Here is a 53324-nt window from a genome sequence, read left to right as displayed (position 1 = left end):
GCCTTTGATCCCTGATCCCATATACCGCATTACGACCCTAAGGACAGTTCTCGAGGTTCAAAGTCCAGTGAAATAAAACTGAGTCAAATATGTAAATACATGAGTGTGTGCAGTGCTACTGAGCTAACCAAAGATAAAGTAAAGTTCAAGCGAGCAAGTGTGAATTCACTGCGGCCGACTAAAGCAGCGCGTCGATTTCAATCCTTTAACCTCAGGTGGTTGTTCCACTCATTGATGGTCTTTGGCCAAAAATTATACTTTTGCTCATCGCGTGATGTCAGTTTTAGACGGTAAGGTGGGATCGCAGTGGCAGTTTCGACGAAAACCTTTGTGCTGATCGGCATTAACACAAGTTGCATTGGCAGCTGACTGTAAAGGTTTCCTGGTCATAATTTCCAAAGATTTGCTCTGAAGATGGGCCAACGCTCGATCGAAACGTCAGCACTTGAATCTCTTTCCGGTGACCAATTTACCTATAGTTATCAACTCTGTTGATAAATCAAACATTCTTTTCCTGATCATAGTTATGATAATTTTTTTTTGTTGGTTTGCACGCTGGTCAAAGTCAGTTGTCATGGAACAAAATAGGAGACTATTGTCATTCATGCCGTATATATGAAGTCCCTTCACGGTAAGCCTTGGAGCAATGATCATGAAATTGTTATTTTTCTCATGTTGTCTTATAACCTCTTCTTCGGTGCCTGCTTTTTCCAATCTTTTCTCCTCCACTTTCGACTGATTTGACGGACTTTTTCTGGGCACCCACCACCTGTTGTTTAAATATCCGTTCGGAAGGCCTTAATCAGGGTCCAAAAAGGGGGGGGGGGGGGTCCCTGGAGCCCTGGGGCCCTGAAATTTCTGCTGTGGAGCCCGGAGCCCTATCATTTTACTGACTGGAGCCCTGATCCTTTTTAGGCTGTGGAGCCCGGAGCCCAAAGACATTTTGCGCGGAGCCCGGAGCCCAGCATTTTCAAGTTTGATCATTCGAGTTCCCAGATTGCATTGGTTCTTGATTACTGCCTTTTTGTGTTTGTTTGTGCGTGTTAACAAATACAGGACTCGTATCTTAAAGATACGACACATTTCGTAAGGTTTATTGAAAGCACTAGGGTGCCTAGAAACGCTTTTGTAGTCTCAAAGGATGTCACTAGCCTCTACACGAATATCCCATAGGAGGAAGGAATCACTATAGTATACAACGCATACGAGAACTTTCATGCCAATAACCCTCCTATAGCTACAAATTTCCTCAGAGAAATGCTCAGCCTTACACTGAAGGAGAACTCCTTCCAATTTAACGGGAAAGACTAGCTTCAAACACACGGAACTGCCATGGGCACTAAAATGGCAGTAGCTTTTGCCAACATCTTTATGGCATCTATAGAAAAGGAGATCTTAAGGCAGAGCGTTAACAAACCACTAACGTGGAAAAGGTTCATTGACGATGTATTTTGCTTGTGGGATACAAACAAAGAAGAAATAGAAAATTTCATTGAGCAAGCAAATTTTTACCACCCTACCATAAAGTTTAACGCTGAAGTCTCACAATTAAAAACAACATTCTTGGATACAAGTCTATAAGGGAGAGAGATTCGAGAAAGAATCGATTCTCGACGTGCGCACACATTACAAACCTACACAAACTACACAAACTATAACAGTTGCCACCCAGCAGGCGTCAAAAAGCCCTTAGGCTTCTGAGGACAAACTCTTCTAAAGTAGTGTTTGAGGAAAAAATTAAAAACTTTAAAACACGCCTGGCATCGAGAGGTTTTCCTAATAACCTGGTGGACAAAATCCTCTCCAAAGTTAACTTCGCATAAAGAAAGAACGCTCTTACACAAAAACAGAAAGCGCACAAGGAAATCATTTACCCTTCGTGACACAATTTCAACCATCACTGCCATGTGTGAAAAATATTGTAATGGATAAATGGCATTTAATACAAAACCAGCTGCTACTAAGAGAGGTATACAAGGAACCTCCCTTGATCTCTTAGAGAAAAGGGAAGTCGCTTTAAGACATGCTTGTTAAAGCAAAACTATAAAGGCTTTTATCAACACAATGTGCACACAGCTGGAGTCGTGCAGGTCTGTCAACCCCATTTAAACAAGTTTAATATTTAATCCACTTTTAAATAATAGGAGATAATATAACTGGCTGCTTGGGCTTAAAAAATTGATCGAAATTGCTGACTTTTTTATCTGCGTATTTGATTTAGCGTTAAAAATAGAATGTTTACCTATCAAGATTGTAGACCAGAGTGGAGCCTGGAGCCCTAAAGCAGACGATGTGGAGCCCTAGAGCCCTGAAATTTTCGCCTTGGAGCCCTGGAGCCCTGCATTTTTAAGGCCGGAGCCCTGGAGCCCTAAACCCCTTTGGGACCCTGCTTAATCGCCTATGAAATTCAGATTAACTTGTAAAGAATCTTTGGCAAACTGATCTGTAATTTAGAACATTGGAATTTTTATTTTATTTTCGGAAGGCCAGCTAAGCATTTTTACAAAGCCAACAACGTCTCCTAAAATCGGGGAATAAGATTCCATCACTTAAAACTTTCTGCGAGTTAAATTTTAGCCTTAAGAACACATGTGAGATCAAACTGTGTTGTGTTGGCGGCTCAGATAAATATGCCCGTTACATATAAAATGTAGGTATTTTTCTCTCTGAATGTTCTACTGCTGAATTTATGCTAACTGGATAGAAAAGATTCACTAAATTTGCCCTTTTGAACATTTAAACTTGTATTTAAGTTTCGGTCCTGCACACTTCCGCAGAAAGATGTCGTCATCAACGATTTTTGTTATGTAATTTTTTTTTCTAACTATATAGGCCTTTATTCTCAATAGAATTAGAATATATGAGCCCTAATTATTGCCTTGACTATACATGCCCACTGACATCATCCTAAAATTAATCACTTTGCTGAGTCAGACTCGAATACGAAGGCAGAGTGAATTCACCGGCTCTTCTATAGTAAATCATTGGCTAGAAAACATTTCCTCTTCCCCCAAATCCAGTTTTAACAGTTAGCGGAAAAGAACGTGTAAGAATGTGACAAATCATCAGTCAAAGGCAATATTTGGTGCTATTTATAACATATACTTACATATGTAATAACTGAATTCAAAACGATATCTAGAAACGTCTGTAACTAATGATATTAAAGTACAGTTCGACAAATTGACGACAGCAATAATGCTTTTCGTTCTTTTTCAATAAAGAGCGCAACAAAGCCTTTATTTCAGTTTTCGGAAATTATTTCGTTACATCTTTTCTGAAATGAATATCCCGAAATGAAAGAAGTCAAAGAAATCGTACACGGAATTCTCTGGTGCTTCCGATATTATAACGTTTGTGTGTGAACTGCACTGAATAAGAGTTCAAAACCCTTGACACTTAAAGTCCAACCTGATTTGCATTTGAAATAATCGATTCTTATATACATTACTTGTGCCACGCGTCCCAAAAAAGGAAAAACTAAGACTAGTACACAGCAAGGGGCGGGAAAGCGCGTATGGCCGTGACTACGCATGTTCAGTTATCACTGTACTAATTCTCTCTGTAGGGCAGAAAGATTTAGTCGAAGAAATTTCTTCCCATCTATGATAACTTCTCTTAACGAGCCATTCTTAGTGTTTCATATATTGATCTTTTCCATTAATGACTCTTTTTTGGCTTTTCTTATTGAATACAAATTTTAATAACATTTCCTTTTTTGATTAGTTCCGGCTTTTTCTTTGATATTGATTGTTAACTATGTCAAGAATTTGGCAGTAGAATTTGTAATGGACCAGAAAATTGTAATTTGACCTATAGAGGGGATATCGAGTACCACCAGTAATTTAGCTCTCCTAAGTAACTGAGGCCGAAATAATTATAAATTTGAGGGTTGAAATTCTTTTCCATCCTACAACCAGAAAGAGCCGACAGTATCGACCTTGCAAAGTGGCGCTAACCTCCAAAAGTAAATCAAGGCTGATCAGAGCACTATAATCACGATATAACGTTGCTAACGATAACGATATAACAATAGTTATAACGATATAACAAGCTGGATGATGTCAGTCAAATCGCAGTGCTTGTTAACCGTCTTCAAAAAGGCACCCTTAAGAAATTATAACAAAAACACATCGAAATACAGTAAACCATTTATACTGCAAGGGTCACATTCTACAGCTCCACGGTATGGCGTGTACATCACGCATGCGCACATTCTGGGCCCGGTTGTTCGATTGTGAAGTTGTTCGAGAGCCGATTAGCGCTAATCCACGATTAAACGTCGACCGTGGTTGATGGTAATGCTAAAGACAACTCTTCGTCAAAACTGAGGGACAAAAGTTGTTTTAGAAAAATCTTAACTGATTAGTAATTAAACTTGAATCAAAGTTCCCGCTAACCCAGGATTAGATAAATAATCGGGGGCCAGTTGTTCAAAGACCGATTAAGCAAATCCTGGGTTAACGTGAAGTTTGATTCGAGCTTAAATACTAATCAATAAGCAATTTTCCAAAGTATTTTCCCCTTCAGTTTTGCTTTAGACTTTTCTTTACCTTTAGCTTAAGGGGGAACTTAACGTAAACGCCATTTTACCGCACTTTACATGGCTTTAATGGAAATATCTCGTTCACGTTTCAAGCGATCCAAAATCTCTATGTTCATCCCGTAAATCTATGTTGTGGGGTGTTTTGTGAATTTTGGGGTGATTTTTGGGTATATTTGGGAGGAGATAGTTTTTCTAGAAGGATTGGTTAAATTAAGGGAAATAAGAAATATTGAAGAATTAGTGAAGTTTTAAAATAAGAATTTGTAGTTAATAATTAATAGACGGATACCAAGTTAGCCTGGGGTGCTCTTGCGTGGGTATCAACTGTCTGTTAGTGTTCCAAAAATCATTTTCTTTCTTCTATCCCTTCTTAAAACCAGTTCAAATTTCATTCAAATTTAGGTTAAGTCCCCCCTTAAAGCAACTCTTAAAAACATTTTTTGACAAGCGAGACAAAAATTACTGTTAACTTTTAATAGGGGATTAGCGTTAATCGGCTTTCGAACAACTGGGCACTGGCCTTTAACAACTGGTTCCAGGTGGATCTTTTAAAGCACATCGAATTTAACAAACTGGCCACATTTTCCTTAATTGTACTTTCCTTAGATTTGAGCTATCCCAGTCAATTATTGTACGAAAATCAGAAAAAAAGAAAAACATAGGGTATAGGGCGTTTTGAAGGGATGGGAGGTTGCATGTTAGTAAGTGTAGCTGCAGATGTAAGTTGAGATAAAACGAAACAACGAATAGGCTGATATAGAATTATTCTCTCATCAGTGAAAAAATTATATTGATTCTTGTATTCTTGCTATGAATTTCCATTGTCTACATCCTGCGCCGTTGATTGGTCGACCAACAGACCCCCAGTGAAAAAAATTATACCGCGCCACTCACGCCGGACAGCTCAAGCTCTGTCGCACGTTTCCAATATGGCGAACTCAAGGAAATTTGCCGACAAAATAGCGTGGCATAAACAGAATCAAGAAGACGGGACTCGAGCTTTTGAACAAGTAATGAATAAGCCGGTCACCATCCTAGAGGTAACTGAATTCTTTCTAATCGGGGAGTTTATTTTTTTGGTCTTATATGTTCTTCGATGTTGGTATGCGCCAGTGGCATAGAGTTAATAGGTTACATAATTTCAGGCGCAAACATAAACAAGTCGTTTAGTGTAGTTTTAATTTATAACTGAAACGTGAAGAAATTAGAGCAAGCTGATCATGAACATGAATAGCGCAGTGGGCCCTCCTTGATTGGATAGGTTTGTTTGGAACTTTCATTAGCGGTAGAATTTGTTAAATTTTATTTCGAGTTTTATATTTGCGGAAGTACGCGGTGCCAATATCGCGGTTATTTTATGACTACAGATATCACGGAACTTTTGAATGCAGACGATCATACGACGCACAAATAAATTGTTCTGAACACTTTTCGTCGTCGGATCTCTTGTGGTAGAAAAGCACGTGCCAGACGTCACCTTCACGTGTAAATAAACCAAACTGATATAAGCATTTTGTTCATTCCTTCAGTACAAAACGACTAATTTACGCTAACGTGGAATTATGACGTCATGTCTAAAGTCCGGTGAAATGTCATATGCAGATTAACTTCCAAAAGTGACGTCATGCAAAACAAATTGCAAGATACGCGAGAAAATTGAACCTAAAAAACGGTGTAAAGTTTGGCTGATTAGATCTCCTGTGAGATCCAACGTACAAGCAAGCAGGATCTTCGTTCACGGCTTTTGCAGTTTTTAAAGTAAATTTTTGCCCGAAACAATGAATTTGCGTTTAAAATGGGTTTTACCATTACGTCAAGAATTATCAGGGCCTCGGCTTATGTGTTTTCTCCTTTTGGCATCCAATAATTGCTCATGCTTGCCCCGGAAGTTTCTCTTGTGATCGACCGGAATGAATAGGAGTGGGGCGAGCTCTGCCGCAAGGCAATATGGGATTCATTTCCGATAACTAGCCGAACGGGTTACGAAGTGTATAGGCCAACTGAGCAAACACATGAACTACGGTTTTGAAAATCCCTCGAGTGACAGCTGAGGGAAAACCAACTGTCATGGAACGAAAGTCGACAATCGCGATCATGCATCAGTACCGGGTGTTTTATATAAACATGGACATAGTCATACAATTGTTATCTTGGTTTGAAAAATTGGCAGATTCTTGCGAGCACAAACAACCTTCAGCAATATTTTCGTGCCATTAATTTGCATCTTCCGCAACAAGGAACGTCGCGGACTTGAATTTTCGCGTGCGTTGATTGGTCGCCAGACAGACCCCCTGTGACCAAATGGAACGCCGCTAGACTGACAACACGCTCTGTCGTACATTTCCAATATGGCGAACCCGAGAAAATTTGCCGAGAAAATCGCGCTACATAAACAAAAACAGGAGGAAGAAAGGCGTGCTTTCGAGCAAGTTATGAAAGAGGTGTCCATGTTAGAGGTATTTCTAATTTTGTTCAGTGGGAAATAATTTCTTTGGTCGCGTTTTGTTGTTCGGAGTTGACATGACACAGCTAAACGTTGGTTTTCTTCTCTGTTTGTTAGACGACAAGAAGGCCACAACATCATCAGCAAATTCAGGCACATTATCGAGGAGGGTCTCTGCCGAATGTCAACTTCAGCTTAGCAAACGCTCAAAAACACCTAGATTTGCAGGTCATTCATTGTTTTCCACTTTCTGATTGTATTTTCGTATGTGAGCTTAGCTTGTATTTAATTTCTGTGGATTTGTTTTGGAGGGTCGACTCTAATAAAGTGATCCTGTTTTTCACTTCTCAGCACGCCTTACACAATCTAGACGATCTCACAAGGCATAGTGGAGATCGTATGCCTGTGAGAGACAGACGATTTGCAGGGAGCAGACCCGTACCATTTAACGCGAACAACCGCTTTGGTCGAGGAATATCCTTCTTACTGACATCACTCAAAGTAAAAGGGCTTTTAGCAGCAGATGTCACGATACAATTTTTGACTACCGCATTATGAATTATAGCTTTTGTAGTGCCAATTTAACTGTTAGTTGTTTGGTTTACAACTCTAAATTTTTTGAAACTAAAAGAATAAAAGTTTCGTGGAACGTAGCTCAGATGATTAGGTTTTTGACGATCCGAATGAAAGAGAAACACATCCATGTATATTAAGACCGTTTGCATGTGCCCCCCTGTGGAAACTAGTGATCAGAAATCGCTCGGTTTTTAATTTGATCTTTTTGTTTGAAGTTTTATCCAGCCTTAACTTTAATCACATAGATACATCACCCTATGGTTGTCACCTCTCACCTCCTCAACATATGGATCAGTGGAGAGAACGAAGGTATTTTTGTATTCGTAAACAGGAATTGCACTACCATATCTAAGCTTATATTCTAATTTGATTATTTACTACGTTGGTTTCTGATCTTTCCTTTTCAAAACATCGGTGTTCTATTTGCTGTCTTGGTTTCAATTAGCTTAGATAAACTGTATTTTACGCCAATCAAGCAATAAAATACAGAATGATCCGAGGTTCTTTAATGAGTACCGCGAAAGGTTCACTAAAGCAAAAAACATCGGTTTCCCGCGCAAATTCTTCGCGGAGTGAACTACCGGTCGCTAAAATTTCTTGGCAACTTGCAGGCGAATCGATCACACGTTTTTACTAGCGTGATGTTGTTTCCTTAATACAGTCTCGTCATTTTGGGATTTCTTTCTCCTTTTTCACCTGTTCAGCTGCAAGTTTGTTTGCTTATATACTGAAAGTGGATTACCCTTTATCAAGGACATTGCTCATGAAGACAAGTGGATTTGAGATTTGTCCGCAAGTTCCATGAAATTTTGCAATCAGTCTCAAGGCAACAATTAGTTTATTCGATCAAAGTAGCTCTTGTATTTTCTCTTGGATCGTGCTGATTAAGTGATTGTTAGGAAAGTGAGAACTGTATGTTGAAAGTAATTTAATTAATATTAATAAGCTTATTGATTGTACTGTTGGACTTCGATCATTGACTGCCAAAATAACTGAAAAATTACTGTGTATCTCAATCCTCTTGCACTGACTCAAACAGAACTTTCAGGTTCACAATACAGTTTATTTTCTCTTCCTAAGTGTTACATTGTAACAATTGTAAGTTAACTTCATAACAAATTTCCAAATTTTGCATGTTCCAGAAGGTAGTCTCCTATGCATCTGTTGTTAAACATTAGACAATGGCTGCCATCAATAACTGTAAGCTGTAAGCTGAACCAAATTCCTTTCCAGACTTTAACCAATCCTTGCACAAAAACCCCCGCTGGGGGTCTTGTCCAGTCGCAACTTGTTTTAACAGTCACCATACATGTGGCATCCGTGTGATACTAACGCGTATCAGAAAAACCTCTTACAGTTTGCCACTTTTTATCGCGGTGTTTTTACTAATTTGCTTCTCATGTGTTTGTAGCGGAATAAGTTTAGTTTGAATGGACTGATGTTGGATAGAGCCTTTTATTTAAGCGTCATATGTTTCATACTGTGATGAGTTCCAGGGCTTCTGTATGTTTAATCTTTTTATTTGAACTTGACTTCCCTGTTTGTGTTCAATATGCAACTTTATGCTGTTTCTGGCAATTGTTAGCTTTCTTTTGTTCAGTTCAATTTTAGTACATGATACGTTTACAGGTCTTTCTAGTTGTACTTATAAAGTGATAAGATCTGAATTGTCGCATTGACCCTGCAAGAATCTGGCATTTGGATTATGCAATATTATTTTAGAAGACTGTCCGGTCTATACCTGTAACTTATCATTCGCAAAATGGTATTTATTTGTTTTCTTGGTATTGTAATCCTTTGATCCCTGCAGCTTCTATAAAGCTATGCAATGTCTGATGGAATACTGAAATGTACTTCTCAACCTCATTAATAATTAAAAAGCCAAAGACAAAGGAAATCATGCACTCCTTGTTTTTACATCCTTAATTTTCCCTTGAAAATCAGTTTGTTTGAGAAGTTATATCAAACACTCGTCACAGTGTTTCATCACAATAAAAAACCTCGAAGTTCATCAAAAATACTCTACTACGCATCATATTTTTAACTCTCTTCTCGGTGTTTGGTATGTGATGAAACACCGTGTCTCGTGTTTGGTATATTACTTCAGTCATGTCTGTATCAATGACTTCACTTTGTAGGTGTTACTCACTTTTGACCTTTGGAGCTCAACATTTTAGCTCTACATTTGTTCAACAAGTCCAGTGAATGCATTAAAATGTAGAAATAATTTTGCGATTCATCCAGGCAAGACCATGGTTTACATCGTCAAATGAAGGCCTTTTGATTTCACTTTTTAGCTTGTAATTCATGTTTCATTTAAGAAGCCGGCTGATTTTAAAGAACTGCTTGTCTCTTAAGAAACCACAAGTCTTCAAATAAACAAGTTACTGTTGTTTGCCTTAATTTAGTTAACATCACACTGAACCATAATCATTAAATATTAAGAGCAGAGAGTGACGAGTACACAAAAAAACTTTGAACAACAGTTGGCAAATTTCCTTGTTTTCCTTTCCTTTCATTTTATTTATTTATTTATTTATTTATATACATTATTTATAATGGTAATTGAACTGAGTGGAGTGCAATTTGGTCTGAAATCATACGCGTGATTTCAAAATCGCGCGAGTTTGATTTGAAATCACAAGTATGATTTCAGACCAAAATTGCACGACACAAAGTTCAATTACCACTTTATTACACCTATTTTTAAATCACAGAGTATCATCGTCAATATTAATATTCTATTTTTGTTACTTGGTTTCCATTTTGATGAACTAAAGAAAGGATGCGATTTAGAGCAAAAAAATGGTGCAATTTGGGAATAAATCGCACTGATGAGAAACAATCAGATTGCAAGGATCACCAGTGATTTCAAAATGGGTGTAATAAATACAGAAATTCCAGTTCAGCATAGCTGGTTTAAACGGAGATCTGTATAAAATAATAAGAATAAATAATAAAATACAGAAATGAAAGCAAAAAATCATTCAAAGAGTTCATGAAGGTCAGAAATTAACTAAGGTGATTTAGATGTTTCTTGACTCTCAGTTTAAAACTAGTGAGAGACTGATCATGACGTAAGTTGTGAGGAAGAGTGCTCCAGGATTTGGGGGCATTGTACTTAAAAGATGTTTGAAATTTAGTAGTCTTGGCAAGAGGCAGGCGAATAAGGTCTTTTTTCCTAGTGTTGTAGTAATGGGTCTGCTCCGAGGAGTGGAAGTCATCTAGCCGATAAGCTGGGGCCAAGCCATTGATACACTTATAGACCTGTATGCACAAACAGAAACAAACAGAAACCATTAACTAATATGTCTGGCCTGTTACCAGAAACCACCTGCCATTTGGGGGTACAAAATGCATTTATGTCATTGTAAATTAACTGAAATGTCAGTGGTGTCTTCCAATCACTGCAAACACAGTTAGAATGCCTTTAATGGCTCAGGTCTGAGCCGAAGAAATGTCACATGCCAAAGTTAAACATTTTGTCGGTATGTGTAATGACCCAAATGAGCCTCAGAGAATGAATTCCCAGATGAAATTCAGTATTGCAGTAAGGGACAAGTATCGTAGCAATAAACAAGATCATGATCAAATCAAATAGTCATTCACAGACATCCCTCTAATTTTTATTTTTGGAGAGCAAGCGTCTATGTACAGGCTACAATCACACAATGAAATAAGTGACTGCATTGCTTCTATTCAATTTTACAAAGTTGACATAACCGTAAAAGTGTGTTTGATTTCAAATTTAGAGGATGGCAACTTTATGGAATTGCAAACTCAAAACAAAGTGTTATATTCTATGATGTGTTGTTTGTTAGTTCATTCCAGCATTATAAATATATAAAGTAGCTTTCACATTGCTGCTTTTCTGTTGCAACAGTACAGTGGTTTACCATGAAAAACATCTGATTTGTTTGTTTATTTTCATGTAGGATTGCTTCAGATTCTGCTCTTCATGAGAGTGTTATGCGTGCAGAAGTGAAACCAAAAGGTAAGGAATGTCGGTTATATTAGGGGTGTCTGAGCCTCAACTGGTTATATTGCTGTCTGGGTTTGAGCCAAGATTCCATTAGTGCCCGTCCAGTAACTAACATGGGGTCCCATCCCACTAGGGGGGTCTGGGGGCATGCTCCCCAGCAAATTTTGAAAATTTGAAGTGTCTTAGGTGCATTTTCCACTATTTTCAGTTGACAAACTCATTGATCAGATTTGAATGTCAAATGCATCGTTTTCTTTGCCAAAAACCTAAAATGGATTGAAACTGTACTTGCTTCTGCCCACAAAATGCATCACTTTCCTTTCAGTGAAATCAGTTCGATAACACATGTTATGCTCTACGCAGACAAAAACGGAAAATTATTGCCCAATATTCACCTATGAAGCAATAAGTAACAAAAGGAAGCTAAATTAGAAATAAGGTGATGGTGAGATGGTGTGTAAAGCGTATCCAGAATCACTATAATCAAGTAATTTTGTTCAAACTATTATGAAATCACTGACTGCAAATCAACAAGATCTACGTTTATTCATTTCTCCTGAAAAGTGGCCGTCCTCAGGACAGCCGGACGCCCAACTTGCTAAAACCCTGGTTGCTGTTTAGGATAGTTGCTACAACTAGCAGGTTGGGAGTTACAAGGTGACAGTATATTGAAGGAAATTAACATTAACATGCTATTTCTCTTTGTTTTTCAGAGAAAACTTTGCCCTCATATGAAGTGTCAAGAAAGGTAAGCTAAACTGGGCTGGTGAAAGATGGTGCTTCCTTTTGTAACTGTGCATATGTTGTGTACAGTACAGAATAGTCCCAGAAATGTGCGTTTTGCAGAGGTATTTCTGCATGGTGTAAGACTATATATGTGGAAAAAGCAGATCTCAGTACAGGTTATTGGAATCCAAAAGAAAGTTAAGGGTACACATTCAGAGAAAATGGAGTTTCAATTTGGAAAAAATACCACACATTGTTTTGCATTTTAACACTTTGTGTAATTCTTCTTGCTTGTTATCCCTGAAAAATATGTGGTTACCCCAAATTTCCTTTTTGGATTCCCATAGTCCTTGCTAATATCTGCTTTTCCTGCAGTTCATAAACTGCCAAAAATATTGAAAGTACACTCATTACTCGCTACTCAATTCCACGTTTTATTCTCTATTGCATTTACTCCGCCGATCTCCTCAAAAAGGTCTTGCATAATCACCGTGTCATTTTCGTTATCCGATTTCAACATGTCAATAAAAAAAGATCACTACTAATGTATGCATAATATAATACGGCACTCTACAGTAGGCACTGTCGTTAATACATCTAGGAAGGAAATACAGTTGGGCAGTTGATTTCTTAAAATCAAGTACAAAGTACTCTGAAGGTGGGCTCAAAATCTTGTATTGAAAACCCTCCTTCTACCATCTTTTAATGAAACCACTGTCTTATTTTTGTGCATGTATAGGTCCGTAGTCCTTCAAGACCAAAGTCATGTGAAGTTCCTGGAATGTAAGATAGATTTGTTGTTTGTCTAGCTACTTAACTAAGATACTGTAGAATTACAGTGATGTGTACTAATTTAGTTGAATTGTTGTTGTTTTTTATGCGGGATGCCCTGAGGGGCATACCGTGTCTAAAAACGGGTTGATTTTTTTTTTCTTCGTAGTAGCTACAAATCTGCACATTAATTTATTCATTAAACTCACCCCTCCCCTAGTCAGGATGTATTGTTCTGATTGTCTTCAACAAAAGCAGGCCAATCAAAATCCATTCTTGTCGCTTATATCGCAAGGGAGGGGACCCAGTCACCCCTACTAGTGTGACGTCAAAGCATCATTTGATTTACTCATTATTTTCGGATAAAATTTGTGGCGCCATATTGTTAACATGTTGTGGACTCAAGTGTGCTGTTTTCAAATAGAAATTTCACCATTTTGAAATGGTAAATCAAAAGAATAACTTCTAAGAAGCACTCGACATCTAAAACGGTGGAAATTGGAGAGTTCCTGGCGAAGGAATCGTGCTTTGTTTGACAGTTCTAAAACCACGACAGGACTGAAAAGACGTCATTGATACGCTTTCAGAAGTTATTGTAATGGAATTTCCGAAATTTCCGGTACAATATAACGTAAGCGTAGCACAAGGGAAACAACATAACGTGATCATCATGACTCAAACTATTCCATTAGCAATGATAGTTTTATCAATCTGCGAAGCATACAATTGGAATAAATGCAGTAAATAGAAAGAATAACTTCTAAGAAGCACTCGACATTTTAAACAGTGGAAATTGGTGAGTTCCTGGCCAAGGAATCGTGCTTTGTTTGACAGCTTTATACCAAGATGGGAGACTGAGAAAAGTCATTGATAAGCTTACGTTTTCGTAATGGAATTTCCAAAATTTTCTGGAATTTCCAGTAAAACCATAGGTAGCGTAACACGAGGGAAACAACATAACACGATCTTCATGACTCGAACTATTCCATTAGCAAGGATGGTTTTATTAATCTGCGAAGCGTACAACTGGAATAAATGAATCAGCCACAGCATCTCGCGTAAATGCCAGTATAGGCATCGTGATTTTTTTACAGTTGATTTCATTGCTGTGTGCATTCCCTGGTTTTTGGGATTTGCAATAATAGTGGCAGACCTGCCCCCCTCCCCCAACCCCCACTGCGTTTTCAAAGAAAGCAGAGTCCAGAGGCCAAATTTTTTACAATAACAATTCTTAGAGCCATTTTCTCCCCCCACCCCCACCCCTGTTAAGAAAACTTATTGGGTTCACCATTGGTAACTAATTCATCTGCGATGATTATTTCCCTTGTCTCTCTCTTTGTCTTTTAACATGACACAGGGCAGTGTGCCTCATGGACTCATCTATTTAACACTTGACCAAGAAATATGTCAATTTACACAGCTTTATGACCCAAACACTGTCAGAGCTTCATCTTTGAAAGCTATGTAAAGTGTGGTGCTTACCTATGTCAAGTCATGACTGAGATTCAGATCATGACAGAAATCAAATAAGAGTATAGTGGGAGAAATTTGGATTCTACATGTAATTTCAAATCATCATTTTCACCCATTTTGGAGCCCTTCAAATCAGAAATGTGTTTTCTCTTCTGATTCACAGGATGTACCCTTCACCTGAACATATGTCACCTTCAGGCCCAAGTTTGCCGATAGCTGCCGCCAACACCGGTGGCTCCCTTCCAGATCTGACTAACCTGCACATCCCATCTCCACTACCAACGCCGATCGACCCTGATGAGCAAGTCAATCAAGTATTGTCACCTACTCAACCCTTTCCATTGTCTCAAAGACAGAATCCTCCTCGGCGGCAACCTGGTAACCAACAGCCATTGAGAAAGCCTCCATACATGCCATTAATGGATGCAAACCTCTCTCCACTGGAGGATCGACTACAACAATTCCAGTTGTATCCACAAGGAAATATTGCAAATAATGATTTCAGCTCACATGGACCCATTACCACAAGCGCTTCACCGACACTATCGCCCACATCATCATCACCCATCACACCTCTTTTCGGCAACATGCCAAACAGTGGATTTAATCCGGAGCTGTTCTCTAAACAGCATCAGCCACAACAGCAACTACAGCAGCCCAACACCTTATCATTACAACAACAACTGGAACAATTTTCAATGCATCGCCCAATGTTGAATTCAACAATGCAACTTCCCTTCCAAAGTTTGCTGTCACAAACGCCGACAAGCATCCCACAGAGTATGCCCAGCATAGCACAATTTTATGGTGGCCACACACGGGTGCCTGATTTAATTGTGACTGGAATAGAGGATGAAGGCCAAAAATCAGACTTTGCTAAAGATCTTAGTTCGGCCATTGCTCATATTGGTGGAGATGATACTGGGGAAATCTATGCAACTGATGATCCATTTCAAAAGGTAGTGCTTGATCCATTAGATGTGGAAGGTTTTCAGATGCTGTCTGGTCAGGAGTCAGAACTCACTGATGCTGCTACAGAGGATCAATTCCGTTTGGACAGGCTTGGGTAAGACCAATTTCTACCGTGCTTTTTTTTTCTGATAATTTAACAGTTGAAGCCCTCCTTGCGACAGCTCTTGTAGGTGACCAGCTCTAGTTATGGCCAACACTATGAAACCCTGTTTTAACTTTCACCCAAACTCCTCTCCTCTTATTAAAAGTTCCCAGAAGTGACCATGGACACTTTTGGGAATTACCAAGAGGGTTTTTTGACCACTCAAAGAGTTTGATGTACTGTATTATTACTGCACACTTATGTAATATAAGCTATTTCATCAAGGCCTAGAGTGAAAATTTTGCCATGTGATACTTCAACGTTTAATTTGTACTTTACATACAGTGAACTGATATCCTGCAGTGAGACACATTGTTACTCTGGTAACGCAATAGAACATTCTTTGATAGCTGTTGTGCAGTACTAGACATTGCAATCATCTGAATAAATGTTTGGAAGGTTTTAATGTCAGTAGATGCACATGGCATTTACTTTTGCTAGCCGTGTCTGGAAAAAAAGGCTCCTGTAAGCAACCAACCTCATTGTGTCAATGATTGGTCGCTTTTGAGAGCTTATCTTCTTAAGTGACCAGTTCTAGTTATGATCACTTTTTCGAATTCCTGAGGTGGTCACTTATGAGAGCTTCAACTCTATTCATCACAATAATTTGGCTGCTATTTTGTGAGGTCCCCAGTGAAGTACTGACGGTGCTGTTGTTCTCACATGACTTTATCATTGTGGTATTATAAGGTTCAGTAGTATATTGGTTGCAACAATGAAGGTTATGAACAAGCCAATTACGTTGCAAATTGTAATTGTTACCCAACATTATTTGAAGTTTGCAAGTTAAGCATGAGTGAAGTTCAGAATTTTTAAGTTAAGGTTTGTTTAAAAATGTGGGCTATTTTCTTTCAAGTCAAAAGAAAAACATCTCAATTATTTATTCCAAGATTTGCCTTGAAAGTCTGATAACCCATCCACTGTTTTTGTACAGCAAATTTTTAAAACAGGTTTTGGAGGAAAACATGTACTCAGTTATGTTTGGTATACATTTGCAATGTGATTTTCGTAGATCAGAAACACATCCTTATAAGTTTTGTGGTAATCCTTTCACACATTCTGAAAGTGATGCTTCACCTGTGGGTAAATTTTGTTGCAACCAAGAGTTTTCAGATGTGAAACAACCCAAATCCACCCAAGTGAACCTGTTTTTGTGCAAACACACAAAGCAAAAAGCAAACAAGTTTTGAAGCAAGCTTTGGTTTTAAGACAGAGGGAGGTTTGAGATGCCATGCTTTCTCTGATTTGTATGGTTCTTTGTCAACATTATGTGCAGATGAGTGTTAGCCTAGGGTTTTGTTTCTGATGATGAGAATTGCAATTTGATCACTGTGGATAGATTGTTTATTTGGTCTTCTCAAAGAATGATTTTGATTATGTTACAATTCATGTTTTTTTTCAACTGGTGGCTACAGGGAAGGATGTTATATATTACACGAGCATTGTGCAGTAACATTAATTCTTTAGTGACTGCCTTGAGCGGGTTTCATTCCTTGTAAGCTTTGTAATGTACATGTCGGCAATTGATGTGAACTGGTGGATTATGACAGGCAAGCAAGAATACAAAATGACACCACGATGCAACATTATTAATAAGCCACAAACAAATCAACAACGAAATATGAACAGAAAACAATAATTATTAAAGGGGAAGTATCTTGGGGTTTTGATATCTTTTGTTAAAAATGATGAAATAAGACCTTCAGTCACCTGCCAAATAATTCTTGAATGACGAGAGGAAAGAAATCAATTCAATTCTTGAAAGGAAAAACTTGTCGTCTGTCCTAGTGCATTTTGGAAACAAAAATGCAAGAACTTGAAAAACATTAGCCTAATATTTTCAAAGTTTCAATCCATACCGGCCTACTCTGTGTCTGGCCAGAGGCACTAATCAACAGTTTCATTGTACTGGGGTGATAATTCATAACAAACTTGACAATTATTTCATTGTTTCTGCTAGCAGACAAACATTTTTGGGTTTTGAGATGACAGCAAATTTGCGTGATACTTCCCCTTTGATCTAGCTCATAAATACCGTACTAGTAAGTTGTGTGTGCTGACCAATGTGAGCTTAAAAATGTTTTGGGTCACTTTATGTATCTTCTCCATGTTTCCAACCTGAAACATTAACAGCTTTTTTTTCTTTTATCTCTTACAGAGCCACAAGATTACATTGAATAATTCATCAAATAATTACTCACTACTTCGTAAAGAAAGCTGCTATATATTCTTCACAAATTGTTAGAGAACATTCCAGAGAATGCATTCACCCTTCCATCAATTTGTGAAGTTGCTGTACGAATGCAATAATTGCCATGACCTGTTTTTATCCTGTGGGTAACTTATTTTTGAATGCGTATTAATTAATTGCTATGATAATGTAAATTAGGTTTAGTATTTTATTAAGGGTTGCAAGTTAAAAAATGATAAGATTGTTCCTTCAAAGCCAGGACCCTTTTGTATCCATAGTAATTATTATTATCCAGTGTACCATAAAGTCTGGCTTCCCATGTACATGTATATTATAAATAGTAGTAAAGTAGCTACATAGTTATACATTATGTTATCTAATAACGTTGAACGTGTTTCAGTATGTACATGTATTGGTGGTACAGTCGTTTACAAGGAACATTTTTTACTGTGTACATGTATAAGAATGTGTTAAAGTGACGATGGCAGGTTTGGTTCTGTATTTTTTAATATTTTAGTCTCATAACCCTTTGAGCCCCAGTATCAACAACCATATTCTCCTTACTTTTTCTATGTATTTTATGGTTTAAGTTGGGAGAATTTGTTTAGTAATCATAGTATTCATTTTTCCTCATACCCTGCATGTTTGATAGAATAGTAGTGATATTGTAAGGCGTCATAAGATGCTGGCAGTATTGATGCTTAAAGGGTCAAAATGTCTTATTGTTAGTGCCAAAACTAAGAGGATTCTACATAATGCAGATGTTATCTTTTGTCCTACTGTCAGATGGCAAGCAAACTATTGTGTCAATCACATTATTATAAATTTTTATCACATGTAACAGATGCATAACTGTAGTTCATACTAGACTTGACATTCAACAGTGAAAACCCACATGGCAAAGTTACAGACAGTCTGTGTGACCCTACTGAAATGTATGTGTTTGATTGCTTTGGAGTTGGACTGAATGTGCTCCTTGAAGTGGTTTACGGTCGGATTTAGAATCAAGTTTAGCAAAATGCTGTGCACAAGTTTGCATTGGAAAGAAAGAGCATCTGATCACCACTGTTTTGGCTTGGAATTTTTAAGCTCAAGGGTTTTGTTGAACCAACAACATCCCCTCCTGCTCTCACTACAATGCTTGAGACATCTTGTGACTTTTCCACAGAAGCCCTTATTAGCTCTTCTGGTCAACACCAAACATATTCATGTAATAGACATGCTTATTACATTTTATGCTAGGATAGAATTAACCTGCCAATTTTTCCTCAATTCCAAGAACTTCTAAAAATCTCCAAATATGATCAAGAAAGTCCTACAGAGTGCTGAGTTGATGATATTCCTGAATAGAATCTACAGGAAGTTCATTATTTACATTGATTATTGTGTCAGGAAATTCAAACGTGAAATACACATTTCAACTTCTGTCTCAACTTGAGACAACTTTTCAAAACTTTTTCCTGTCATTTAAGTAAAGGGTCTCTCTTGGCTGGTGTGCATTGCAAGGATTTGCCATTGTTTTTATCCAAAATCTTGACCTTATTACCAGGTGAAATAGTAATATAATACACTCTACACTTTACGCACAAGGCGTCCTGTGGTCAGCTTAACTTGTCTTAAATAGAACTCTCATAGATAAATCTTTGAAATACCTTTTTGTTGTATTGCAAAATTAATTTCTTTATTGAAAAATTCAGCTATTAAACCTAGAATTGATGGTTTAATGATAGCCTGAGTAGTCTGCTTGCTACAGTTTTCCTTTTCTTATGTTCGAATTCTACAGAGGTTGATTTGGTGAATGTAAACCACTTTTGAATTTGTTGTAGTTTGGGTGAGGTCGTGTCAGTACAATATTTACTTGGCATGGGATGCAGGCATGTTAGGTTGTGCTAACTTGTGCTGTGTATTGCAGGATCTCTTGTTTAGAGTTTTTTGTAGCTGACATTGCTTTGCTTTGTGAGGGTATATTAGTCAGCCATTTTCATAGCACCAAAAATGGCTGCTCACAGGAGCTTTCTGCATTCGGTATTGTGGTTAAGAGAGGCCCTTTGACATTATGACACCACTGAATTTTACATGTAGTAAGAATCTGACAATGCCAATTTTTAAACCATTTAGTTCAGTCCCCAATATTTTGTCGTCTTCTCTGAAACATCTTGAACCAGAGTGATCAGGTCAGTTATTTTACATTGAATTTCAAAGTCAATATGAAAAATTTTTCTAATCCCATTATGTTATTTTTTCCAGATCAAATCATCTAATTAGAAAATGAACAGTAAATGTATTTGATACAATGTAACATGGCTTAAACATGACTGTTTTTCTCAGTTAATGCACCTACAGGTAAAAATTGTTCATTATGTTCAAGGTGGCTTGTGTGTGGCCTAGCAGCCCACATTGTTTTGTACGAAGGACTTGCTAAATCTAATAACTTCTAATGTGTGAGACAGTCACTTGAGAAAGCAAAATCGAAGTTATTATTCTGTCCAATCACCACAGATGCAAACAATACTCTGAACCAATGAGAACACTAATAAGCCTTTGCACTCTCATGTGTGGTAAAGTGTAAGCTAGTCACATTTGGCTTCATTTTGTGATTGTTTGAGAGAGCAGCAGAAGCTGTTTAACCAATCACAAAAATGCAGTGGAGAAAACTAAAGCAGCTGTGAATAATTATTATTACTTTTGGTACTCATCTGAAATCTGTTCTAATTATGTGTAAACTTGAATCACAGACTGGTGTATGTCAGTAATTATAATACAATGTGTTTTAAGGACGGTGCCTACTTTTGTTACTGTGCATACGTTCTTCGCATCTCAAGATACTCGGGTTTCCTATGGGTGGTGCCTACTAATACAGGGATATTTTTGCATGGTTTAAAAATATGCAGAGAAAGCAGAACTTAACAAGTGCTTTTGGTATCCAAAAATAAAATTGGGGGTGGCCATACATTTTTCAGAGATAATAAAGTTTCAAATTGGAAAAAAAAATGCCATACATTGCTTTGTATTTTACTTCTTTTTGGAATAATAATTATTAATTATTTCTAAAAAATGCCCTGCTACCCACAATTTTCTTACTGGATTCAATTAGGCCATACTTAGATCTGCTTTTCCTGCATAGTCATAATCTGTTCAAAAATACTTCGGTTTTAGTAGGCACCGTCCTTAAGTTTAAGGTGTTGCTTTGCTGTGTGTTCAAGGTTATACTGCAGTGAAATGTACATTATCCTTTGCACCCAATGAGAGACCAAAGGGCTGATGCTAGTGTGAGAGGAAACTAAAGCAGGGAAAATAAATAAATGTTAAGTATCCATATTCCCATTACTGTCTTCTGTATATTTGTACAATGCAAGTTGAGAGAATTTAAAAGCCAAGACACTGGATGCTTGGTGCATTATAATATTGGATATACGCATTGTTCTCATGACCATTATTTTTTGATCAAGTAGAGCTTTTGTAAGAAGACGATAGATGCTGGTTCCTTTTGAGAGTTAAACGGGTAACTAATAGCTTGCGCTGGCTTTGGCCATTTTCCAATCTCCTGCTCTTATTATGACTCTCCAAGAAAGGTCTTGCATTCCACCCACTTGTCAGTTGCTTAACACTGCTTCTCGCATAGAAATTTGCCTAATTATTTTGTAGTCATTGTCTTCAGTCTTCCCCAAACAGCCTTGGAAAAATTCTTTGTAGCCTATGCCTTTGATGTACATAAAAAACCTAGGCAATTTTTTAGATTTTTTTTATTTATTTATTTTTTACTTTTTGTCGCAATAGTGCCAAAACCTTCAATACTGTCAAATTTGTGGTTTGCGATGTTAAAAAGGTTTAGTGGTAGGTTTCATTCCGTGCTTCACAAACACTATTTTAGTCTGGAAGATGTAGAGTTGTGAGTCAACAAGCTGTCTGCCACTTTGGATTGTTTACCATTTAATGAGAGAAAATTGGTTATGTAAATGGAATTCCTTTAGAGATGTTTTGTTTTACATTCACCATTTCCTTGAAACCCCTGCAACTTATCTGTGTGGCTGGAAGTTGTGTCAGCTGCCAGCAAGAAGCAAATGGTACACACATTTTGCCTTAAGTGATTGCAGTTGAGAATTAAGCCTTTCAAGAAATATTTTCATTTGTTGCGGAATTTTTTTCTCTTAAGACAAACCAAGTATTTCTTGGGATAAAAAGTAAAGCACCATTGTTCTTTTGAGTGTTTCAGTATTTTTGACTCAGCAGACAAGGTTAGCAAAATATTTTAACAAGACCAAAACGCATGGACAAGCTAGGGTCAAATATGTGATGCATTTCACTGTGTGTAGAAAGTGTGTCCAAAAGGCCATCTCAGCTGCTAAGTATATGAAAAATTATTAGTTTCATATAATTATTAAAGGCTAAAAATTCCAAGAGGCATTACTTTTGTGTTTTCTGCCGTTGATAAATATAAGAATTTATGTGGTTAACATATTTGTTAGCTTACAAAAATGTGCCTTAAAAAGGCCATACAGAGAAACCATCCTAATTCTGTCCTGGCATGATATCCTCATTTCCAGTCCACCTTGCTGTATAATTGAATGTGACGTCATCACCAGTTAAGGTAATTAAAAATAAAAGGCAACCTCGCTCTGAAAGCAAGGCTGATCTAGAAGAAAGCATCTGTGATATGTTGTTTGATAAGCAGCATGTAGAAGCCTGAGAACAAGATTGACATACCTCCTCTCCTCCCCCCCCCCCCCCCCCACACATACACACACACATCCTCAGCCAAGGTGTTATATTGCTTTTTTTATGGTTGCTAAAAAATTAAAACGTAGTGGTGATTGAGTTTTGTCAAAATTTTAAAAAAGGACAACTGGGTGTTATTTCTGAGTTATTTCTTAAAGATAAGACTTTTCTTAAACTTCAAGCAGTCCCTTATTTTTCTTAGGGATAGTCAAGCGAGCGAGCCGCACGAGTACGCCTGAAAATTGCCTTCCGTGAGAAGTGAATTTCGCTTCTCTCCCGTCACGTCTTCTAACTGGAGGCCATCTTTGTGCGGGCTATGCCCGGGGGGATACTTGACCCTAGGGGTCCCGCTAGGGGTTTGAAACCCTGACCCTGTTTAGGACGTAAATAACCTTAAATACATACTCTGTGTAGGACAACGCCATCTATTTTAAGACCCTATTTAGGACAAAGGACAACATCCTTCTTTACACAAGTAATTTAAAGGTCCACTGTCACTTACCGGACTTGATATTCCACGCATTGAAACGAGAACACCAATCACAACAGATAAAATAATACATTACCTAGAAGTGATGGCGAAAAATCCCAAAAATTTCGCATAAAACAGCGGTGAACTTAATTGACGTGAAACATTCCTCACTAAAATAAATACAGACAAACGTCTCTGATTTCGGATTGCCAAATACTCGACGACAGTCTTGCAACCAAACCCTGCCTAGGACGGGTCCAGGACAGACTCGCTTGAAATTATATAGCCTGTTCAGGGCAGAGGGACCAAAAACCATACCCTATCCAGCGGCACGTTCCCGTATAGCCCATATAGGGCAGTACCTCCCTCGGGGGCTATGCCAAGTGTAAATTTTACCGTGAAATCCAAATTGCTCCAATAATCTGTTCATGTTGTCCTTCAGCAGCATGGTTAAAAATATATAAAACTGTTCAATTGAGGCCTTAAACCATTAACCTTAAAACTTAAACCTTTTAGCTTGGCGTACTGATTGATTAGCATGTTAGAATTTTTGACCTTAAAGTTCAAGATGACTTTTTTGTTGCTTCTGCTAATCTAATTAGTTGTGAGGGGGAAAAAGTTCTAGACATTGAGGCAATGTGGTTTCGTAGCCATATTTCTGCTTAGTTTTTGAACAAGCCCTCCAGTTGTATTTTCAGGTTGGTCCATGGGGTTCACTTCAATAGCTCTCTTTACAGTTGTGTGCTTAGTGACCTGGTGTTTGAGTGCAAGCGAGGCCGGAGTTGTCTTTGTTTTGATCCAAACTTCACTTCTTTTCATATGTAGATCATGCCGTTCTTATGCTAACTAGTCTGCATTTACATTTCAAAAGCAATCCAGCCTCGCCTCAACTCAAAGGCCAGCACATTGTAAAGTGGGCTATTCGTCTGTATTCCTCGCCCGCTCGAACATCCAATCCAGCCTCGTTCGCAGTCACGAGGCTGCTTCCCTTCCTGCAAATAAGGTACGCATGATGGTCATGTCATGTATGGGAGGAAAACAGGGCCATTGTAGGAAAAGGGGCACTCTCTGCTTGGTTCTTTCTCCCAGTCATAGCAACTACAACCATGTTATCGAGCTTGAACGAGTTTCGGCTGACGTCATTTTTTGTTGCTGGTGTTCAAAAACGTATTCTTTATATTGTTTTTGTCCTTGTCATTTGTGACCTTCCCATCGCTTCTCCCACGTCCTTGCCACCGCACTGAGTCTCGCGGTTAGGCCAGTTTCAAACGTCGCGCTGCTGCCGTGTGGAACTTTAAATTCAGGAATTAAATTCGACGTTAGCACGGTATCAACTTGAATTTAGTTCGACACAGCAATTTTAAAAATTCAACGGAGGGTCTGCCGACGGTACCGTGCTAAACAAAGACCTGTACGAAGTAGCCACTCGAACGAGATCACTCGATTGAGATGAACGCGACAAATAAGGGGCTGTTTACATGGAGGGAGGAAGATCCTAGAGGGCGGATCATCCTAGCGTCATTTTTTTTCTCTATTCAGTTTACATGCAAAACGTTCAGTGTACTTGGCCCTAGCGCTAGGATCTTAGTAGCAACTTTCTGTCTGAGAGATGGGAAGATCCTGGCACCATGTAAACTACTTTCGCTCCGTCGGAAGATCCTAGTACTAGGGACAAAAAAACAAACTGACATGCATGGCGGCAGCCGGAAGTTCAGCTGCTCAAGGTCGACAGTTAATATTCTTCTTTTCCTTCTCCACTTGATAACTCCTTCGGCCGAAATTTCTGCGTGCAAAGCAAACGAAAGTTTCTTCGCCTTCTCGAATCTTCCTCCCTCCATGTAAACAGCCCCTTAGATTTGTTTGCCGTGCCCAGCAAGAAAGCACTGTGAGCTTTACCCCACCCATATTGTACAATATAGAACTGGCTTTTCATAACCTCGTTTAAAAAACCCAACGATTCGTCAGCTCTATTCAATTTTCTCTATTCAGAACTTATTTTGAGAAGCAATGGCAAAAACTCGGGCCTCGCCTTTCATGCGGAGTGTTTGGAATCAATCCCTGATGAAGCACTCGGCGCCCTCGTTTTTCACCAAATAGAAAGTGAATCAAGAGAGGCATCCTCTCTTGGTAAAATTGATCTCGTAAAAAGTCAGTGAGTTGACCACATTGTAATCCCTGCCAAGCCTAGAGAGGTTGCATCTACGTTTGATACTTCTGCGATGAAATTCGATTACAACTGTAAAAATATAATCAGTTGAATGATTTCGATGACGATGACCAAGTTCGGTTGAAAGCTGTTGAAGGTTTAGAAAAGAGGAAAGTGCTTTGATTGATGCTAATCTTCACTAACTTCGCCAGATTTACAGAAGGATCCTCTTTAGATAACCTTAGCTAAAAGCTAAATCATATGGGACTAACTTCTTGTCCTCTGGCTCCCACGGCCACGCAGTCGTTTTTAGGGGACTCGTGCGTCGGAGGCGAGCTACGCCCCTGGCTGGAATTCATTTTTTCGGAGTTGTCATTTGAGTCAGTTTGTCCCCGAGGCCTGAAACTCAGCTGGAAACTCCGAAAGAATCTGCTCGTTTTATTTAGGGGTGTTTTCGTCGGTGTCCTCCAGAGCTCGTACGTAGGCTATCATATTTCACCCCTGAGTCACGCTAGTTTCACATCTCACGGATTTCAACATGAAGCGAACACCGTTCTGTTTTGCGATTATTTCGACATTAGCCGTCGCTATTCTGTTTACCTTACTTAGGAATAACGAGCGGCTACCGCGTTTTAGAACTGGCACAAAAGGTAAGACGATTTGGTACATACGTACACAATACGTGAGTCCATCGCCTCTTCATTTCGAGTTGAAGGAATTCTATTGTTACATTTGAAACTGATTTACAGCCATTTTGGGGGGGAATTTCTTCCATATGCTCCATAACCCTCCTGTCTAGTAAACATGGCGGTTTATTTGAAACATAATTATGCTGAAGTAACAAGTTCTTGGTTGTGTTTCGTATCATAATGAGAAATTCAACATGGTCGAGGGACCGAAGGGAAGACTGTTCAGTTGGGCAACGAAACGAAACGAAATGATGAATAAACCTGCAGAATTGAACATAACATGTACCACACCAGTCAGATTTCCACGTGTGACAAGCCCGGGATAAGCTGAAAGAGGCAGTGTAGAGTTTGTAAATTCAAAGATCTGTATTTTGCGAAACCAGCTCTGCGTAGACCGTGAAGGGATTTTTAAACGTAGCTAATGTTTACGTTCTTAGCTTTAACCGCTTTTCTTAAATATTCCTGGCCTCAATTATGATTTTTAAACAGAAATGGGGAGACCAGAGGTCCGAAGTGTCATTTGGCAACGGAGCGGTCATCTGCATGATTAGATGATATTCTTTAGGCCTAAGCACATATTATTTAGAGTAAGCAACAAATTTAAAATAAGAATAACACGACGGTTCACTTTTAGTGGTAGAAATTTAATTTGCATTATTGCATTCCTATGGATTCGGAGGTCGGTTTTCTGCAAATACTCATACCAAATGTTTGAAAAACCTGCACATTTCGGGTAAATCAATGCTTCTCAAAATGACTCCACATCGAGTAGAATTACACTTATCTTGTGCATGTCGGATGTAAAGGTGTGAAATGACACCACAACAGTTTCCAAAAACGGAATCCTTCACACATCAGATCGCAAATAAGTGATTTATTTCAGATTAGACTATTGCAGTGTATAAAACTATTTCTAGTTGAAATATTGTTGTGAAATAGCGAGAAATACCTGTTCCAATTCCACAGGTACAGCGGCAAACACAGTCACTTTCCTTGTCCTGATTACGTGCGTGTGCATACTTCAGCAGATTTATTCGTTTATCTGTTAACGACTGCTTACAAACCGCTATTGTCAGTCATATTTTCTGTTGGCCCCTGTTTCACGCGTTCGCTTTCGTCAAGTTTTTCGTTCTCTCCAGTGTCAGCTGGTGCCTTCAAGTCTTTCACGGTGTCCTTCGATTTCTGCAAGTGTTACATAGGTCTTTAATCCAAAATGGCTACCGAATTAGTATTCTTTTGTTCGTATTCAAATAAGTCCATCGTACCTTGCTCTTATTAAAGGTGAACAAGACGCCTGTAGGCGTTTATGCAGGACCCGGGGGGGGGGGGGGGGGTGTACTCCAAAAAAAATTTGGACAGGGGTGTGCGGCCCGCTTCCCAAAACCCTTACCCTATTTATGACCAAAATCTGCGATTTTCCCTACCCTATAGTATTTACGACCTGACCAAAAATTAACCTGCGTAGCAAGCGTTTCCGTGCTGTTTCCGAGCAAGGACCGCGCGAAAAATGGCGCGAGTAAGCGGGGAGGGGGTGGGGAAGAAAGGAAGGAAACCTTCCTTCCCCTCCCCTTCCCCCCTCTTTCATTTTTTGGCTCTCGTTTCATTTCTCGCGCGGCCAAAACCGAGAATATCGTTCCTCGGTCTTTCTTTGCTCCGAAACAGCGCGGAAACGCTTGCTACGCAGGCTAACCAAAAATTTGATACCCTATTTATGACCTGATAGTGTCTCGTCAACTTCAGTTCAAAATCCCCTGGAGCCCAGCGCGTGACCGGAACGCCGTTGCGATTCGTACAAAGTTGCCGTAAACATCACGATGAAGAAGTAGCTTCTTCAAAAAAAAAAAAAAAAAAAGAATTCAGGACTAGAGTGAAAAAATCAATACCCTATTTATTACCAAAATGGCGGCAAAATGGCTAAAACCGATACCCTATTTATGACCAAGGCGGATGAAAAACCATACCCTTTGGCGCCGCACATACCTATATAGCCCATATAAGGGAGTAAACGCGCCCCCCCCCCCCCCCCCCCCCGAGATGTGGAAACGTATCCTCCCGTCGCGACTGAGCTGATGGAACAGTTTGAGTCACAAAGATAGCGTGATGTTGTTTCGGTATCCTTCCGTTAAGCTGCCGTTACACGTTAAAACGTTAGCTGAAACTTGTGTGCAAGAAAGCGGTTCTTCTTTTCTTGAACCTTGTCAGTCTCGCAACGGAAGTTCGAAAAAGTTTCTCGAAACCGACCATGTTACACTGTGCAACGCCTGCTGAAACTTGTTTCGTAGCGCCGTTGCACACAAGTTTAAGCTAAAAGACGTGTAACGGCGGCCTTACGCTAATTGTCGTCATACCGCAAATTGCATTACAATAACGTAACGACCACACAAATTCACGTTTTATTTTGTTTATGTAATGTCACTTAGGGCCCCTTCATATGATCCCGGTTACCGGGATGGCTCGGTAAGCGGGATGAATTTTGCAGTCCCTTCATATGGGAAATTTCATCCCGGTTACCGAGATGAAAAGTGGTGACACGGTCAATCGAGCGTGACATTTACCAAACAAGCCCGGCAAGAATTTTTCATTTTTATCGGTTCTACAAGCCTCAAAAGTATTATATCTTTATCTTTACTACAAAAAGGAATTATTTTGAACTACAACATCTCAGAAATGAGCCGTAATAATCAAATATATCCGTTCTAAGACGCGAATGTTTGGTTATAGACTTCATCGCGGTAACCGGGATACCGTGTTCATATGAGAAAATTTTCGTCCCGGAATCCCGAGATCTCGGTCGCTGAAACCGAGATCTCGGTAACCGGGCTGGCCCGCCTTCTCATATGAACACATCGAATTTTTTACGAAAGAAATAGGAATAAGGCGAGATCTCGGTAAGCGGGCTAGCCCGGTCAACCGGGATCATATGAAGAGGCCCTTAGGGCCCGGTTGACCGGGCTAGCCCGCTTACCGAGATCTCGCCTTATTCCTATTTCTTGTGATATAGGTTTTATGCATATTTTTATTTTGCATATTCTTAAATAGATGTCCTTACTCGGTGGGAAACCGCTATATTATATTGACACAGAAATAAAGTTTTTGTTTATTATTATAAAGTGGCAAGATGGCCTAATTTGAATGTAAACAGAAGAATATTAAAATGTCAGCCATTTTGGAATGAGGTTAACGATCACAATTCCCTTGAATGTAACTGGTTCAAACAGCTCAGAAAGTAAAGAAACAGGAGTGCGCCAGGGATGCCTGTTGTCGCCTTTTCTGTTCCTGCTATCCATCGACTGGATAATGCGGCGCAGTGGACCCTCACAACCCGTCTGGAAGATCTGGACTTCGCCGATGACATTGCCCTCCTCTCCCATAACCATCAGGGCATGCAAGCCAAGGTAACGCGGCTTGCAAAGATCTCAGCGAAGACGAGCCTTAGGATCAGCAATTCAAGACAAAGGTGATGAGGGTTAAGACCAGGAACGTAGATAACATCAAGCTGGATGGGGAAGTAATCGATGAAGTGGAGGACTTCGCATACCTTGGTAGCAACATCACCAAGGATGGTGGGTCTGATCGGGACATAGTGGCAAGGATTGGGAAGGCAAGAACTGATTTTGCTACTGAGGCCTGTAGGGAGATCAAGTTAAGGATATTCAACACCAACGTGAAGTCTGTCCTCCTGTATGGTTCAGAGACATGGAGGGCAACTGTTGGGTTTGCACAAATAATTCGACGCGGTTGGGTTGTTAACACTCTATTCTCATGTATCTCTGCATTTACTTGTTTACAGCATCATGGCGAGCGATTTCACAACATTGTCACTACCGGTGAAAACTAAAGAAAATAAAGGACAATACAAAATAAACTTAAAGAAAAGGCGAAAGACAAACTAAAGGTGCAAAGAAACTTACATTTTGTGCGGATTTAAACGACGACTTGCTTATAAACTGCGAAGATTCTCAACACACATTCAAGCACGTGCTTCGCTGAAAACTCACTAAGATCACATGATCAAAATACTCGCTACTTTATGTTACGGTCACGAAATGTGAAATAAAAATAAAACGTAAACAAAGTCAAGTCCAAGTTTGTTCATTTTGAAACTAAACATTCCGCCCGCCTTGGGACGATCCGACTTAGGACGCCCAACGTCTCTAGTTCACAGTTAAAGCTTTAGCACTATCAAGGTCATTTTCCAGAAGGCACAGCTTCTGGATCGGCCGAATATAGACAGAGTCTTTAGTCTTGACCTTAACCGTCCTCACCATCCCGTCAGAGCCAGGGTAGACCTCCAGAACTCGGCCCAGACTCCAATACCCTCTAGGTGCACTGTCATCCATCAACAAAACCAGGGCGTTTGGCTTCAGGTTAGGTAGGGCTCTGTGCCATTTCCCTCGAACTTGCAGTGTCGGCAAATATTCGCGCAACCACCTCTTCCAAAACAGGTCGGCAAGGAATTGAACTTGCTTCCATTTCCTTCTGTACTGGTCCGCCGGTTGAAACACACCTGGAGGAAGGCAGATTGTTTTCCTTTGCATCAGGAAGTGCGCAGGCGTGAGTGGCTGGAGGTCATTCGGGTCATCAGAATTAGCTGTCAGAGCCCGACCATTTAGTACTCGCTCAACTTCCGTCAGAAGGGTTTGGAGGACCGGCTCAGAGACCATTTGGGTTCCAAGGATTGCCTTCAGGACAGTCTTAGCACTGCGCACAAGACGTTCCCAAATTCCTGACATGCTAGAGGCAGTTGGCGGCTGGAAAATCCACTTGCATCCACGCTGAAGTAGCTCACGGTCAATTTTCTGCTGATCCCACTGCTTGATCTCTTCTCTCAGTTCTCGTTCCGCTCCTACAAAGTTGGATCCTCTATCACATCTTAATTCTGAAACCTCTCCACGGCGATTGATGAATCTCCTTAGGCACATTATGAAGTCATCTGTGTTCATTGACTGGACTAATTCGAGGTGAACAGCACGAGTATTCAAACATGTGAACAGACAACACCAGCGCTTTGCTGTACCTCTGCCATGCTTCACTTGGAGGGGACCAAACAGATCCATTCCTGAGTACGAGAACGGAGGCTGGTAAGCCATCATGCGGCTTCTTGGAAGGGGTGCCATTTGCTGAACTATTTGTCTGGCATTCAACCTTTTACAACGAAGGCATCGCCCAAGGATGGAACGAACAAGAACTCTAATCTGAGGGATCCACAGCTTCTCACGCACCCTTGATATGAGGTGCTCGCGCCCCAAGTGGCCAATTGACTCATGAACATGGCGAACAATCACTGCTGTTATGGGATGGTCTCTCGGTAGAATTGCTTGGTTCCTAGCAGCATCAGCGACGGGTGGATTTACTATGCGGCCTTTAACTCTCAGAACGCCATGGTCATCAAGCATTGGGTCCAGGGCAACTATACTGCTGGACGGCCTCACTGCACCTTTGGCCTTTAGGTCTTTAATTTCTTGAGGATAGGCAGAAAGTTGAACGATTCTCGTGATGGCTATAGTAGCTGCATCATAATCTTCAAGGGTCAGGTGGCCTCTCTGGGTAGTCTTTCGATTGCGAAGAAAATGGACGAAGCGGATAAGCCAAGCAACCCGACGTCTTAGCCGGTTCCAATCAGAACAACTGTTCAATATGCGATCCATGACATCTTTGGCCGTTACGCTCAGCGGGCTCAATGCAGAGGAGTCTGTCTGTTGAACGACAGAATGGATGCTTACATCAACATGATTGGCGTGCGCTTCTTTCTTCAATTCTAAAGCTTCGTCCGGGACTTCCTTACAGTCTGCAGTGGGCCAGAGGGATTCTGGCTGCCAGAGAAATTCTGGTCCTCGTAACCAGCGTTGGTTAAATTTCAGATCTGAAGGGTTCAAGCCACGGGAGACATCATCAGCTGGGTTTAAGGCACCTGGTACATGATTCCAGTCATTAGGATGTGAGTTTTCTCTAATCTCTTCCACACGATTGGCGACATAGGTTTGGAATCGGCGCTTCTCATTCTTCAGGTAGTGAAGCACTATTTCGCTATCTGTCCAGTACTTAGTTTGCTGTATGGGCAGATCGAGCTCTTCTCTCAACATCTTGTTTAGGCGCGTGGCAAGGACAGCTGCTTGCAATTCAAGCCTTGGGATGCTAGTGAACTTGATGGGAGCATTTCTTGCCTTTCCCATGACAAACGAGCAATGGATGGAGTCATCTGGATCTACAATCCTCAGGTATGCTGATGCGCCATATCCAACTTCGGAGGCATCTGAGAAGACATGTAACTGAAGTCTGCATTTCTTCGGGTCCACTCCAGGAGGGAAGTAGTAGCGTGGGATACGGAGCTCGGACAAGGAGGGCAGCTGTGTGGTCCAAGATCTCCATCTCTTTAAGAAGTGTTCTTCCAATGGCTGGTCCCAGTCTAGCTTTGCCTTCCATATGTCCTGTATAAGAGCTCTTGCTGTGAGTGCTACGGGCGCAGCAAATCCGAGTGGGTCGTACAATGAACAGACAGCAGACAGGATTCCACGCTTTGTCTCAGGACGGTTCAGGTTCTTGATCTCGAACCCCAGTTCATCAGTCTCGACAAACCAACGAACACCCAGTGCCCTCTCCACCGGCAATTCATCTAGCCTTAGGTCCAGGTTTGGTGTAGCTCTTCTTTGGACAGGAATCGAGGACAAAACTTCTTTGCTGTTGGACATGAACTTCGTTAGGCGAAAACCACCATGATCTAACATTTCGGCGAGGTCTGTTGCCATTCTGGTTGCTAAGGTGTTGCTGCTAAACGACGGTAGCGCGTCGTCGACATAGAAGTTCTTCTCAACAACTGCTGCAACTTCTGGACTGAATTTCTTTGAGTTATCAGTGGCAGTTCTCCTCAGGACAGAGTTGGCAACACATGGGGATGAAGTGGCCCCGAAGATGTGTACCTCCATAACATAAACGTCTGGATGCTGACTGTAGTCGTTAGTCCACCATAGGAAACGCAGAGCATCTTGATCTTCTTTGCGGACGCGCACCTGATGGAACATTGCCTCCACATCGGCAGCTAGGCCAACCTTCCCTTGGCAAAAACGTAGCAGTACTCCAACGAGGCTATTGGTCACGTCTGGGCCTTGGAGAAGACTTTTGTTAAGTGATGTGCCTTCATACTCTGCTGCAGCATCAAAGACTATGCGAAGTTTCCCAGGTTTGTTCGGGTTCATCACTGGATGATGGGGTAAGTACCAGGTGTGTGAGCTCTCTTTAGCTGCTTCTTCAGGGGTAAGCTTGCGGGCATATCCCTTTGATATGTACTCAGTCATAACTGCTCTGTACTTTGCAGCCATTTCCTCATTTCCTGGTTTTGTTAGCCGGCGCCTTAGCAGTTCGACTCGTTTTTCAGCCAGAGTACGGTTGTTTGGTAGTTGCGGCTGATCTTCTTTCCACAAGAGACCGACTTCATAATGGCCATCTACGATTCTTGTTGTGTCCTCAAGAATTTTTAAGGCTCGCTTGTCCTCGATTGACAGTGGCTTATCATCTGACTTTGAGGCTCCGTAATCCTCAATTTTCCAGAAGCGTTCCATCTGATCTTCCATGCCCACCGAAAGGAAGTTGACTGATGTTTTCCCTTTGTCGCCGCAAGTTAAAGGCCCTGCAATACTCCAGCCAAGCGGAAACCGGTAACCAAAAGGACCGTTGTTGTCTGGTGGGACCCTGACTTCATCTTGCAAATGGGCAGCAGGTACATTGCTTCCTATGATTATGGATACTCGCTTAATGTCAACTTCTGGGAATGTCAGGTCTTGCAGGTGTGGATACTTCGAAACGTCAACAGAATCCGGTAAAATCTGCCCTGACTGATTGAGATCTGGGAGTACGTAGGCTTCATTGACTTCAATACATCTACCGCACCCATCCACGGGACCGAGGGTGAATGACACCCGTTCACTTTCTATTGATTCCTCACTTCTCCTGATAGTCTTGATGCCAATTCGTTGCAAAGTTCCTTCCAGATTAAGCTGATCCGCAAGCTGACGATCAATAAGAGTGTCAGTGCAGCCATTATCTAGAAACCCGTACGTGGAGAGGGAATTGCCATCCTCAGCCGTGATAGTCACAGGAACCACATTTAACAGGACTCGACCTTGCGGGGCAAAAACCTCTGTCGTGCTCACTGAGGCCTGATGGATGTTGGTGGTTTGTGGTGCTGCACCAGATCCCATGCTTTGTTGCTGTGGAGGTACCGTAGCAGAACGGGAATTTGCTTGGTTGTGATTACTGCTTACGCCATTATTGGTTCTCGGCCGGAAACGACGTCCATTGCTGTTTTCCTTGTGTAAAAGTGTCAGATGATGCCCAGGACACTTGGAGCAGGCTGGGGGATCCGGACAAGTAGTGCCACTATGGGTTGGGTTGTGACAACCACAGTTAAAGCAGAACCCGTAGGAGGCTGCATACTGTCGCCTTACTGCTACACGATCGCACTGCTTAATGATTGGGCAATCCTGCAGACGATGGGGTGTGGATTTGCAGATTGAGCATTTGATGTGATTTCCTGTCTCTGGGGGCCTTTCAGATTTAGCAGGTGGTACTGTGGAGTCCCTGGGAGGTTCTGGTGGCCTTTCAATTTTAGTTGATGAAATAGTAGAGTCACTGGGAGGTGGTGGTTTCTTAATCCTGGATGAATTCCGGGTATCCTTGTCTTCACTATTCTCCCTCCTTTGCCTCTGTGGCCCAAAGATTGGGTCGTTTCTTATCGACGCTTGTCTCATAACAAATTTCGCGATATCCTGTAAGCGAGCGGACCTGCCACGATTTACGATCTCATAATTTTCAGTTTGCCACTTTGCAACAAGGTCGTTCGGAAGTCTGCTTACAATTCTCCTCAGGTTGGTAGCCACACTAGCCTCATGCTCAACATCACCTTTCAGGATCTTTGTCGCTGTGTTCAGCTTCTCAGCAAAGTTCAGTAAACTCACATTGTCCCCTGGGGCAAGCTTGGGACCAGATACCAAACCGTCAATGCAGGCTTGTGAAACTTGGATGGGTTTACCGAAACGATCCTCTAGAGTCTTTATGAGGTCTTTGTAGGAGCAGCCTCTGTTTCGTTCGATGACTTCCAGAGCTTCACCTTTCAGAAACTTTGGCAGGTACTCGATTCGCTGCGCGTCGGTTAGAAGTTCACTCTCAAGATGAGTGCGGGTCTGCTCTCAAAAGAAAGGGAAGTCGGCTGGATTCCCATTAAACTGTGTAGGCGTAATGCCATTTAGCAGTTGAACCTTCCACATGGCTGCAACGTGGTCCTTTGGGGTGGTCTCCTCTCTTCTGGTGTCTGGATCAGGCTTTGTCCTGGACTGAAATAAACCTTGAGGCAAGTGTTGTATGGGTGTATGGTTGGAGACATGCGGCACCTCCCTTTTAGACTCTTCTACAGTGGAGTAACTGGGCAAATGAACCGACTTGGAGGATGTTGGTATTTTATCAGAGGGGGTAGAGTGATCTACAGGTGAGATGCCCAAGGTTTTCTCTGTCTTACGTGGGGTTGACTTTGGAAGCTCTTGCCTTTCTGACTCGGAACCTTTGGGTGGACCTTCGCAGCTGTTGAGGTGTGTTTTCTCAATTTCGTCGACGGTCTCAAGCTGACCAGTGTCTTCATCATAGTCCCTTTCGATCTTCCAGTCCAGTTCGGCTAAAGCAGCCTCGTCCTCCAATCGCCTCAATTCCATTCGTGCCTTTTGCCTGGCCAGCTCAGCATCCTCTTCAGCTCTTCGTTTTGCTAGCTCCACTTTCTTCTTGGCCAGAAGCGCGGCTCTTAGCTTCTCTTTCTTACGAGATGATGCCTTAGAGGACACAGAGCTGCCTTGTGACTTCTCACTTTTGACAGAAATTTCATCGTCATGTTTGGGGGCTTCGTGATCCGTTCGCATTCGCTCTTCTTGCTCAAATAAGCTTATAACTGTCTCCTTTAGGGATCTGAACCTTTCCTCGACCTCTTGTAGACGTTTCCTCTGATTTATGCACGGAAGATACCTTGAATGAATTTCCTCAAAAGATTTCCAAGCACGAGTGACACTTTCTACCATTCGACCAGCAGATAGGACGTCCCAATTAGTGTAGAGACATGTACGTAATTGCTGAGTTTCAGTTGCAACATAGTCAGCGATTTTGTTCCAAGAAGATGCTAGTCTGTGCTGTTCACTTATTTCTCGCTGACGGATGACTTCACTAAAATCTATTTGAGTATTTGGAAGGGGATTTTGACGTAGTGAGTAACCAAAGGCTCCTCGAGCTAGCGGGGGCCTTAAGACCTCAGGAGGTAATGCAAAGGCAGCGGCCCCGATGTCAACAGGAAAATCTTCATTTGTGTTAGCCATTAGGTTTGTTCCAAGGCCCATTAAATTAATTTCCCCACCTGATTCAATCCGGCCAGTTCCTCGATCCTCAGTCCCGCGGTCCGGTCCACTAGTCTTCGACTCTCCAATGCCACCACTCGAGGGTTCCATTACTTCTCGCAAAAGCCGAGCAAAACGGCAATGTCCTTCAAATCGTCGCCTTGCTAACCAAAAATTTTTCACAATGTTGGGTTTGCACAAATAATTCGACGCGGTTGGGTTGTTAACACTCTATTCTCATGTATCTCTGCATTTACTTGTTTACAGCATCATGGCGAGCGATTTCACAACATTGTCACTACCGGTGAAAACTAAAGAAAATAAAGGACAATACAAAATAAACTTAAAGAAAAGGCGAAAGACAAACTAAAGGTGCAAAGAAACTTACATTTTGTGCGGATTTAAACGACGACTTGCTTATAAACTGCGAAGATTCTCAACACACATTCAAGCACGTGCTTCGCTGAAAACTCACTAAGATCACATGATCAAAATACTCGCTACTTTATGTTACGGTCACGAAATGTGAAATAAAATTAAAACGTAAACAAAGTCAAGTCCAAGTTTGTTCATTTTGAAACTAAACAGCAACCAAAGAAACCTCCAGAAAACTGCAGTCCTTTGTCAACAGATGCCTGAGGTCCATCCTGGGCAATCGGTGGCCAGAGGTCATAAGGAACGAAGAACTGTGGGAAAGAGCTGAACAGGAGAGAATCGACACCCAGATAAGTAGGCGCAAGTGGGGTTGGAGCAGGCACACGCTCAGAAAACCAGCAAGCAATATCATCAGGCATGCATTGAAATGGAACCCACAGGGAAAGAGAAGTCGGGATCGCCCCAGGAACAGCTGGAGGAAAACAGTAGACGATGAGGTGGGCAAGGCAAGCTACACCTGGAGGGAGCTTGAAACGCATTGGTAAATGGCAAGAGTGACAAGCCACTAAATCACATGGGAATTAACCTTCTGTCCTCTGGGCGTAATTTTTGGCAGTTATCATGTGTCCAGTTTATCATCGAGGAAACTGCGATGGAAACTCTAAACTAAATCCCAAAGAATCTGCTCGTTTATTTTTGGGGGGCGTTATCATATTTCGACAGTCTTGACGGATTTCAACATGAGGCGAAGATCCTTTTATGCGATTGTTGCCACATTAGCCTTCGCTATTCTGTATACCTTACCAGTTTATAATAATGAGCACCTAAAGCCTTTTATAACTGGCACCAAAAGGTAAAATGTTTTGCTACAAGTATATACCACTTCGCTTCTTCAGTTTGAGTTGCAGGAAGAAATGTTAATTCGATTGTTACTCCATCATACAGCCAGTTTTCAGATTATTTCTTCGGTCTGCCACATAACTCTCTTATCTAGTAAAACATGACGGGTACAGCCTACCCAATACTTTTTTCTTGACGCATGACTTAGGCTTTCAGTTACTTTTCCGTGAACTGTGACTCAAGCCTTTATTTTTTTCGTGATTCATGGTAATCAATTTTCTGATCTTTTCTCGTCCACGTGAACGCAACGTAACTGCGAACGGTTTAGTGTGATGTTAAGTTAAAGGTGATTCGTGAATTCCCTTGTTTTGCGTGAATTACTTTCGGATTCTGGTAAAGGTACGGACGTGTAAACAAAAGTCTACTTGTGTTATTGAACCACCCTTTGTGTTGTTTGAACAGCTAACTTTGAACGGGACAAAATAACTAAGATAGAAAATAGAAAATGAATAGAGCGAAGAGTGCATTAATACTAGTCATTCACTTTGAAGAAGGTAATAATTAATATCTTGAATTTATTTTCCTAGCGATAGAGTCATACTGTTGAGCATTTCCATAAGCCTGGCTTGCTTGCTGCAGGCACCTAATCGGAAAATTGTCAATAAACGATATTGGAAAAATCAGTGAGATTTTTGGTTGTCGTAATGCCAAACCCCCTTTTAAGAATTCTAGAATATTTCATGGATCAATCAGGGGTAACGAGCAGCTGTTTAATTAGTTTTCTTAAATTGACTTGGACACACTAGAATTTTCAGGTTCCCTAATTTCTTTTACGTTCGTTTAGTAGACGACGAGATTGCTCTTGTAAAAGTTGCCTTATTTAGTGTAACTTTGAAAACAAGTGGACGGAAACGTGTGAAATTAAAGCTAACTCACGTTCGTTTTTTGTTTTGTTATTCGTGGTTGTTTGTGTTTGGTTCAAAAGAAATGTTAGCTGTGAGTGGTTTCCCTGTGCGAATGTTATTCCAACTCCAGCTCGTGGTGTGAAATTACCAAAAATGTCGATGAAAATTCTCCACTGAAGAATTTAGACGTGTTGTGCTAATCCTCTCTATCTTTTGGCTGTGTTCAAAGGTTCTTCTTCAATAAGACATTCTGGAAGCCATGATCAAGGAGAATCAATGCATGAAGTATATGACGGCGTGCAAACATTACTCATATTTATTGGTTATCCGAGGAGTGGCCACACCCTTGTCAGCTCCTTATTGGACGCCCACCCTCACGTGATCATCGCCAACGAGTTTGATATCATTGGTAAATGGCAAGAGTGGCAAGCCGCCAGAAGAAACAAGTATTACCTGTTTGACCAGTTGTACTTTAACTCCAAAGAAGAAGCTGATGTTGGTTTCAGGTCGGCAACAGGTGGACATAAATACAGCTATCATGTACCGGGACAATGGCAGGGAACATACAATGGAAGCATTATGGTATGATACACAGTTAAGGACAGTGAATCCTTTTGCTACTGCGCATACGCTCTGCGCATATCGGGATGGTTCTTAAAACTAATGTTGCGTAGTTTATAACTATGCGGGAAAAGCAGATCTTAGCAGCTGTTATCTAAGGTCTTCTTTTCCCGCATATCCATCTAAAAGTGAGAGAGAGATGTAAATAATAACATAATTTAACACCCCTCCTCCCAAAAAATCCCCAAAACGTGAACATTTAACATACCATGAGGTGATGTGCATTGCTGGAATAGGTTGCGAGTACAGACATTTGAGCGGTTTGTTCTATCTAGGATTTAGGTTCTAGACTATTTCATCTCTTTTTGTTCCGATTTATTTGCGATGCGTACGTAGACCTGCTTTTTTCAAACATAATTCGCTGCCTGATTCCCCCGTCATGAGTTCGACCATAATCCTTCAATGGGAGTGGCGACGAAAATTCGTCCCTAAGATAAGTTCAGAGAGTGAATACTGACTTCGATTCCTGTCCTACAAAGGCGAGAAAGGCGAGAAGGGACTTCCGACTTCCGACTTCCGACTTCCGACTTCCGACTTCCGACTTGAGAAGTTAGACTTACGACTTTCGACTTTAAATATCTGCTGGATATGACTGGCTAGGCCAGAAAAGAATGGAGGCACATTTCATCTTCAATAACACCATATCTATTGGAGCCACAAAGCAAGAGAGCTGGAAGCAGCCGAAGCCATAGCTCTTGATACTGAGAGACAACATGCAGTGATCAGCTTTGCAAAGACGCGAATTTATTAGACATTCATATCCGTGGTAAACAAACATCCTTAATCCTTACTGCAGATTAATAGTATAAACTGGCGAGTATATAAATCTACAGATGTAATGTCTTCTTAACTTACAGATAACTGACATATTTAGTGCTATCAGAAATCTTGCAGCGAATCTGAGCCGTTAAACCTAAGTGAATGCCACAAAGCTAGCGTACACAATAGCATAAGAAACTTGTCCAGACGGCCCCCGAATGACAAGGAATCCTCCATTCAGTAAATTTTAGTATTTCACGATTAAGATAAAAAGGTCAACACCATTGAGCAGAGCAGCCTTATCACATTTTAATCAAAGGCAAAAAATCTCTCAGAAACGTTTTTCGGATGACTCTCGCTGGTCAGTGAATGTACCTTAATCTTGTTTGGCCTGTCACGTTGAGGTCATCTTATCCACTGTGGAAAATCGGACGTCGGAAGTCGGAAAACATTTACTTCCCGCGCCATGAACCGTTTCACCAGTCAAACCGAACACCAAGCTTACACGTTTGAAGTGAAGCCGGTCTGAACAGCAAAGCTGAATTGTGAAATGTAGTATTAAACAGCGCGGAAGCAACAACTTGATCTTTGTCCAATATTTCAATTACCATGCAGGTAATGGGGGCCAAGAAGGGAGGCACAACAACAAGGCAGCTCACAAGGAAACTACAGGGCATGAAGGTGTTAAATGAAATCCAACAAGTACTCAAGATACCCATTAAATATATTCATGTCATCCGGAATCCTTACGACAATATCTCTACTATGCTGCTTAGAGCTTTGGGTGTAAGAACTGCGACAAGTGATGGAGCGAAGGTAATTATTGTATGGGGCTGTACGGAATCTTGCCAATTTATGTCGCAGACTGAACGTTTTACCGATGGAATCTTATTCCCTGAATTTCCGAGCTGGTATTGGCTTTCCCAAAAATAATGCTAGCTCACCCAAATTCCCACGAAAGAATTACTCTTCTAGTGTTAACGAAATCCTGAGGTGACATTTCACCAAAGAAAAGTGTGTTCTTACTTCAGAACAAGATTCGAATTTCTAATGTGACTAGGACTTTCCAAACAGATATTGAACCAAAACGATTCGTCCGGTTTCCCTTTGCATGAATGACATGTTTCAGGCGATACTGTTCAGTGACTGTTAACTGTCCAATCTTGTTCCCAGGGTCCTCTCTCTTCCTCCCTCGAGAATGGACCCTGGTTACTTCTGGTCACGTGACACCCAAAATCTGGGTTGAAAAAATTTCTTTAGGGATGGGTAGTATAGTATAGTAGTCGCTTTCTCAGAAAACTGCAAGGCAAGGTGTGTGACAATAATGCTGTTACTGAAAAAATCATGTATAAACTAAATTTCTTTTTTAAAGCTTGGATGATTGGCCGTTTCCGAGTTGCTGTGAACCTCACTATGAAAGCAAGGCTAAGAACAAAACTTTTCATATGAAAATTAGTTCTGTGTGCATATGAATGAAAACTAAGTTTCATAACAAAAACTTTGCACTTAGCCTCGCTTTCATAATGAGGTTTAAAGCAACTCATAAATGGCCTATAAGGGTATTGGTAGAATTTTGGAAACAGTTCTACTGTAGATAAATTAATTATCTTCAAGTTGGACAGTTATTACATTATCAGCCACTGCTTCTTTGACCGTTTGAAAATCACCAGATTCTATACTTAATATACGAATTTTGCAGACAGTATGAATCTGCGACAGATCTGCCGCATTTCTGTTGCTTTCGTGCCCGCTTGAAAATTGCGAACAAAATAATGGAGCGAGTGTACCGAGAAATTTGTCGCGTGCAGTCACGTGACCAGACGCAACCAGTGTCCTATCCCGAGGGAGGAAGAAGTTGTTTACTATGCTCTGACAAATGTTTTTGTGAGTCATCAATCGGATAACCTATGGATATTTGCCGCGGACATTATATGGTCTATATGTTCGGAGAAGTGAGCTCTGAGGTCGGAGAACCAGACAACAGCCAGGCCTGCCTAGTTTTAAACGGCGAGCAGTCTCTCTTTTGCTCGAAATTCCGCGGGAAGAACGTAAGCAACTGGGCAAACACGAAATTCAAAGTGCGAGTCGAGCGCGCGAGTAGCGCGGGCACCGGAAGGCGAGCAAAAAGAGAGTAAAAAGTGAGAAGAAGCAAAAACGTGAAAATTGAGTGAAGTGAGTGAGTGGCGAAAGCAATTTGATAATAACTTTGATTTTAGTTTTACGGCATTCAAGTGAAAACTCTTCAGCTCTCTAGCTAGTGTGGCAATTTCTTTATTTCAGATTAATGAAACGCAACGCTTGGATGAAGAGATTGGTAATTATTTCACCTTGGTACAAATTAACAGTAAACTTATCAACCTTTTGGGGGATTCAATTCATCTGATACACAGCTCGCAACTAATTAAGGAACCAAGAAAAACTCTGGTTGGTGTTTGTGAGTTTTTGCACGTCAATTGTGATCATCAGTATTTTGAAGATTGTTCAAGCATCATATACAAAGAGGGAACAAAGACTCGACACGATGTGGTATGGACAGATGAACAAAAAAACTTGGTCAAAGAAAAACTGCAGAAATTCCCGTCTTTAAAAGACTATAATTTTGAAAATTAAACAATTTTTTCAAAGTGATGCACTCAACTGGCTACCGACAATAGGACATTTTTACTATGGCGTCATTTTACTACAACTACCAGAACCCTTCTGATTTCTGTTTACTCATGCTAATAAGAGCTATTGTTCTTTGGGATTACAAATTAAATTTGAATTTGAAAAGGAAAACAAAATAAATTCTGGTAATTGTAATAAAATGACGCCATTATGAAAATGGCCTATTAATATTGCTCTTTACAGGCATCTGATATTTTACTTAGTCTAGCCTTAGCTTGTGAACAGGCTCCCAAGTGGGGCGAAAAGAAAAGTTGGCGATCCTGGCGAGCGGAGCGCGGTATGGGGGCGAGAAAGAAAGAAAGAAGGGGAGCTTGTCCAGATTCTCGTATCACGCTCTGATTGGTTAGATAGGCGATTGTTGACAGCTTTGTCCCCATACTGCGCTCCGCTCACCAGGCTCGCCAAGTTTTCTTTTCGCCCTATACCCCGCTTGGGAGCCTGTTCAGTCGTACAGGATAAACCACTGCGATTTTCACATGCACGTGTCGACACACGTGAAGAAAGAGAGAAGCGAAAACGACAAACTTCATATGAGGGTAAGAATTTCAGCCCAATTTACGTCAACAACACATGTTTAATTGAACCAGCTTTAACAAAATAAAGATTAGTAACAGAAAGTTGAACCATTGTCTTTGACAAAGGATTATCCTTTGAATAACTTCTGCTTTCATTTCTGCTAAATCTGTAGTCGACGAAAATCCGTCTGTTATCCAACACGTACGACGGGTTAGATGACAGCCGCTATTAGTTTCCACCAAACCAGTGAATAATGTTTTTTGAGTGCTCTGATTGGCTTCTTAAACTCCTAATAGTTAACAGTTATTCCACGAGCGTACGTTGGATACGAAATAACGAGCCAACAAGGCGCGTATCGATTTGCAGGATTTGGCTATAATCGTCTTTTATCCAACAAACGGAAATAGAATAACTGTTTTATTAAATACAACCAAGATCTAAATCTTGCTGATTTAATTTTACAAGAAAGACCAGAAGACAATTTAACGGTCCCTATTTCTCGGGCCTGGTATAATGGCTGATATTCCATGGCCGCTAAGCCAATGAAACTCTGAAATTGAATTATTTAACGAGGCAGTATTTAATAGTGTAATATTCTACCCTTGGTATTGTTATGAATGATATGGTAGTAAGGTGTGGAGAATCGCTCTGACCTGGGACAAGCCCAAGACCAGGCGAAGATGGGAGCTATGAGGATCAACCCCGACTTACTCGAATGGGTGGGAGCGTTTAGGCATCAGTTCTACAAAGTGATGTGATGTGTGTTTAAGCTTAAAGTTTTAGCTTTCCTCGTAGCATTGTGGTTGTACAATCTGTCAAACAAAGGGTGATTTATTCGCCAGGAACTCTCCAATTTCCACCGTTTAAACTGTCGAGTACTTCTTAGAAGTTATTCTTTCGATTTACCGCTTCAAATGAGTTAATTTTCTTTCTGAAAACGGCATATTTGAGTCTAAAACATGTAAAGAATATGGCCATTAAAAGAAGCCTTCAAATTTATGGCTATGTGACGTCACAATGAAGGAAAGACTCCGTCCCCTCCCTCCTGACATACCCGCAAAAACTGAATTGATTGACCCTATGTCCGGATTATATAGCGAGATTGTTTTCTTATAACAACACTGAATACAATTTAAGAACTAAGGAATTTGTAATTCCTAGAGTTAATACCACAGGTTTTGGGAAACACTCAGTAAGATATTTGGGACCACTACTCTGTCCAAATTAGATGCTAAAGTGAGGGAACAGCAATCTGTCGGATGCTTTTAAGAAGTTGATTAGGAAACAAAATCTAGCTGCGCTTATTTCTACCAATGACTTCGAAAACTGCGTACTGTGCAATTCTTAGAATTTCTTTTGTGATTGAGCATGTTTGTATTTTTTTGGTTTTTATAGGTTTTATGCATATTTTTATTTTTATATTCTTAAATGGGTGTCCTTACTTTGTAGGAAACCGCTATATTATATTGACACAGAAATAAAGTTTTTTTATTTATTATTATAAAGAGGCAAGATGGGCTAATTTGAATGCAAACAGAAGAATATTAAAATGTCAGCCATTTTGGAATAAGGTTAACCATCACAATTTCCTTGAATGTAACTGGTTCAAAAACCGCTCTATTTTGCACCAGTAATTATCCTGCAAAGCTGTAATCGTATAGTGCAATCGGACAGAGGGACATTTCTGTGAACCAATAACATAACGCTCAATCCATAAATGACAACTAGCACTATGATTACAGTTTCTATAGCAACAGTAACCCAGTAAACTTACCCCCAGAAGCTTTTCTTTGTCCAAATAGAGGATTTCTTCCTCCCTCATGTCCGGCTATATATCATTTGTCACATCTGTTTGTTCTCGGAATTTCATGGACACGATTGGTAAGCGGGTAATGTCCGATTCGGTCTGTAATTGCGTTCGACGTAGAAGGAATGGACTCCTAATTGCGTTTGGAGTCGAGATCAGTTGTATGGGATTATCAACGAATGGATCTTGGGATGCGTATCTGGCATCCCCCGTAGATTTTGCAGGGGCGGATGACATCATCAACAACTTGGCAAAGGAGAGAGAGCCTGGGATCGAGATCATCGAACGCACTCCCTGATGCCTCATCCTCGGAGACCGAGGCGAAAGTTTACTACAAGTTCTTGCAGTAAACTTTCGCCCACGAAAATCCCTTCCACCCGACTAGCTGTCTCTGGGTCTCCGAGGACGGCACCCCCTTATCTTTGATTATTACAAGTCATATTAAACAAATTGGACTCCCACTACGCGGTCGTCCGATTTTGTTAATCACTCGTATGATTACGGACCAAATCGGACTCCATTCAGTCCTATTACCAATAATTTTTAAGAGAAGAATGCCATCAGCTGATGGTGTTATTGGAATTTTCTGGATGAACTAATGAGAATCAAGTCAGAATGCGAGAACGGAACAGCTTTTTTGCTTTGTCTTATTTCCGCGGCGTAACTTGCTGGCAAATAAATTCAGAGCTAGTGTTGCGTGATATTTTAGAGATTTTCTGATCAAACAGTTTTGGAAAGTGTTAACAATGTTGTTCAGATGAACTAGGACAACTAAAATTGTGCATAGGAAGGTCAATTTGTTTTCTTTTTTTCACTTTCGAATATAATAATAGGTCATTTGTAGCCAGACGATAATGCCAGTGACTAATCGATGCAATCGATGACTAATCGTTGACATCGATGACTAATCGATGGCTAAACATTTTTCGGCCTGTCGATTACTCATCGATCATCGGTAATCAGCTGATTACTTATCGATTATTCATTGATGCCATTGATTTTTTGGCAAGATTTATGCTCTTTATTGCATTCCTCAGTAGTAACTTCATTAATATGACTGAAGTATCCAACGCCGTTCTCGTAGCCAGTTTTAATGTGAAACTTCTCGTTTGGCCCTTTCTAATTATTCCATGACACGCGCGATTGCTGACAAAAATGGAAACTACTGAAAAAGCTCAAACTATAATTAATTTTAAGATGACAACAAAATTTTTGGACGATTATCTAGGCATATCTTGAACGTTTTTCTTGAACTTTCTGACAAGCCACTCAAAGCCAAGACGATGTAAACAAAGTCTACTTGTGTTATTGAACCACCCTTTGTGTTGTCTGAACAGCTGACTTTGAACGGCACAAAATGGCTAAGATAGAAATAATAGAAAATAAACAAAGTGAAGAGTGCATTAATACTAGTCATTCCAGTGTCATTCACTTTGAAGAAGGTAATAATTAATATCTTGAATTTATTTTCTTAGAGAGCAGAGTCGTAATGTCGAGCATTAAAGTTGCAGTGTCACACGGCACAGACTTTAAACGATATTAGAAAACCAGGTTTTGGTTGTCGTAATGTCAAAACCCCTTTTAAGAGTTCTAAAGCATTTAATGGCTCAATCAGGGATAACGAAGAGCTTGTTAACTAGTAGTTACTTAGGTTGACTTAGACACACTAGAATTTGAGGTTCTTAATTTTTTTCAGTTTTACGTTCGTTTAGTGGACAACGAAATTCCCCTAACAAAGGTGACCTTATTTTGTGTAACTTTGAAAACAGCACTCTTGATTAATATATCTTTAGTTGAGACATTTATCCAAGAGTGGTCACACCCTTGTCAGCTCCCTATTGGACGCCCATCCCCACGTGATCGTCGCTAACGAGTTTGATATCGTTGGTAAATGGCAAAAGTGGCAAGCCGCTAAATCATATCGGAATTAACTTCGTGTCCTCTGGGCGTAATTTTTGGCAGTTGTCATTTGCCCAGTTTATCTCTAAGGAATCTTCGATGGAAACTCCGAACTAAACCCCAAAGAATCTGTTCGTTTATATTTGGGGGGCGTTATCATATTTCGACAGTCTTGATGGATTTCAACATGAGGCGAAGATCCTGTTATGCGATTATTGCCACATTAGCCTTCGCTATTCTGTATACCTTACTTTATAATAGTGAGCAGCTAAAGTGTTTTAGAACTGGCCCAAAAGGTAAGACTGACTTTTTGCTACAGAGGTATATACTACTTCGCTTCTTCAGTTTGAGTTGCAGGAATTCTATTATTGCTTACTCCAACATTTAGAACTGATTTACAGTGATTTTCCTTCGTCTGCCTCATAACCGTTTCTTATCTAGTAAAACATGACGTGTACAGCGTACCCTATACTTTTTTCTTGAAGCATGATTTAGGCTTTCAGTTTCTTTTCCGTGAACCGTGACTCAAGCCTTTATTTGCGCGTGATTCATGATTATCAGTTTTATGACCTTTTCTCGTCCACGTTAACGCAACTTTCTAGTTTAGGATGATCCGCAGACGCAGTGTGTTGTATTTACGTTAATTGTGAATTCCCTTCTTTTGCGTGAATTACTTTCGGATTCTGGTAATGTACGGACGTGTAAACAAAACTCAACTTGTGTTGTTGAACCACTATTTTTGGTGTTTGAACAGCTCAGTTTGAACGGGATAAAATGACTAAGATAGAAAATAGAAAATAAATAGAGTGAAGAGTGCATTAATATTAGTCAATCACTTTAAAGAAGGTAAGAATTAATATCTTGAATTTATTTTCTTAGCGAATAGAGTCGTACTTTTGAGCATTTCCTTAAGCTTGGCTTGCTTGCTGCAGGCATTTTATCGGAAAATTGTCAATAAACGATATTAAAAAGATCAGATTTTTGGTTGTCGTAATGTCGAACCCCCTTTTAAGAATTCTAGAATATTTACGAGCAGCTGCTTAATTACTTTGTTTAAATTCACTTGGACACACTAGAATTTTCAGCTTCCCTAATTTCTTTTGCGTTCGTTTAGTGGACAACGAGATTGCCCTTGTAAAGGTTGCCTTATTTTGTGTAACTTTGAAAACAAGTGGACGGAAACGTGTGAAATTAAAGCTAACTCACGTTTGTTTTTTGTTTTATTTTTCGTGTTTGTTTGTGTTTGGTTTAAAAGGCATGTTAGCTGTGAGTGGTGGCCCTGTGCGGCTGTTGTTCCAACTTCAGCTCGTTGTATGAAATTACCAAAATTGTCGAAAATATTCTCCACTGAAGAATTTGGACGTGTTGTGCTAATTCTCTCTATCTTTTAGCTGTGTTCAAAGGGTCTTCCGCAATAAGACATTCTGGAAGCCATGATCAAGGAAAATCAATGCATGAAGTATATGACGGCGTGCAAACATTAGTCGAATTTATTGGTTTTCCGAGGAGTGGTCACACCCTTGTCAGCTCCTTATTGGACGCCCACCCTCACGTGATCATCGCCAACGAATTTGATATCATTGGTAAATGGCAAGAGTGGCAAGCCGCTAGAAGAAACAAGTATTACCTGTTTGACCAGTTGTACTTTAACTCCAAAGAGGAAGCTGATGTTGGTTACAGGTCGGCAACAGGCCGACATAAATACAGCTATCATGTACCGGGACAATGGCAGGGAACATACAATGGAAGCATTATGGTATGATACACAGTTAAGGACAGTGAATCCTTTTGCTACTGCGCATACGCTCTGCGCATATCGGGATGGTTCTTAAAACTAATGTTGCGTAGTTTATAACTATGCGGGAAAAGCAGATCTTAGCAGCGGTTATCTAAGGTCTTCTTTTCCCGCATATCGATAAAGTTCGCAAAAATACCTCTGTATCAGGGAGCACTTTTTCGCATAAAAAACTGATTGACGACGATGAGAGTTACTCGCATCTAAAAGTGGCAGAGAAATGTAAATAATAACATAATTTAACACACCTCCTCGCAAAAAATCCCAAAAACGTGAACATTAAGCAAACCATGAGGTGATCTGCATTGCTGGAATAGGTTGCGAGTACAGACAATTGAGCCGTTTGTTCTATCCAGGATTTAGGTTCAAGACTATTTCAACTCTTTTTATTCCGATTTATTTGCGATGCATAGACCTGCTATTTTCAAACATAATTCGCTGCCTGATTCCCCCGTCATGAGTTCGACCATGATCCTTCAAATGGTGACGAAAATTTGCCCCTAAAATAAGCTCAGAGAGTGAATACTGACTTCGATTCCTGACCTACAATACGAAAGGCAAGAAAGGACTTCCGACTTTCGACTTTAAATATACGCTGTATATGACTGACTAGGCCAGAAAATAATGGAGGCACGTTTCACCATCAATAACACCATATCTATTGGAGCCACAGAGCATGAGAGCTGGAAGCAGCTGAAGCCATAGCTCTTGATACTGAGAGACAACATGCAGTGATCAGCTTTGCAAAGACGCGAATTTATTAGACATTCATATCCGTGGTAAACAAACATCCTCAATCGTTACTGCAGATTAATAGTATAAACTGGCGAGTATAGAAATGTACAGATGGAATGTCTTCTTAACTTTCAGATAACATATTTAGTGCTATCAGAAATCTTGCAGCGAATCTGAGCCGTTAAACCTAAGTGAATGCCACAAAGCTAGCGTACACAATGGTATAAGAAACTTATCCAGATGGCCATCGAAATGACAAGAAATCCTTCATTCAGTAAATTTGAGTATTTCCCTTCACGATTGAGATAAAAAGGGCAAAACCATTGATGAAGAGCAGCCTTATCGCATTTTAATCAAAGGCGAAAAATCTCTCAGAAACGTTTTTCGGAGGAATCTCACTGGTCAGTAAATTTACCTTAGTCTTGTTTGGCCTGTCACGTTTTAAGGTCACCCTTTCCACTGTAGAAAGCCGGACGTCCGAAGTCGGAAATCGAAAGTCCGAAGTCGGAAACTATTTACTTCCCGCGCCATGAACCGTTATACCAGTCAAACCAAAAAACCAAGCTCACACGTTTGAAGTGAAGCCGGTTTGAACTGCAAAGCTGAAATGTGAAATCTAGTAACAGCGCGAAGCAACAACTTGATCTTTGTCCAATATTTCAATTACCATGCAGGTCATGGGAGCCAAGAAGGGAGGCAAAACAACAAGACAGCTGAAACTACAGGGCATGGAGGTGTTAAATGAAATCCAACAAGTGCTCAAGATACCCATTAAATATATTCATGTCATCCGGAATCCTTACGACAATATCTCTACTATGCTGCTTAGAGCTTTGGATAAAAGAACTGCGGCAAGTAATGGAGCGAAGGTAATTACAGTTTGTTGTCCTTATAACGGTTACAGTTAGAAAAGTGTATATCCCTCGTGGCCATATGGGCTCTCGTTACTTAAATGTTGTTTCCTGGATGTCGAGATCGTCTTATGGCCGTTAAAGGCATACTTTTTACCCTTTGATCTGTTTGGATTCTTCCAAAAACCGAAAGTGAATAGAGTTTGAGTCGCAAAATGGTTACATAATTATTGTATGGGTTGTGCGGAAATCTTGCCAACAGACTGAACGTTTTACAGATGTAATATGATTCCCTGAATTTCCGAGCTGGTATTGGCTTTCCGAAAATAATAGCTCACCCAGTTTCCCACTGTAAACGAGGTATAATTTGCCCTCGGAAAAAATAGGAATTATTCTTCTAGTGTTAACGAAATCCTGAGGTGACATTTCACCAAAGAAAACTGTGTTCTTACTTAATTCAGAACAAGATTCGAATTTCTAATGTGACTAGGACCTTCCGAACTGTTCAGTGACTGTTAACTGTCCAATCTCGTTCCCAGGGTCCTCTCTCTTTCTCCCTCGAGAATGGACCCTGGTTGGTTCTGGTTACGTGGCACCCAAAATCCGGGTGCTTGACAAAATTTTCTTTAGGGATGGGTAGTATAGTATAGTAGTCGATTTCTCAGAAACTTGCAAAGTGTGTGACAACAATGCTGTTACTGAAAAAATTATGTATGAACTAAATTTCTTTCCTTAAAGTTTGAATAATTGATACTTCTGGTAGAATTTCTGGAAACAGTTCTACTGTAGATAGATAAATCGGCTTCAAGTTGTAGAATTATTGCATTATGACCATTATCAGCCTCTGCTTCTTGGACCGTTTGAAAATCACCAGATTCTACTTAATACACGAATTTTGCAGACAGTATGAAACTGCGTTGCTTTCCTGCCCGCTTGAAAATTGCGAACAAAATAATAGAGCGAGTGTACCGAGAAGTTTGTCGCGTGCAGTCACGTAACCAGACGCAACCAGTGTCCTATCCCGAGGAAGAAAGCGGTAGGACCCTGGGAACGAGGTTGTTTACTATGCTCTGACAAATGTTTTTGTGAGTCATCAATCGGATAACCTCTATTTGGAGGTAAACATGAAAGGATATTTGCCGCGTACATTATGTGGTCTATATGTTCGGAGAAGTGAGCTCTGAGGTTGGAGAACCCGGCAGACAATAGCCAGGCCTGCGTAGTTTTAGACGGCGAGCAGTCTCTCTTTTGCTCGAAATTCCGCGGGAAGAACGTAAACAACTGAGCAAGCACGAAATTTAAAGCGCGAGTCGAGCGCGCGAGTAGCGCGGGCGCCGAAAGGCGAGAAAAAGAGAGTAAAAATTGAGAAGAAGCAAAACGTGAAAAGTGAGTGAAGTGAGTGGCGAAAGCAATTTGATAATTACTTTGATTTTAGTTTTACGGCATTTAAGTGAAAACTCTTCAGCTCTCTAGCTAGTGTGACAATTTCTTTATTTCAGATTAATGAAACGCAACGCTTGGATGAAGAGATTGGTAAATATTTCACCTTGGTACAAATTAACAGTAAACTCATGGCGCACTTGGAGGATTCAATTCATCTGATACACAGCTCGCAACTAATTAAGGAACCAAGAAAAACTCTGGTTGGTGTTTGTGAGTTTTTGCGCGTCAATTGTGATCATCAGTATTTTGAAGATTGTTCAAGCATCATATACAAAGAGGGAACAAAGACTCGACACGATGTGGTATGGACAGATGAACAAAAAAACTTGGTCAAAGAAAAACTGCAGAAATTCCCGTCTTTAAAAGACTATAATTTTGAAAATTAAACAATTTTTTCAAAGTGATGCACTCAACTGGCTACCGACAATTAATGTTGCTGTTGACAAGCATCTGATATTTTATTCAGTCCTGCGGGATAGACACCTGCGATTACCACACGTGTCGACACACTTTATACGAGGTTAAGAATTTAAACCCCATTTCTGCTAAATCTGTAGTCGATGAAAATCCGAAAGCAGCTTTTATAAAGGAAACAATGCATACGAGCATCTTCCTATGGAGCATGCGCAATATCAGTATTAAAATTATTATTATTATTATTATTATTATTATTACTTGGGCGGAGCGCCAAGTTATAAAATAGGATTTCTTCGTGCGTGCCAAAAAATATACTGCGCGTGCGCTACATGTTGGCCGAGTCTGCGAGTCATCATCAGCTGGCATTACGAGACAAAAAACAAGGACGTAAAATTAACACAATGAATATCGTATTCTTAAAAGAAAACAGCTAGTATGTGTGTTGTCTGCTAACTCCTTCCATTGAACGGAACTAAGGGGCAACTTTCCTTTCAGGACGGATATTTTCCAAAACTTCGACTTCAATTAACCTCAGACGCTCTTTTGGCTCTTCTCGATAAATCCTCATTCGGTGTCAAACGTAAACGATAAGATCAGGCCGTAAACCCTGAATTTACATACAGCGGAGCAAAACATTTCATTTCTCTGGCCGCAATATAAAAAAGAAAACGTTCAATTAACTTTAAAGATTCAAGACCATTCCGTGGGTGAAAGGCTTAGGGTAAAGTAGGAAACTAAAACTAAAGCTTCGAAAATAAATTTCATTCGGGGTCCAGTGTGAGCGATAAGATCTATTCACCAGAACAAATGTAAACACTGAAAGTTTGCTAATGCACAGTGACAATCAAGCCGTCAATCAACGCTTGACGAATTAATTTCTTTATTTACGTTCACTTGGATAAAACCAAAATGTGATCCTCACGGGAAAACAGGGAAAAAGGTGAACGCACGGGCACGCCAAATTGACACGCTAAAAAAAAATCTTTCCTTCGGAGTCGAGTGTTAGCGATAAGATCGATTCATTGGAACAAACGTAAACGCCGAAATTTGCATATTAATACCAACAACAACTGAGTACCGCAACATATAATAATTTATTCACTTATATTGCGCATTTTCCATGACAAGATGATCAAATGCGCATTACAATAATTACAATAGCACAATATGTATTTTAACAATAGGAGTATTACTTCGATTATAATAAGTTATGATTAAAAGTAAAAATATATAATAAAATGTAAATTGTAAAAATAAAAAAAAATTAAAAAATTAAAAAAAATTAAAAAAAAATGTATATAAAACTACTTAAAAAAGAAAAATCAAAAAATCAATCAGGAGCCAATGCCATAATAAAAAGGTGTGTCTTAAGTAGTGCCTTAAATTGGGTGATGTTGCCGCAGTCTCGTAAATGTTCTGGTATATCGTTCCACAGGCTAGGTGCGGCCATTGCAAAAGAACGATCCCCTAATGTCTTATATGATT

The 53324-nt window shown here is 40.3% G+C and overlaps 5 protein-coding genes across 9 annotated transcripts; 3 read left to right on the top strand and 2 right to left on the bottom strand.

Annotated features, from left to right (window-relative positions):
• The first annotated feature begins 5446 nt into the window (after positions 1–5446).
• LOC146476857 (CREB-regulated transcription coactivator 1-like) lies at positions 5447–21146 on the top strand. Of its 3 annotated transcripts, none has more exons than XM_085113971.1 (9): positions 5447–5586; positions 7107–7217; positions 7341–7466; positions 7810–7874; positions 11501–11559; positions 12261–12295; positions 13013–13056; positions 14681–15583; positions 17790–21146. In XM_085113971.1, exons 1-9 carry the CDS (start codon positions 5476–5478, stop codon positions 17806–17808), a joined length of 1473 nt encoding a protein of 490 aa, XP_084970097.1. In that variant the 5' UTR covers positions 5447–5475; the 3' UTR covers positions 17809–21146. The 3 variants fall into 3 exon arrangements, with proteins under 3 accessions (XP_084970097.1, XP_084970099.1, XP_084970098.1); XM_085113972.1 differs by lacking the exon at positions 5447–5586 and adding an exon at positions 6380–7002; XM_085113973.1 differs by lacking the exon at positions 7107–7217.
• A 4530-nt stretch (positions 21147–25676) lies between these two features.
• Positions 25677–43891, top strand: LOC146476854 (uncharacterized). Of its 3 annotated transcripts, none has more exons than XM_085113977.1 (4): positions 25677–25806; positions 38559–38911; positions 40325–40525; positions 41990–43891. In XM_085113977.1, the coding sequence occupies exons 1-4, from the start codon at positions 25695–25697 to the stop codon at positions 42317–42319; spliced, it is 996 nt and encodes a 331-aa protein (XP_084970103.1). In that variant the 5' UTR covers positions 25677–25694; the 3' UTR covers positions 42320–43891. The 3 variants fall into 3 exon arrangements, with proteins under 3 accessions (XP_084970103.1, XP_084970104.1, XP_084970106.1); XM_085113978.1 differs by having other exon boundaries at positions 25682–25819; positions 38575–38911; XM_085113980.1 differs by lacking the exon at positions 25677–25806 and adding an exon at positions 36899–37433 and having other exon boundaries at positions 38553–38911.
• On the bottom strand, positions 29584–35020 carry LOC146476856 (uncharacterized). Its single transcript, XM_085113969.1, has 2 exons — positions 29757–35020; positions 29584–29679 (listed from the first exon to the last, which is right to left on the bottom strand). Exon 1 carries the CDS (start codon positions 34587–34589, stop codon positions 30000–30002), a length of 4590 nt encoding a protein of 1529 aa, XP_084970095.1. The 5' UTR covers positions 34590–35020; the 3' UTR covers positions 29584–29679; positions 29757–29999.
• On the bottom strand, positions 35028–36727 carry LOC146476855 (uncharacterized). The gene is made up of 2 exons (XM_085113841.1): positions 36598–36727; positions 35028–36520 (listed from the first exon to the last, which is right to left on the bottom strand). The coding sequence occupies exon 2, from the start codon at positions 36318–36320 to the stop codon at positions 35028–35030; it is 1293 nt and encodes a 430-aa protein (XP_084969967.1). The 5' UTR covers positions 36321–36520; positions 36598–36727.
• A 2531-nt stretch (positions 43892–46422) lies between the features above and the next one.
• Positions 46423–52079, top strand: LOC146476853 (uncharacterized). Its single transcript, XM_085113976.1, has 4 exons — positions 46423–46894; positions 47990–48354; positions 49803–49997; positions 51479–52079. Exons 1-4 carry the CDS (start codon positions 46774–46776, stop codon positions 51806–51808), a joined length of 1011 nt encoding a protein of 336 aa, XP_084970102.1. The 5' UTR covers positions 46423–46773; the 3' UTR covers positions 51809–52079.
• The last annotated feature ends 1245 nt before the right edge of the window (positions 52080–53324 follow it).

Source organism: Pavona decussata, unplaced genomic scaffold, assembly GCF_977016875.1.
Source record: "Pavona decussata unplaced genomic scaffold, jaPavDecu1.1 SCAFFOLD_72, whole genome shotgun sequence".
NCBI lineage: Eukaryota > Metazoa > Cnidaria > Anthozoa > Scleractinia > Agariciidae > Pavona > Pavona decussata.
Note: the sequence above shows the minus strand (reverse complement) of the source record. Positions and strands in the feature narration are given on the sequence as shown.

What these genes read in the sequence shown, in the direction of transcription:
- LOC146476855 (XM_085113841.1), bottom strand. Translation starts at nt 36,320, where the DNA reads ATGGAACCCTCGAGTGGTGGCATTGGAGAGTCGAAGACTAGTGGACCG.
- LOC146476856 (XM_085113969.1), bottom strand. Translation starts at nt 34,589, where the DNA reads ATGAGACAAGCGTCGATAAGAAACGACCCAATCTTTGGGCCACAGAGG.
- LOC146476854 (XM_085113980.1), top strand. Translation starts at nt 37,325, where the DNA reads ATGAGGCGAAGATCCTTTTATGCGATTGTTGCCACATTAGCCTTCGCT. An exon ending in GCCTTTTATAACTGGCACCA is followed by an intron (nt 37,434 to 38,552) that starts AAAGGTAAAATG and finishes TTTTGGCTGTGT; the next exon opens with TCAAAGGTTCTTCTTCAATA. An exon ending in CATACAATGGAAGCATTATG is followed by an intron (nt 38,912 to 40,324) that starts GTATGATACACA and finishes ATTACCATGCAG; the next exon opens with GTAATGGGGGCCAAGAAGGG.
- LOC146476853 (XM_085113976.1), top strand. Translation starts at nt 46,774, where the DNA reads ATGGATTTCAACATGAGGCGAAGATCCTGTTATGCGATTATTGCCACA. An exon ending in CATACAATGGAAGCATTATG is followed by an intron (nt 48,355 to 49,802) that starts GTATGATACACA and finishes ATTACCATGCAG; the next exon opens with GTCATGGGAGCCAAGAAGGG. An exon ending in CGGCAAGTAATGGAGCGAAG is followed by an intron (nt 49,998 to 51,478) that starts GTAATTACAGTT and finishes TCTTTATTTCAG; the next exon opens with ATTAATGAAACGCAACGCTT.
- LOC146476857 (XM_085113971.1), top strand. Translation starts at nt 5,476, where the DNA reads ATGGCGAACTCAAGGAAATTTGCCGACAAAATAGCGTGGCATAAACAG. An exon ending in GATCAGTGGAGAGAACGAAG is followed by an intron (nt 7,875 to 11,500) that starts GTATTTTTGTAT and finishes ATTTTCATGTAG; the next exon opens with GATTGCTTCAGATTCTGCTC. An exon ending in CATATGAAGTGTCAAGAAAG is followed by an intron (nt 12,296 to 13,012) that starts GTAAGCTAAACT and finishes GTGCATGTATAG; the next exon opens with GTCCGTAGTCCTTCAAGACC.